The sequence below is a fragment of the Microchirus variegatus genome (genome assembly GCF_963457635.1).
Source record: "Microchirus variegatus genome assembly, chromosome: 6".
Lineage (NCBI taxonomy): Eukaryota > Metazoa > Chordata > Actinopteri > Pleuronectiformes > Soleidae > Microchirus > Microchirus variegatus.
The window spans coordinates 26,787,778-26,859,866 of NC_139807.1; the positions used below are offsets into that span (position 1 = coordinate 26,787,778).

The 72,089-nt window shown below is 40.4% G+C and overlaps 3 protein-coding genes across 3 annotated transcripts; 2 read left to right on the plus strand and 1 right to left on the minus strand.

Moving 5' to 3' along the window:
- Positions 1 to 10,966: 10,966 nt before the first annotated feature.
- On the plus strand, positions 10,967 to 30,509 carry slc39a13 (solute carrier family 39 member 13). The gene is made up of 10 exons (XM_083891755.1): positions 10,967 to 11,091; positions 13,284 to 13,652; positions 16,866 to 16,973; positions 20,689 to 20,831; positions 23,138 to 23,257; positions 23,692 to 23,781; positions 27,150 to 27,200; positions 27,366 to 27,498; positions 27,615 to 27,714; positions 29,626 to 30,509. The coding sequence occupies exons 2-10, from the start codon at positions 13,322 to 13,324 to the stop codon at positions 29,705 to 29,707; spliced, it is 1,158 nt and encodes a 385-aa protein (XP_083747881.1). The 5' UTR covers positions 10,967 to 11,091; positions 13,284 to 13,321; the 3' UTR covers positions 29,708 to 30,509.
- Positions 30,510 to 37,201: 6,692 nt separating this feature from the next.
- Positions 37,202 to 49,946, plus strand: tmem276b (transmembrane protein 276b; the record flags this gene model as incomplete). The annotated part of the gene is made up of 4 exons (XM_083891069.1): positions 37,202 to 37,601; positions 43,442 to 43,555; positions 45,470 to 45,607; positions 49,699 to 49,946. The coding sequence occupies 4 exons, from the start codon at positions 37,202 to 37,204 to the stop codon at positions 49,944 to 49,946; spliced, it is 900 nt and encodes a 299-aa protein (XP_083747195.1).
- An 8,609-nt stretch (positions 49,947 to 58,555) lies between these two features.
- gas2b (growth arrest-specific 2b) lies at positions 58,556 to 70,905 on the minus strand (the record flags this gene model as incomplete). Its single annotated transcript, XM_083890857.1, has 7 exons — positions 58,556 to 58,792; positions 64,923 to 65,030; positions 65,128 to 65,686; positions 66,599 to 66,662; positions 68,277 to 68,418; positions 69,430 to 69,542; positions 70,683 to 70,905. The coding sequence occupies 7 exons, from the start codon at positions 70,903 to 70,905 to the stop codon at positions 58,556 to 58,558; spliced, it is 1,446 nt and encodes a 481-aa protein (XP_083746983.1).
- Positions 70,906 to 72,089: the final 1,184 nt, after the last annotated feature.

The window sequence follows — 72,089 nt, forward strand, 5'->3', positions numbered from 1 at the left end:
GGAGTTGCTGAACTGCTGGAAGCAACATTGCCAAAGGTGGTTGAAAAATGCAGGCTTTCTATATATCTGTGAATTAGCAGGGGAACTAAAAACTTCCTTAATTCTACCAATTTAGGTTGGTACCATAAGGCTTCTTCTTCTTCTTCTTCTTCTTGTTCTTCTTCCTTATTAAAACAAGAAGGTGACAAACTTCCTACTAAACAACAGTATTACTGTTGTAAATCCCTCGTGAACTGCTGATGAGTTCAGATCATTAGGTCATAGCTGCCTCGATATCTTTTTTCCCTTTTCTGTCATTTGCAAAGTTTCAGCATATAATAATAATAATAATTATTATTATTTACTATTAAATAGCATGTCTCATGTCATTATTTGCAAAAAAAAGAGAAAAGTTATTGCCTCTTCATCTCAAGTTATTTTACACCTCCGTACACTCACTGACCAGCCACTTTTATTAGGTATTAGGTGTGTTCAGTGGTTATTTGCTTATTTAAGTTACTGTTTTGAACCTGTGTGAACATTCTCCTGTGACCTCAGGTAATTAAACTGCTCCTCACGTTATATATTATATTTTCTCTCTTATTCAGACCTTTCTCTGTAAACTCCATAGATGGCTGTGTGTATGAAAATCCTGCTAGATCAATACTCATGGAACCATGCCAGGTTGAAATGGCGCTTTTCCATTATACCATGCTAGCACTACTTGGACTCGGATAGAGCGCCGCCCCTTTGCTTCCGTTCATTCCTATGAAGCTGCTCACCCGGAAGTCAAAAAAGTTTTTAACTTCCGCGTTTATTTCCGGGTTATGGGGCCCATAGAGCATGCACAGTAGTGTCACTACCATATAAAGATGTATAAAAGCCTGTGTACATGTCTCGAGGTGTCCTGTGGACACTTTTACGGGCGTCTCTTTTACTATTGCGGTCAATGGGAAAGTTGCTTTTGGGCTCCATGAGGTTTTCTTTTGCAGTACCCACAGTGGCCACCATGTAAAAATTGTCTTCAAGGCAGAGGGGGCGGTGCTTTATGGTGAAGTGACCGCAGCTCTCAGTGCATCACACAGTCACAGCTCCACAGTCCAACACCGTCATCAGTGTCACGATGTCCAGGGGCTGAACACAGTGAATGAATCCACACAGCATCGATAATACGTTTAAAAATAAATGTTAATGAGCGACGAATAAACAACTAAAACCTGCTTTGTCATAATATTTTAAAAAATGTAAAAGAAACCTTCATTCAATCTTCATTTATTCACATTTCTCCTAAAGTTGCTGTGATGTCACTCTGGGAAATAAGATTTGTCTGGGCTTTTTATGGCCTTTAGGGATGAAACTCGAATTAAAAATATAGAGTATAAAGATCTATAAAAGCCTGTGTCCATGTCTCGAGGTGTCCTGTGGACTTGCTTTTTGGGCCCCATGGGATTTTTTGTTGCAGTACCCACAGTGGCCACCATGTAAACATTGTCTTCAAGGCAAAGGGGGCGGTGCTCTATCCAGTTCATATTATACGTCCATGGACTCGACTCTACTCGGTTTGGCATCAGTCGCTTTGTCTTCCATTACTTCAGTTAAGTACGTCCTCAACATGGATCGATTTGTCATAGCACAATTTTGTGAGACTGTTATGGTGTTGGTTTATAAGCGACGAGCAAAGCGGTAGTTTTCAGTGATACTGAATCAATAGAATTAGTCGTTTGAAAAGACTGTCTGACACAGTGACCGAACTAAAATAAAGATGAACGGTTTGTGAATCAGATCACGATCGCCGACTTTCGGCAAAAAAGTCAAGCCGACCAAAGTTCACTCAAATCAGGTCCTTGAGACCCTTGAAAGTTTGTGAATTTGGAAAAAAACAACAGCAATAGACATGGGTCAGGTGCTTGAAGTTTGTGCAAGAATTTATGACGATCTATGGGTGTTGATCCATGACGTGAGTGAAAGTGAATAGAATACAATAGAATAGATCTTTATTTTGCCCGAGTAGAGAATGACTTTTTGCAAACAGCTGTATCTTGATTGCTTTGTGTTCAAAGTAACTGAATTAGATGCTGAAATTGAATAACGACCCATTAACTTATCACATGATCACATCAGGGCTCTGCTTTAATGCATTAATCACGTGTGCTTTCAGTTCCTGCTTTATTTCAATACTTTTTTTAGGCAACGGTGGATCAAGTGGAAGGTTGAGGGTTTGATTCCCGGGCTCATCTAGTGTCTCAGACTCACGGGTCAGTATTTATTGTCACTTCAACACAACACACACACAAACTGCGTTTTTTCATTGAAAAAATCCAGAGGCACACCACCAAACAAAAATGTATTAAAAAAATTATACTCTGTAGCCTATATTAACAATTTAAGTCATTCTTATCAAAATGTCTTGAATATTTATATCCATATTATTTGCAGATAATTAATTATTTGTTTTCAAAAAATGTTTTTAGACCAATTAGGTGAAATTGGATCATTTTCCACGGCACACCTGACGATCTCTCACGGCACACTGGTTGAAAAACACTGATCTAATCCAAGACATTGACTGACAAAACTATGGCTGATCCTGTAACTTAAGCCAGAAAGGCTAAAACAGTGGGGCTGTGTTCGATCCAAAGTGTTTTTTTGTGTGTTTCATGACTCATATGAAATCTGCAAAAGTCGAAGATAACACTTTGTAGAATATTTCAGTTCTGTTGGTGGACAGTCCATGTTTCCTGACTGACAGTCACCAGGGGTTTCAGTGGCCGTCATGTGTTTCACAATGACATGGAACGGTCGCTTGACAAGCGTGTGAGGGGGACATCCAGCCCTCTCACTTCTTATTCCTGATTCCTCATTTTCCTGGACAAGATTCAACAACACTGACTGGGCTGCGTGGGTATTATTAGACCAAGGTGAATCACAAGACTCCAAACACAGTGGCCAGTGGGTGTTTTAGTCAAAGGTAAAGCTGTTTTGGTGTTTGATGCCATTTGAATGTAACTTTCTTTTTTTACAGCCTCTACACAATTACACATAGACGTCCTTATAAGGCCGTGAGCCTCGATCCCACCAAACAACCAAGTTCCTCTTTTTTATATGTTGCTCAAGCCAGACGAGGATGACTCAGTGCGGATATTAATCATGAATTTTTTTTTTTTTTTTTTTTTTTTTTTAATCTTCACATCTCACTCTGTCCGAGTTAGCCCGTCTATTTTTAAGAATGTGAGAACTTAACAGCGGGTCTGACTTCGATGTTAAATTTAAAAAAACGATCTCTATTCGACATAAACTGGTCACTTCAAAGATGTGACGTGTGTCTTTTAAAACCCTTTCAAACAGTTTTAATCTTCACTGTCAGAGTCAAAGTGGATGAGTTGCACAGGTGAAGGAGGAGGTCAACCTCACCTGCTGAATATTATCACTTATCAAAGTCAGTGTCATTTTATTTCGTCTCCCCAGGGTGAAATTTGTTTTTCGGTAACAGGAAGTTACTGCATCAAGAAACATTATAAAATTTGTCCGAGCACAAAAAAGTACAAAAAACATACACCAAACATTTACCACATACATTCAACCTTAAAAAGTACATAACTTCCCAGCCTATATTCATGTGTAAAATATATAAAAAATATAAATATATTCCATACATTTCAATCCTACAAAAATGTACATTTATTCTCATTGATGAGCTTGATTGAAAGGGGGATGAATGAATGTTTAGCCTATACCTCCTGCCTGAACTCAGTAATGTATATTCAGGGTACAACAGATTATGTACAACTTATGTGCTTAGCTGCACTCTTACAGTGAATAAAATACTGTTACTTTGAAAACAATGTGGGCTTTTTCTCTAGCCTGCTTTCAAACATATCATGGTATAATGGTTGAAGTAGTGCTGTCACATACACCACCTTGTGGTCAGTGTATTTGGGACACTTGCTTCACAGTTGGGTGGAGATTTTAGACAACTGTAGAAGTGACATTTGCTTCTCCAAAACCACAAAGTAAAACTATATATAACATAACCTACTCATAATTACATTAGAAAGCTGTTTTTTTAAGGCTAAAAATACATTAATCAAAAAAAATATAGAGACAGAGAGGGAAAGAGCTTATTTCCTACAAAATGTGCTTTTCTTGCAAATAATCAGTAACGCACAGCAAGATCTTACAATTACTGTTGATTTACATGAACATGTAAGTGGCGTTTTACGTTTTAGCTAAAAATATAGAGTTGAGTAGATGATTGGAAATGATGATGAATAAGTGGAGCCCCCTTCACTTTGATGGGACTTGTAATTATTAGTGCATGGGGCAGACAACATGTCACGTTACTGCAGAAAAAATGCGTTTGTGAATCAAGTCACAAATGCAGGGACGTTTACAAATTAAAAGCACTTTGTAAATCACAAATCTGTTTATAAATCTGACTTTTATATTTGTATTTTTTTTTTTGTATTTTTTATGGAATGAAACATATTTTTATGTTCATTGAAAAAAAATGTGTGTTTTGAATCACACACACATTGTAGAACTTTCCAGCAGGTATGGAGCATAGCACAGTCATCAAAGCTTTGTCACCAAAGCACTTTTTTATAGCTAATCTTTATTTTCCTGTCATTCATTTATAAGTGAACATCAGAACCTGTACATTTTGTCGGTTTACAACCTATTAAGTAGTGTGTAGAATAAAACCTCTTAAAGCGGACCTAGACCAGAAGTTCAAATGAATGCTGTTTTTTAGTGTGTATCTGCGTCATTTCTTGTTTAAGAAGCCCTGAAGGTTCTAAACAAACAGTTCAGCCACTGCTGAGAACGCTGTGTTTTATTGTATTTAGTGTATTGTATAAATCTCTAAAAAAAAACCTGGTCCCGTTACGTAAACACCGGTTCTCCTGAACAGCAGATCGTCCTGCTTCTGGGCACTAGTCCGGGCACATCCGGTTGCGTACAATGAACCGCAGAAGAAGAATAACGTCCGTTGTGGAGGTGTTTCACAAGCGACAGTGTCTTCTGACTCTGGGTCTGACTCCGGGTCAAAGTCATATAAGGGACTGCGGCGGGGAGTCATGAAGAAGCTATTTTTTAAACATTGTTAAAAATTCTGGGTGAGAGAGTTGAGTCTGAAATATCGCGGCTGGGCAACAGCGTCAGAAAAGAGGATTTCTATCGGCTCGTTTACAGCAACTAGGAGGTTTTTGACCATAAAAACAAGTTAATGTATGTAAGTAGACCTCCATAACTAACATATGTGTGCAACAGGACCACTCTATGTGAGCTTTAATGTTTGTGTCTTCAATACAGCTGCATGTGTATAAGCGGTCACTACTTTAGTAATCATTTCTGTTTTGATGAAGTGAAATATAGAGGAAATCACAAAATTCCTCTTGTTTTCTCTGTCTCTTTCATGCTTTTACAGATTGTTTAAGAGAATAAGAAATGAAACAAACAAACAAATTGGCCCAATCATAACCACTGCCACTTCACTACCAAGTGTCACTCCAAATCAAGAGACACTTGCAACCTTGAGGAGCATTTACACTAAGGGCACGTTAAGAGATTTCAAGGTGGTGGAAATCAAGAACAAAGCTTCACCTGCTGCCTTAAAAATACATGCACTCAACTTGACAATACATACTGTTTATCAACACAGAGGTTAACTTTGCTTTATCTTCTGATCACTTCTGTTGACTACATATATTTCTTTTAGATGTTTCGCTATCTGTACTATTAAAAGTTCACCTTATCTTTGCACAAAGCACTTCACTATTGATGGGAAATAAAATGACCAGAATATTCCTCAACTAAAAAATAGTGCAGTTTGCCCACCTTGTTGTTTTTCTCTCTGTTGACTTCATTCTTCTAACTGCTTGTTGTTTTGTTTATAGTCTCTCAGGTGTCTTTGTTGCTGGTTGAACAGGACGCTCCAGGTCTGCTCTCTGGGGTTGAGAAAGGAGAGGTGCGATGACTCTGGGCCAATTCCAATTCCTATCTTAACCCTCAAGCTCAACCCTTAATCTTAACTGGCCCTCAAAACCAAGTGTTGAGGGTTATTTTGTCACTTAGATATGGGACACCCCTTAAATGCAGATACGTCTTCAGACTGTTGGGGGCAGAATAACGCGAAAGCTGCGTCCAGTCTGTCAACTCCAAAAAAGGAGAAGAAGAAGAACAAGAACACATTTACGTCACGATTATTTATTACGATCCGTTTGTCAGTCAAGTTATTAGGTTGTCAGTTAGTTATAAGATGATACTCATACAAATACCACAACCACGGACATATTCAGCTGACAGTTACCACACACCACGGCTTATTGAAAAGTAAACCATAGCAAACGATGGCTTGTCCGCACCGGCCGGCTATTGACAAAAGATGGTAAAATAAATATAATGTTACGCAACAATGACATCAGTAATCCATAATATGGGCCTAAACTAAGATAATACAATGGTTTTCATCATTTTTATATCTCTATTAACAAAGAAAATACTTAATTTGTATCGCACTCGCTTCGCTGCTTTCGACGCCATCTTTCTTATGTGAAAACACGCAATGCATTCTGGGTAGCCCTTGCTCCCAAGGGTGGTCTCGGAAAAAATCTCAACATTGAGGGCGATACAGCCTTTAAACTTGCCCCTCAACTTAATTTTTCTGAGAATCGGGACAGCACTTGCACTAGAGGGAGCGCACATTTTTGAGATTGAGGGTTAAGATTGAGGGTTAAGCAAGGAATTGGAATTCACCCTTAAACTCTGTTACTCAGAGGGGAACAAGGTACAACACATAGTAGTCTATGGGTGTGACTGAAGATAACTCTACGCACGCCCTTACAGGCACATGACCTGTGCTGACGCACGTATATGCACCTGTCATCAGTCATTCCTTAGTTTGGTAGCTTGCTCTTTGTCATCATAGACTTAGTTGAAGGGATTGCTATGTGCCCATTGAAGACAGGCCAGCTGGCTGCAGCACACATTTCACTCACGGATAGCCTTTTCAGCAAAGCCCATGATGTTGTCATGTCCCTGGTTAAAATGTGCCCTCACACCACGAGGCAGCTGAAGACCTCTGCTGCTGTAGACCAAGGAGAGAGCCGCTATAATCTGGGCAGAAAGCCATTGTTTAAACAAGACAGACAAACAACTGGTCAAAAAAATGCATGCTCTTGCTTGTCTATGAAGCTACGTGCTGCAGTGATGACCTGAGCCACATACGCTGCATTTGGGCCAAGTAACCTTGGATAAATCTGAAGTGAACTGGATACACAGACAAAGCATGAAGGTCAGCAACTCATTTTACAAAAGTCAAAGGAGCTTTGAGCAACAAGAGCCAAGTCCCATGAGGGGGGACGCTTGATTTAACCAGGCCTCAGTCAGTGGACCCCCCCCTTTTAAGAAGATCATGTCATCAAAACCAATATGACAGGCAGATATGGCTCTCAAATGGACCTTAATTGAAAGAGAAAGAAATGTAGAGAATGTCATAACATCATGTTCCTGTCCTACTTAAATTCCTGCCATTTATGGGAATAAGGCCCTTGTACTATGAAGTTGGACTTCTACCTCCACAGGTAAACATGCAGCAGCCACAGCTCTGGGTGCTGATGAAGCATCTGCCCCCAACTTAAGGAAGGAATTCCATGCAAAGATGAAGCTACTGATGAGCCACCAGGTGCTCAGAGGCAAAGAGGTCCATTTCTCTCCTCCCAAAATGATTCTATATTTGGGCTTCCAAAGTACAAACGTCTAGATTCCTTGTTTTAGCAATGCTAAAATGGCCGTAAACTATAATTATTTCACTTTTTTGGAACACATCCAGAAAATTTGGGAAATATATATGCAGTTTTAAAATTATAACATACAAAGAAAACAGCTTCTACATGTTTTTAGTGCGACATTTCAGGCACATTAGTGCACTGGTGTGCGGATAAATACTAACAAAAAATCAATACGTTCATATCTCAGTGGTAGGATTGATTCTCATATAAAAATATTGATATTTTAGTCATTTGGGGTAAATGTGTAGTTTATCAATAACAGGGACACAGTGGAAAGTAATCCAGTCTAAATGAAACCCATTTGGGCGGAACTACTTCTTCTTCCACCTGTCATTGCTGTATGGGAAGTACAACTGTTTAAATGCATAAGCGGCACGGCCGACGGGTGCTGCATCACTCAGCTCAGCTCAGCTCAGTTGATCACATTAATGCTGGCTGACTCAGGTAAACTCAGTCATGAGGTGTGTGTGTGATGTGTGTGCGACAGTGAAACACTGTGGCACCAATGCCACAAACCTCATTAAACACCTCATATCATTGAAAATGATGAGGTTATGATGATGTGAAGGGAGAGGAGAGGGACAGTCAGGAGCAAAACGTGGAGCAGACTTAAGGGGGAAAACTGTCAATATGCTGTTCTTCTTAAAGGTGCATTATGTAATGATTCTATGACCATAAAATCCTCCTAATATGTCACAGAGACTCAGGAATAATGTTCATATAACAAACTGAACTAACCAACAACAACAGTACAGACAAAATATTTGCATTAAAAAAATATTTTGCAGACTGCAAATCATGTTTATGTTTTGAAATCATGTTTTGGCGTCATGTGGCGCCACCTACCGCCGTCTACCAATCATTGCAGTCAGTGGAGTCTCAGCTGCTGAGCAACCACGGGGTTGCCAGTTACGTCAGAAAACAAAACCTAGAAGACCTCTGTATTTTGAATTTGAATGTAGTAACCGTTTTTGGCCACATTCTTACATATGGCACCTTTAAACAAAAAACACGGAATGAGGGACATTTTGAGGAAAAGTTGAAAGATTAACAAGTGAATGTGGAATGTTTGTGCTGAAATGTTCAGGTAAGCATTTTAAGATATACCCATTCAAATGCTGTCAACATGCAACATGCAAACGTTTTTTGTTTTTATTGTATGAGAATTATATTTTTAATTAAAGAACACAAAAGAGCAGTCTGATGTATTGTATTCATTATGAAGTTTGAAATACCCTACTTTCCTACAAGTATTGGATTGGTACTGCCGATACCAGCCTGAGTTTTACTCGGTATCAGATTGCACATCACTGCTTTAAGACTTTTGCAAAGTGATTTATATTCATTTCAAACTCCATGATAGAAAATGACAATTATTCTATTGTAAATAATAGCATTCCATTGCAAAAAAAAGAAGAAGTTGTCGGCAAATCCCATAATGTCTTTTGTGGCTTACAGTAAGAGTAATAATAAATAATGTTGCCATGTTTGTGTGTGTGTACAGGGAATATCTGATTATGTGAACCCTTCTTTTACCATCCTGTTGTCGCTGACAGGACTTGGCGTGTGTACTTCTCATTACCGTAACTCCTAGACCAGGGGTCTCAAACCGGAGGCCCGGGGGCCACATGCCGCCCCCCAATCGCTGAGGCTCAGCTGCTTTAGTTTGCTAGCATTGTTTTTTATAACAGTAATGTCACGACCGGCTCAAAAAGCCATGACAAAAGATAGTGAGACGCGGGTAAAGTAACAATTAACAATATTTATTTAAATAAAGTGCACCAATCATAATAATGCCATGAAGTGTGAATGTTTGGTTATCAGTGTGTCTGCCGATGGATGCGTGTGAGTGATGAATGCAGGGTGTTGTAAGGTGTAAAAACCAGGCCGCAGCCAACAAAACAATACAATGACCCCGGAGGATAACCAGGTCCTTCTGGTGTGAGAGAACGAGAACGACTGAGATGGTCTGCTTTTAAAACTTCCAGGAGACTGGCCAGGTGCTCCTGGTTTCAAGCCCCGCACACTGAGATACCTGCAGACAGAAAGGGAGGGACACGCAAACACACAACGCAGGCCACAGCAGAGGGCCGTCACAGTAATAATAAGACATTTTGGCCGGTGTCTTATTCGTCTGGTTCTGGTGTATTTTCCCCATGTAGGTCTTCATTGTGCTGAATGTTTATTTTGACTCAGTAATGGATAGGATTTATAAAGTAACCAAGTACAATACTTGAGTCAATACGTACTCAAGTAAAATACAAAATCCTGATTTTAAATTGTACTTAAAAAAATACAAAATACACAAGAAAAGTATTCAATACAGTAACTTGAGTAAAAGTATTTAGTTACTTTCCACCTCTGCAACCCCAGAGTATGTTTTAAACCAGGGGTTCTCAAAGATTTGATACCTGAGGGCCAATTTAGGAACCCAACATTGGACTGAGGGCCGCCAAAGGAAAAAACCCCAGAAAGAAATCCCATTTGTAATCATTTTAATGACCAGATTTCAGTTCTACAGTTTAGCGTTAATTATTTTGGCCATTGTTCTTACCTTCTAATTACAGGTTAATACCAAATAACACATTTCTGTTACCATACATTTCCTGGGTAAATAGCTAGTAATTGGGGGCTGTAGCTACCTGCTTATTAGCAGCTTATAACCCAATAATACACTAAAATTCACCATACAGAAACCAGGTAAATACCCAGTATTTTTGTTTACACTTATTGGTCTGTATCCAGTAATGTCCAATAAACATTTAACAAGCTTAGTCGCTCCTGGATTAAAACTATCAACTGTAATTCACTGCGGGCCGCCAGAAATGTTTCTGGGGGCCACCATTGGCCCACGGGCCGCACTTTGAGAACCAATGTTTTAAACTCTTCATGTAAAAACTGCTTTGTAAGTTCGATTAGTAATAAACATTCACCTCAAACTGGAAATATATTGCTTATTAAAACCATTTTGATGACACTCTTAAGGCACAGGTGGGGTGGGGGTGTAATCTTTCCAGTCTCTGGCCGGCCCTGGTAATGCCTATATATATATATATATATTATATTTTAGGAGAGTTTGAGTCCGCGGGCTAGGAACTTCCTCCAGTGTTCGCAGGGGCGGGATCCTGATTCCTGACACTCCTCTGCTGTTTACATCTTTCCCTCCAGGAACCGTGATACGTGGCTGTTTGGGAGAAGCGGCAGCTAGCGGAGGCTCCTGCTGCTGCTGCTGCTGCGGGAGGAGAGAAAAGCTCAGCCTGCCTTCACCATTCAGCTGGCCTGGATGGCAGGGACACACCGGTGCAAAGACTACCGAAAACTCAAGGTATTTGAACACGGGGAAAAGTCGCGGTTTATGTCGCACTCTGACGGGGTTTTTCTCGACTCGCAGCGTTGATTACAAACTTAAATGAAAGTGATGCTAGTTTAGCAGCGCAAAGCTCTTTTAATGTGCAGTGATTGCGTATGTATGTGTGTGTGTGTGGGGGGAGCTATCGTGCCAGGCTAACGTTAGCCTGCTAACTTTAAATCACAGACATCGCACTTCGCCAGTTCAGCGTGTGTTATTTACGAAGAAGCACAGTTTTCAGAATAACGATAAGATAACACGAACTTCCCCAGTTTTTTTTATGAGTTTGCTTCTCGCTTGGGTTTTTGTATTTTATGCGTGTTTTCGTTTCGTGTACAAAACTGTAAGTGAAGTGTTGATAACCGCAGCTAATAAACTCCCACACAGGAGAACGAACAGCATTGTTTTAGATGCTTTCAGGCTACTGTCGAGAGTTGTTTCTGCTCAAGTTATGACATAATTAATAGGTTTACGGTAATTAATGGCACTTTTATCTTTTATACTTTAACCCTGAAACACAAATATACACTGAAATATGTACCTTTGTACACACTTGGAATTTGTTTCTACTACATCTTAAAATAACTCAAAATGTGTATTTCATGTTTTTGATATTAAGTTGGTACTCTTCCAAGAACACTTGGTGTTGTTTAAAATATAGCTAAATATAATCCCAATAGTCTCAGATATCCATAAGATGTTACCAGGTATGATGCTGTAATGGCTGAGACCAACCAAATAAACAGTTTCTTCATGAATTTGGTTAATAAATGCTAGAAAATATTTCAAAAATGTTGATCAGGAGCTTCTTTTGTTCATTAATGACTCAATTTTTGTTTGTGTAGGACAAAGCCAGAACAAATTCACATCAATAAATGTGCTTTTCTGGTTAAAAAAACCAGATTCATTTATCAAAATGTGCATATCGGCTTTATATTTATATTGCATCTTGTGTAATGTGACAACTGTGTTAATTTGGTTCCACAAAGTAAGGAACACTCTCCGGTTTATGGCACTGTTTATTCAGAAACGTTGGGAGGCGGCAGTTACACCATCTCCGTATACTATTTTAACATCTGTCTATCTATACATTATATTATGCAATATTTTACATGGTAATAGTCATTCAATTAATATTATAATAATTTAAATGCAACAGTTTCCTGTATGGTTGGAGGACTGAAAGTGCCAAAATGAAATAACTACACCATTAAATAATTACTTAAATGTGTCATTAATTTAAATTGTAATTAAATACATACATGTGTTCTTAAATATCAAATTAATTCATTAAATTACCAATTCATTTTACGTAAAAAACAACAACAATATTTTTTTCACTATTCATAAATAGTTATTTAATTAATTATTTCATGGTCCTTTGTTGCAGTGCATCATTAATTTTGTTTATCTTTTCAAACTCGCCCATCAAAGTCAGTGGGCAGGGCTAACGCTGATCTAGTCTGATCCATTGCTTTGGTCTGAAGTAGCGTGTATGGAGAGAGACAATGGAGGACCTTCTTGAACTTTCTCATGAAGTTGGTGAGAGACATTTTAGACCTAGCAGAGGATGTGGAAGCAGGACCTGCCGACCCCAGAGCATGTCGCAAATAAAGCATAGATGTGTTCACCAGCTCTGCATCAATCCATTATCTGGAATCAATTTGCCTTGACTTGATTTACAGGGTAACCAATCAGGTGTAAATCCGACTTTGATGGGCGAGTTTTGACAGATAAAATAAATTCATAATGTACAATATTAAAATAATTATGTTTTTTTGTTGCTTTCTCTTTACATACAATTAATCAATGGCACGTTTTAGTAATAATTTAATGGTGTATTTATTCATTTAATTTTGGCACTTTCAGTCCTCCATAAATTTAACATGCATCTAGTGTCGAGACTGCAGATTATAACTCCTAACCTTCCCAGGTGTGTCAGGAAACTACTGTGGCCGTCACTGTATTAATATGCTGGCACCCTCCTTGAAATAAGGTCCTTGTCTAAAGTGTATATATAAAAGTCTTATTATAAAGCAGCCAAAATCTGATTATTTTTGTTTTAAAAGGATTTATACACTTATAGAAACATACTTATAGGCAGTATATTCAACTGTTCAAGTGTTTCTAAGAGGTCCGTCTGACTGAAAGCTCCACTTCTTTTACAGCATTACTGGTTACAAGTGCTCTTTGGACCGTGGGACGGATGAAAGGTGGAAACTGTAGGCTGGGCCCCAGATGGGCTCTCTGTGCTCTATTTATCCCTGTTACTCTGCTGATGCTGACATCCAGAGGGGCATCAAGTCGACAGAAGATGGCACAAATGGTTATGGGTCAGGCGACAGCCACGGCTACAGGACAAGGCCCCGGCCTGTCAGATAACCTCCCAGGCCTCCAGGCCGTCATGGACTTCATAGCCAGTGAACACGCTCATGTTTGGCTCCTGTCTGTGGCGGGTTCAGTCGCCGTCGGCCTCAGCGGGATTTTCCCCCTTCTTGTCATTCCCATCGAGGCTGGAGTCGCCCTCAAAACAGAAGGTGAGAGATGTTGACCTGAGCTCAGTGTGTTCAGTAGTAGTGACATCAGCAATGCACTTCTCTGTGGCGTGGTAGTAAAATTGCTTCAAAGCTCTTGTTTTAGTAGGGCAATCCACACAAGCTGTGCTTGCTATTGCTATTTCTGTGGAGTGGAGTCTGAATGCAGCACTCTGCACAGACACAAGGAGGAAACTGACCTGATTAGCACTTGTCACGAAAATGAAGAAGAGGAGGGAACACCCACCTGACCTGTTCTGTGACTCAACCTACGCCGTCTGACCTACCAACATTAGAGTTAATTAGACACCAGAACTGATCAGACCTGCTGATTGCGAACTCTTGCCTTCCCCCCTCCTTCTCTCAGACACAGTGATGCAGGCCGTGACACAGAAACATCCTTCACATCTAAACTTAAACGATATTCACAGGTTTATACTCCGTTTTTAGCTCTTTCTAATGCATATTAAACGATAGTCTTATTTTCATGATGTCGATTATTGACACCTGCAGGTTGGACTATGACCACAATGTTTCCTCAAGTTATTACAGTGACCTATGAAAATATAAAATGTTAATGTTTATAAAGAATAGTTGGCCTTGACTAACTTGACAACATAAGAACGAGCAGGAATTGGACTTCACTGCAGCAGCGTTGCCCAGCTTACTCTCAGTTTTTCACCAGATTGGTCAATAAAGTTCAGTTTTAGTAAAGCTGAATTTCAGTTAAATCTGTTTTATTGTATATTTTTTCTGTTCCTGCTTTCGCAGACAATTTTATAATCACAACATCTAACATTAAGTTCGAGAGACGTTCGGACAGAAAGACAAAAGCTCATTCACGCAGAGCGTTTGGGCGTCCTGGGGACGCCGTGTATTGAAAATAATAAGAAATTAAACGCCCTACTTTTAGGCAGGACGCCTTAAAGAAGCCCTATTTTTCCCCCGGTAACCACCGAATTGATGTTGTGATGACGAGCTGGTATAGACAGGCGCGTGCTGGCTGTAGTTTTTGCCAGCACGCGCCTGTCTATACCCGCTTAGAGTCTGTCCAAGATCAGTTTGGAACACCACAAGATTCCAACAAGATGTCAGTACACTGTGGAACAGCACCTATCAAATGCTGGAAAGTCTCTTTGCGCAAAAGCGAAACTTGGCTGCTACTCGGATCTACTCGGATCCCCTGTATTTCATCGCAACTGTACTCAATCCTCGTCATGAAGATCATTATGTATGTGTGGATACAACTGCGCATAGAGAAATTACCCATTCTGCGTTGAATACGAAGGGTCCGCTTACAGTGGCGCACAATGCAGGAGAGCGAGAAGAGCACAGTCAGCAGGGGCGGTGCGCAGAAGAAAAAAGGCCCGCACCAGATGAGGGGCACCCTCTATCATTGCAATGCCTTGACTTTAGTGATGTCAGTACACACAGTCCCAGCCATCACAACAAAATTAGATTAAAAAAACAAACAAAAATTAATAAATGTTACAAATTTGGCACAATCGGTTTTTCAGTTTTTTTCCATTTTGAGTTACTAGCCCTTACTTCATGAGTCACCATAATGGTCCTTTCAAAAAGCATCAGAATGGCCCATTTTTACCTCAAATTTTCGAAAGCTCCGCATGCCCCGCATTTTATATAAAATTATTTATTTTTTCACCCTCTGGTAAAAACTAGCTAAAAGCCTGTTCAAGCCTGATTTGTGCAGTGCAGTTTAAACAAGAGGAATATTGAGGAATGTCTACAGAGGGAAAGCCTGACCCTCATAGTTAAGGGCCAGGACTGTGAGTCATTCTGTTTGGATAATGAGACAGACATAGTTCCTCCTTTTTACTGCAGCAATTTGAACTACTGCATCCAACTGTATATTAAAGGACAGCTTTTTAGTGTCAGTAGTAAATCTCAACTCTCCTTCACGTTACTCGAGCAAGAGAAAACAACCCTGAAGGCTCAACAAGTAGTTTTGCAGTATCAGTTTTTCAGTTGTTTAGACTTGGAGCTAGCTGCATCATCTTCACCATAAACAATATATAATTTTAGCTCACGACTTAGAATTTGAAACAGCTTGAACTTTCCTGGAATAACACTTGGTCTTGTTGACCACTTTGCACTACAATTTTGCCATTCACACCCATTCACACAGCACATTTGCAGTGCTATTTCTACCACACACCACCACAACTGCCAGCAGCAGTCATTTTGGGTTCTAGTGTCTTTGCCCAAGGACGACACTGGACACCACCATAAATCTTATTCAATTGGACACTCTTTTTTTTTTCTTCCCCCAGAAGACAAAGGTCATTTGTACGGAAGAGGATTAGGGCCACACAGGAAAAAAATATTTGAATTCTGACTTCATTCTCAGAATTATGACTTAAAACTCAGAATGTTGACTTTATTCTCAGAATTTTGACTTTATTCTCAGAATTATGACTTTAAAACTCAGAAGTCTGACTTAAAACACAGAATTATGACTGAAAACACAGAATTATGACTCAGGACTCTGAATGCTGAATTTAAACTCTGACTTTATGACTTATGACTTTATTCTCAGAATTTTGAGAATTTACACTGTTTACTCCTGGCAAAATACAAGTACGGTTTATTTGTTTTAAGTGCTTGATTCATGATGCAATTTGTAGGATGTTTTTTCTCTACATGTTTGCTTCACACATGGAGAAAGGGAAACATACAGTAACGCAGTGTTTCCTGTAACACACACTGTAACCTGTGTTGATATTCTCACTCACCTCCTGAGCCTCATCAGCCAGCAGTGAGTTAGTTAGTAGGTCACAGCCTGAGGCTGTGGCGTCTCAATGAGCCCCACCCACATCAACGTGGCATGTCAGGATTATTTTAGGCCACTGGTTTTTTTTAAATACAATCCAAAGTGGTGGAGGTTTGTCATTACCAAAGGGAACCAATAATAGTAAAAAAAAACATCCTGTGGGAGACATGAGTAATCCAAGTGTATATTAGTTTGCCAAGTCAGAGACACTGTTGTACATTTTAGTTTTTCCTATTTTATTTGAAGAACTATTAAGAGGTTTTTAAACTAAAAATGTCAGAAACTGTAGAGCTGTATGGTCGTATTTGTGACTTTAATATGCAGCCAAAATGAAAGCTCACATTTTGTTAATAAACAAGTCTTTATTAATTACAGTAACACTTACTGTTGCCTTATTTCTTTTTCTCTACTTTGTGTTCTCTCAGCTGGAAGCCAGAAGCTGAAGCAGCTCTTAAGCTTTGCTATTGGTGGTCTCCTGGGCGATGTGTTTCTTCACCTTCTTCCTGAGGCGTGGGCACACTCTGGCTCCTCAGGTGAGTGGGTTCCTTTCTGTCAGTGCCGTTGTCACCTTTTGTATCTGAACTACTTGTAACAAGTAAGTGTTGACTGTGGGATAGCCATCATTACAACTGTGTGAATTCTTATCACCAGCAGTTTGTGACAGCCTGTTAGAGAATCAGTTCACTGTGGATTCTCTGTCTTCACATTAGGTTTTGGCAAAGAGCCGCAAGTCTGTGTGACCCTAAAGGCCACATTATACTTCTCCGACTGCGTATGCGTTATCCGTCTGCGTCACCACGGAGACGCCTCGAGCATTTATACTTCTGCGTCGTGGTGACGGACACTCGCTGCAATTTCCCGCCCGATCAGTAGGGGTCGCTGCGCAAGGTTGTTGTGCTTCTGGCTACAGTGAGCAATGGCGTCCGAGAAAGAAAGAGAGAGAAAGACTGCTGTTGTTGAAAAAGTGGCCGTTTCTCACTTTTCTGTGTCACGGAACGCAGTTTTAAGATAATTTGAGGCGAGAAATTGGCCATTTAGAGTCTAAACATGTGCTGTGTGTGTTAAGATATGACGTATTTATAGTTCGGCAGCGGCGTTATCGGCGGGGATCAGCTCCGCCTCTGTCAGGACGCCCGGAGCGCACTGAGAGCCGGCACAGAGCAGCTTAGCTCGGCCTGTCCTGAGGACCAATCGCAGCTCTTGCCGTCTCCGTAGTCCCTTGACGGAGTGACGGACACTTAAAAAATATTCCGTGCACCCGGAGACGACGCAGAGGCTCTTCGACAGGTTCTGCGTCGACGCAGAGGACTCTGCGTAGCTACGCAGAGCACTTTACGCAGGAGTATAAATTGGGCTTAAGTCTGCAGATTCACTGTTCTACTGCATTTTTAAGCTGAATTAATGTCAAAAACTCTCTAAACTTTGCACCGTTGTCTGTTATTACCGCAACATTTATCCCAAATAATCATCAGATGGTGTGCTGTTGATGGCTACGTGTTTGGCTGCTGCTGCATGATTATTACAACTACTCTACTGTTCAAAAGTTTGGGGTCACTTAGAAATATCAGACAATTAAAAGCACATGTGCACCAGCAGTGGTGGAGTGACATTTAACCAATGTGTTTTACATTTTATTTCCAATGTACACTACCGTTCAAAAGTTCTGGGTCACTTAGAAATGTCCTTATTTTTTTAAGGAAAAGCTCTTTCAATAAATATAACATTAAATGAATCAGAAATACACTCTATACATTGTTATTGTAGTAAACGACTATTCTAGCTGCAAATCTCAGTTTTTTTAATGGCAGGGTTTCCACCAGTGCATTATTAGCGTTGCTTGTTTATTTATTTTTAATAGATTCTTTTTTACCACAGATTTTCTAAACTGGGTAACAAGGGCTCTGCAGCTGGCAAAACCGGTTACAGGTCTACCGAGGGACATTTTAAGTTATTTACATATTCTAAAAGTGTGATTTCTAAGCTTTCCAACAATGTCCAACACATTGCAAATCTGATAACATTTGAAGAAGATATGACCGTTTGAATGTAGGCACTCCTCAAACTGCTTTAGGGAGAATTTTAGCCTCAAAGATTTACACCTTCTGAGAGCCAAGAGACCGAATCACCACATCACCCTCCTGGTCTAAACTGTCAGTGAAACCACACCCTGCTCTGTATGAGCACAGATACTATTGTTGTGAGCTACACTGCTACACAGATCAATACATATACAATACATGAAAAAACTGGGCATAATATCATCTTAAAATTTGAAATGAAATAACTTAAAAATATAGGAAAAGGGGAGGGGTGGCTTATTCTGTTATCATTTCTTGTCCTTACACTTGTGTAGATATACAGTGGTATGCAAAATTTTGGGCACCCCTGTACATTTTCATGATTTTCCTTTATACATCATTGGTTGTTTTGACATTCAGTTAAATATATCATATAGGAGACAAACACAGTGATAATTGAGACGTGAAATAAAGTTTATATGTTTTACAGAAAGTGTGCAAGAATTATTTACACAAAATGAGGCATGTGCATAAGTTTAAGAAAAATGTTGTGCATCTGCCTTTTGCAGAAATAACAGCCTCTAAACGCTTCCTATAGCTTCCAATTAGAGTCTGGATTCTGGTGGACCATTCTTCTTTACAAAACATCTCTAGTTCAGTCAGGTTTGTTGGTTTCTGAGCATGAACAGCCCGCTTTAAATCACACCACAAATGTTCAATAATATTTAGGTCTGGGGACTGAGATGGCCATTCCAGAACGTTGATTAAAGATTATAATGCTAACAAGTCCACTCACTGAGCAGAAGTGAGATCTGTCTCCGTCTTTGTTAAGAAGTTCAGCCACAGTTTAGTTATTGTCCGGTTTTCTTTGCCTTCCTTTGGTCAACAAAGCTTTGATGCAGACTGCTTTGATGACAATCGCGATTTGATTTCGCACTGCACACGCTCAATAACTGCTGGAAAGTTCCACTCTCTCTAACACACAGAGAGAGCTAGCGTGGATCTGTGCACATTAAGTAGCCGTGTGTATTCTCCGTGACCATCAGCTGATTGGCCGAAAAAACAACAAAAGCTCTGGAATGTGAGATCGCCACGCCCAAACTAGGAATGATTCACAGCGATCAAACAACCTTAATTCAAATACAAAGTTTATAAGACCCACAATAATGTGATTTGAAGCTTGTAGTGGCTTCTTACAAACTTCAACTTGAACAATTTGAAAAAATTGAAAATCCCTAATTTTGAAAAAAAAAAAAAATTATTCTTGCGCTCTCTTTGGCCATGGCGGGCCACACACATATATATATATGTATGTATATATATATATATATATGTATGTATATATATATATACATACACATATATATATATATATATACATACACATATATATATATATATATATATATATATATATATATATATATATATATATATATATATATATATATATATATATAGTATATATATTGCACGTATATTTATTGTTTCTGGGGGAACCCTATATTTTCTATTCATTTTGCAACTCTTTTGATGAATAAAAGTTTGACTTTTTGTGGAAAACACAAAAAAATGTATAGGTAACTTTTGAACGGTAGTGTATTCAGTCTGAAAATGTGACACGTTATTCAGAAAGTTGTATTTTTTGTATGTTCTTGCAGGATTTTTTACTCTGACCTGACAACATTTACACCGATCCCTACACCTCTGTAGAAATCCTGCCAGTGAATTACCTTGACAGAGATTTTTATTATATAGACTCCATTTCTTTTAGGAGTGTGAAACACTATCATTGCAAGACTTACGATCAAAGCCACCGCAGAGAGTCTCTCCAATAAGAATTTGAAGGATTAGGGATAAAGTAACAGCACAGCGGCTTCATTAAAGTGATTTGTAACATAAATCAGGTCATCGACTGACTCATGGCACATTATTGATTTGTATAGTTGTTTTTGGTACATTCATGATAGATTGCCTTTGGCATATGAACAGAGTTATCCCTCTGTGCTCTAGTGAGAGTGTGTGGTGACCCTGTAATGTGAGGATTAAAACAATGTGAGAAGTGTTCTTTTTTTCCTTTTATTCCACCTACCACAGCTTTAGTATTTCACTTAATTCTAGTTATCAAACACCAGTCGTTTTCCACCACCTTACTACTGCATCGACTTAGTACTTACTTTGTATTGTTTATTTAATCTCCAGTTTAATCTCTCTTCTACCCCCACCTCAGCTGATAAACAAAAGCACTACATGACCCAGGGCTTGTGGGTAATTGTTGGCCTGCTGGCCTTCCTGCTCCTGGAGAAGATGTTTCCAGACCATGACGTGCAGGAGGATCCAGCTTCAAACTCGGACCTGAACTGTAACACTCCTGTAAGTAATCCAGCTGGAGCAGAGTGAAAAGTATGCTCACTGCTGGCCAACACATTATCTCTGCTCACAGACATGACGCTGCAAGCAGTCACATGTTTTTTTTCCTTTTCTTTTTTTTCTTCTTCATAGCTGCACGTACGCCTTCTGTCTGCATATTTGTCTCAATAATGTCAGTGTTTTTGTGGATGGAGCATTAGATGATTAACTGTGCTACGCCCCCCCATCCATTATCACTTACGGAGTCAAAGATTGACACTGCTCTAATGTATTGTAATTGAGAAACAGTCCTGTACAATAAACCACAATATGTTGGTTTTTATAGACATGGTGGGTTGATTTCATTACTTTCTAGCTGTTTTTTATCTGTTTCCGGTCTTTGTAGCAGTGCTGTTCAACTCAATACGGTATGGTTTAGAATGGTAAACCCTGATTTTTTTTGATAGTGATAGGTATGTCAACTACTTGGTATGACAACACACTAGTGATACACAATATAGCCCACAAATGAATTAAACAAAAAAGACAGCAGCACAGTAAAAAAAAAAAAGATCCTCTGTTGTATTAGACATTATATTTTAGACTTGCGTGAATTTCTAACACCAAAACCCAGAAACTATCGTACGCACAAATAAATTCAGATGTATCTAAGTGTGCTTACGCATGGATCCAAGCACGTTTCTTTTGTACAGCACTAATAATATACTTTTTAATGGAATTATGACAGCCCTGGACCGGCACAAAAATATGCGTCTGCCCACTGCGCATTGCCCGGTACGCCCAGTCCATGCCTACTTCTAATGTGATTGGCAAACACAATGACCATTAGAACACTGGATGGGCCTCTATAGACCTATGTACATATTCCATTAAAAACCAGACGTTTGCAGCTAGAATAGTCGTTTACCACATTAACAATGAATAGGGTGTATTTCTGATTCATTTAATGTTATATTCGTTGAAAAAAATGTGTTTTTCCTTCAAAAATAAGGACATTTCTAAGTGACCCAAAACTTTTGAACGGTAGTGTATATCAAACTTATGTCTTCTTGAAATGGATTATCAATTTATAATAGAGTGAGGTGTTAAAGATGTGGCAGATTGACGTAGAATAGTATGCCAACAGAAGGTTGCCAAATAGTGGGACAGTACAGATGAGTTATTTTGGTTCCCCTCTCTCTACCGTACAGACGTGTGAGCAGCGTCTGACTCAGCACACAGGAGGAAAAACAACAACAAATAGTTAGATTTCCTTCAAAACAAGTGTCTATTATTGTCTATTAACTAATTCATACCCTGACCATAAATAAACGTAAAGTTAATGTTTTTTCAGTTAGCAGACTTCTGCGTCTGTGTTTCCACTGTGTGCCGAGTTGAAGAAACGGCGTTTGAATGAGATGCTTAACACGACACATTCCTCTGTAGACTGTGGACGTTCTGGTTGTTGCCCTGTGTTTGTAGAGGTGCCCAATACCCCCCCCCCCCCCCATGTTAGTGAGGAAGGAGCCCGGATTCCAAAGCTCAGCTCCTTTTTAGTGTCTATTTTTAGTGCCAGGTGAAGCAGCTGCTTTAGCCATTTTAGTGTCCACAGGAGAGCACTCAGCGTATAGACTGAGGCAACAATGGACCAGGACAGTGAGGTTATTTATGTATTTTTCTCTGTAAAATACAGTTAAGGCTACTTTTACCAAAAAGATAAGGACTGTAAATAAAACTTCATTTTATACAAATTTAGTTTCTGCTGCTGCCGGATGGAGCGTTGATGTGGAAAGTCGCTGTGCTTAATGTAAAATATGCATTTTCAATTTCCCATTAGATAAAAATAGAAACTGTGCGCCGCTGTAACAATTTAGCCCCAATCTGTTTAACTGCAGGAGGAGATTGATAGCCCTGGAAATTCATCACACTTTATTATCTGCCTCGTGCCTCCGTTATAGACACGAGGCAAACATTTCCTTACCGTGGCTGAGAGACAGCCAGGCTATTTTCCTCTTACTTAATTTGATCATTTTAAATGGCGACATAAGTGGTTTCTGAATGTGGGAAAAGAGAAGTTGGCTGTTCTCGGAAAACTGAGGCAACAGTCTAAGACAAATGTGTCCCCTCTTTGATATTTAAGTATAAACACTCTGTTTAAAATGCCAGAAAAAATAAAGCAGAAGATCAAATAATAGCATACATGTCATAGGTCTTTTTCTCAACAGCTGATTTGTTTTACTGAAGCTGGTATTAATGTTTAACTCCATCCGTCTAAATGACATGTTATATGTATTATAAGAGGCATCATTTTCTTGTTTTCTTCTCCACAGACTCCGTCTACTTCAGTTTTCAATGAAAAAGCAGCGGTGTTGCGCAGGAATGGCCACTGTGCCGAGTCATGGAAATCTTCCAAGCAACAGAGTCTGCAGGAAAGATCGGAGAAAATTAAGGTAACATTGACAATTGCAACACATAATTTAAAATAAAATTAAAAAAAATATATATGGAGAGATGCCACTGGTGTTGAAATTGGTCGTTTTTGTAAAATATGCATTTTTTTTTGTTTTGCTTCTCCTGTTGAGCAGCTTAATGAAACATAGACAATAACCTTTAAACACCTTACTGGACTGAAATAGTTTACCAAGCTCCTGACACAGCAGTGCTTTCTCTTTTAAATGACACTCGCACTATTCAGCAAGATTACATATCAGAAAACAAGGCCCTGGTTGAGCAGAAAATCATGGGATGTCTTTGTCTTTCTCAGATGAACAGATCATGTGTCATCAATGTAATTAACATTCCACTGAAGCAGAGACACTGTTTTTGTCGTCAGTAGTTGAAGGGTAATGTGAATTGTTATGTGTTGTTGTGTTGTGTGTCTCAGACGAGTGGATACCTGAACCTTCTGGCCAACTGCATCGATAACTTCACTCATGGACTGGCAGTTGCTGGAAGTTTCCTGGTTAGCAAAAAGGTAAGAAGCCACATTCTCTTGCCTGGTGGCTTTTTTTGGTATTATAAGTGAGTAGCAGGTAGACTTCATTCTTCTTTCTAATCCATCATTTAGCAAATCAATCATGTGATAATGTTTCTACTTAGTCCTCACCATGCATATTACAAAAACTCCTGGTTTTTCACCATTTCGTATATAATTGGAAAAGGAACCCTGTGGTCACAGACGATTGAGAAGTATAAAGTGCACAAAATGACACATTTTAGTATAAGAATTTCAAATCCTGTCTCAAAGAAAATGGCTGATAAGAAGACGGTGCTACATAATATCCCAAATATGCTCTTATTTACACTAAGATTATTACTGATATATTGGTTTACTGAAATGAGACTTATACAGACGTATCTCGAGTAGTCCGTTTGCAGATGCGCTTGGAAATGAAGACTTTTGGTCCAGTGTGTAACATGTAGGAGATTATGTTGGCAGAAAGTTTATATACTACACATACATTTGTTTGGTTAAGTGTATATTCACTTAAAGGTAAAAATGTATTGTTTTAGAATAAGTCTTTTTCTACAGCAGCCCAAATAGACAAACTATAGCATGTATTTATGTTTTGAAGCAGAGCTTACAATACGATGATAAATAGCCTCTATTTACATAGCACTTTTCTAGTATTGTTGAGGCACTGGTATACTTGCCTATGAAGGTCCTGTAGTATCTGACAAGTCTGTGCGTAGGGAACAAGACGCATTCCTACCAAAGAAGAAGCGAACAATGCTATGAGGGTCGCCAGGTCGAGGCTTGGATGCTTATCCTTGGCGAATACTTCTTCTGTTGTTTAAATGTTTTTTTCTGCTTTGTGAGCGGGGCTCAATACTCCACCTACTGGTGAGACAGAAATTCAGTTGGTGCATGAGCTTTCCACACACACCCAACATGCTCTTTGCTTCAACGTCGTCTCCATCATGTCCGGAAAGTCCTCCGGAAAATCGTCTAGAGCTGCGAATAACGATTATTTTCATAATCCTTTAATCTGTTGATTATTTTCACGATTAATCGAGTAATCGCTTGGTCCATAAAATGTCAGAAAATTAAAAAAAACTCTGATCGGTGTTTGTCAAACCTGGAAATGAAGATGTTCTTGAAGGTCTTGTTTTGTCCACAAACCAAAATGATTCAGTTTTGATGATTTCTTTGTTATGTGGAGCAAAGAAACAAAGAAAACATTCACATTTAAGACGCTTAAACAATCAGAAATCTAGTTTTAATCATGAAAAAAACTTCAAACCGATTAATTGATCATCAAAATAGTTGTTAATAATCGAGTAATTGTTTTAGCCTTTAACAGAACAACAAATTACATTTTGGCTGTCATTTATTTATGCAGTGATTACAAAGATCTTTATAATGCACAAAAGATGTAGACTTATGTAAAACATTTGTTTTTTTACGGATGAACTGTAAAATATGCAGATATATTACTGTGTATATTAGAACCCCCCCCCCATCAGTCAGGCTCCAGTGTTCACTGTAAAGGCTGAATATAAATTACACTGAGTGAGCTTCACAATGGCCAGAGAGTAGTGTAGTGCTGTAATAATTGATGAAAGCCAAGGACAAAAATATATCTGGGGAATTTGGACATACAACACCTCCCGTATGAGTACAGTGTTTGGCAGCGTTTACAGGCTCACTGGCAGAGAAGCCCGTGCACCACTTCTATCATTAGCATTCACACACATTTAAAACAAGCCCATTCAAAGAGCTTTGATTACACACTACACTACAGCACAACACGCTTTCTCACTCTGTCAAACCTGGTTTTTGTCGCTGGTTTTTAACGTCGACTTGTTCGTAAAACGTGCGCTTTTAAAGTGCAGTGACGCAAGTTTTTCGTTGCTCCGGCACTTCACTGTATGTATTTGTGTTAGCTGTGGGAGTAAAGGGAGTCCAGCTGGAGAGACATAAGGCTGGCAGCATGAACTCTGGATCAGCGTGCCAGAGAGGAAGTTAACTACGTTTCTCAAACATAAACACATTTCACCAGTCTTTCTTTTTTTCTATCTCTGTGCTCACGCTCGATTATTACAGAGTGGTTTTTGTCTCGGTAAAAATGGATCTGTAACATCAGAACTTATGTATTTAAAGGTTTTTACTGATTTGGAAAGAAGTCTTAAAGCTACAAATGATACAATTACTGTAAATTTTATTCCCAATATTTAGTTTGTGTGAAAAATGTGCTTTTTTAATGTCTTTTTCTGTTGTATTTACTGATAACCATTTAAAATATGTAATTAAAACACAATCAACATCAACATTAACGCATAACACGTTTCCATGACGACTGACCAGACGAAGACGTGTGACGTCATGTTTATGTGGCGCTGCAGCAGAGTCCAGGCACTGTTTACCAGTTAGCTCCGTTAGCTCATTTAGCGCTGCATGGTCTGTTTAGGAAAAGAGCAGCGCTACAAATAACCAGTGTACCCGTGTACTGTGTATGTGTGCCTCTGTTTTTAAAGCTCACATAGAGGGGTCCTGTTGCACATATATGTTAGTTATGGAGGTCTACTTACATATATTAACGTGTTTTTATGGTCAAAAACCTCCTAGTTGCTGTAAACGAGCCGATTGAAATCCTCTTTTCTGACGCTGTTCGTCAGCCGCTTTCAGAGTGAACTCTGACCCCCAGAAGACAGAGTCTTGTGATTGGCCAATACTATTCAGCACACCCGCTCTCAGAAGCACAGCTCCCCCCTCTGGAACGGTGGATGCACTGCTACTCATTATCAAAACATTGTTTTAACAATGTTTAAAAATAGCTTCTTCACGACTCCCCGCCGCAGTCCCTTTTATGACTTTGACCCGGAGTCAGACCCAGAGTCAGAAGACACTGTCGCTCGTGAAACACCTCCACAACGGACATTATTCTTCTTCTGCGGTTAAATGTACGCAACCGGATGTGCCCGGACTAGTGCCCGGAGCAGGAGGATCTGCTGTTCAGGAGAACCGGTGTTTACGTATTACTATTACGGGTTTTTTCAGAGATCTCGTTGAGTCCCGAGATTACAATAAAACACAGCGTTCTCAGCAGTGGCTGAAATGTTTGTTTCGAACCTTCAGGGCTTCTTAAACAAGGTTATGACGCAGATACACACTAAAAAAAACAGCGTTAATTTGAACTTCCGGTCTAGGTCCGCTTTAAAGTTTAACGTTACTTTAGAGACTCACGTAAGTATGACGTCAGGTGCGTCTTTTTCCCGTCAGTCGTCATGGAAACGCCTCATGCATTAATGTACGTTAACGCTGACGCTGTTAACCACCGTTGTCACCGAGAAATTACACGTTTACCAAAAGCGTTAGTGTTAATGAGTCTTTTGTTGCAGGTTGGCTTTCTCACCACCTTTGCCATCTTGCTCCATGAAATCCCTCACGAGGTGAGTTTACACCCAAGTCTGAACTCAAATGTCCAAGGTTAATTTACTGTTTCACGCTCACACGGTTAAAAAATAATAATAATAATAATAATAAAGTAGGTCAGGATGAGTCAGTCAGTCCGTCACTGTGCCACGTGTGTTCTGAGAGATGTCTTGGATCCGCAGGTGGGAGACTTCGCCATTCTGCTGAGGGCAGGCTTTGACCGGTGGAGCGCCGCTCGCATGCAGCTGCTCACAGCGCTGGTCGGGGTCTTGGGAACCTGCTTTGTTCTGTGTACTCAGTCGCCTAAAGGCACAGGTGACTGTGATGTCCATACGATCAACATGTTAACTAGAAACTATTTTAGTATCGATACAAAGCAGAGCCATTAGAATTGTTTACAGCTGTCCTTTGTGTTTTCTACTCTTATCTAGAAAATGGAACTGCCTGGATTTTGCCTTTCACTTCTGGAGGATTTCTCTACATAGCCCTGGTCAATGTGGTACCTGACCTGCTGCATGAGTCCAGTTTAAGGTAAGCTGGATGTTTTCAAACACGCATGCGCTAACTCCGTGTTTATTTTTTACCCACAGTGGCCTCTTAAAAAGTCTTAAAAGGCATCAAATTCATAAATCCTCATTTTGTACCACGGAAGAAAGTGGTCAGTCAGAAACTCCACATACTTTGCAGAGGTCATTTTCACACCGACAGGAAACCTGAAGGGGCCATCCAGCTCTTTCTCCATGATTCCAGCCCAAAAGTGACGTCTCAGCCTTGTTCGGACATGGTGGCCATTCGTCAACCATCCAGTACTCCATCAATCTTGACCATCTCGGGGTGCACGGCACTCATCCATAAACAAAACTGTTTGAAAATGAGTCTTCATGTATTCCTGAGCCCACTATCAACAGTTTCTGCTTGTGAGCATTGTTTAGGGGTGGCCGAATACTTCTTGAGGATCCTACACCTAGAGGTTTCGCGGGACTCCAGAGGCACCAGCCGCTTCAAATACGTGTTTGCTGCTTTGCAGCGGCATTTTAGCTGCTGCTCTCTTAATCCTATGAATTTGTCTGGCAGAAACCGTCCTTATTATGCCTTTGTCTGCATGAACCCGCCTGTACTCTGAATCAGCGACACATTTATTCACAGTATGATGGTCACGCATACGTTTTTGGGAAATATCCAATGTTTTCGTACCTTGTCCGAGTCAGTGCACAATCTCACGCTTTTCAGCAGCTGAGAGATCCTTTTTCTTTACCATATTACTTGAAACCTGTGGCATGCTTAATAATGTGGAACATCCTTCTTAAGTAGTTTTCCTTTGATTGGGCTCACCTGGCAAACTAATTATCACAGGTGTCTGATATTGATTTCAATGATCCAAAGAGCCCTGAGACACATTACTATACATGAGTTTAATTGGAAAACAAAAAAACAAATGTTTATGACACTTAAATCCAATTTGCATAATAATTTGGAACACGGTGTATATATATATATTTATATACACATTATATACAGTTTACGGAATGCCTCTTGCAGTAATCTCACGTAGAAAAATGTCTACATAATTGGTAACAGTTATTTTAATATAAATGTGTATGTATATAAATATATGTGTGTGTATGTATATATATATGTGTGTATGTGTGTATATATATATGTGTATGTGTATATATATATATGTGTGTATATATATATATATGTGTGTGTATATATATATATGTGTGTATATATATATATGTGTGTATATATATATATGTGTGTATATATATATATATGTGTGTGTATATATATATATGTGTGTGTATATATATATATGTGTGTATATATATATATGTATGTATATATATATATATACATATGTATGTGTGTGTATGTATATATATATATATATGTGTGTATATGTATGTGTGTGTATATATATGTATGTGTGTATATATATATATATATGCATATATATAAATATATATATATATTTATGCATATATATATATATATATTTATGCATATATGCAATTTACCGAATGCCTCTTGTAGTAATGTCACGCAGATTAATAGAGAGGAAAAGTCATGTTTTATTTGCAAAGTTGTCTCTTATTAATGTGTTTTTGGCAGCTTTGTTGTTTTTGTTTGTTGTAAAATTAAGTCTTAAATTTCACTCCAAGCGGCTCTTAAAAAGTCTTGAATTTAATGGAACAGTGCTATAAAATTCAATCAAAATGTAAAAATATTTCCGTGTCACAGATGAGAGCAGACAATTCAACCATTTGCATATTTTAGAGCAAAAATATTTATGCATCCTCAATATTTACATGTCCTCTTTTGAATGTTTATTGCTGATCAAAATGTACGCTATCACATGAAATCCACAGGCTCTGTTCTGTGAAAATAATATGTATTATTATTATTTTAATATATTATTCTTTTGTTTCCCCTCCTCAGGCAGACTCTGATTCAGATCCTGCTTATTCTGTGTGGCGTGGCCGTCATGGCTCTGCTCTCTGCGATCGTTGACTGCTCATAGAGGCTTCACCCAAACACTAAAACTCACCTCATATCCACTCCATAACCAGCTTTTGACCGAGAGATTACAACTCTTTGACATCATCATCATCATGTCTCACTCTACACTACAAACATGTCTGACGAGAGAACGGCACTTTATGGAAGGACGAGTGAAAGTACAAGACGTGATCTGCCCTCGACACGTTTGTATGGACACTGAAAACGTGCCACGCTCGAGGGACAGGCGAGGATTTCTTTGAGTTTCTGCTACCAAATAGTTTTTGTTGTCGACAATCGACGTTTGTTTTTGCACATTTACACAGATAAAACCAAAAGAAAACAGGCGTTATTACATATATTTTTTACAAGGATTTGCTCCGTTTAAAATCAATTGAACTCTAAACAGTGTTTTAACAAAAAAAAACGTTACTGTCGTGCGTCTTCAGTTTCCGATGTAGCTGCTGCGTATTTATTTAAAGAAAGAAACGAGAGCGACAAGAAACCTATTTTTTTGAAATGTATGCAACACTATTCAGTCTTGTTAAGAAAATCAGTGCCATGGAGTCAGGATGTTAGCAGTGGCTTTAGCTCTATTTACCAAAGTGTACCAAACACAGGTTGGTGCTTTTGAAACCTTTAAACTGAATATGAGTTTGGGATTTAAGTGACAGATTGACACCGTTTCTGGTACAGAGTATTTTACACTAACAGTTTACTAAGATACGAGTCGTAGATATTGATGTCATCGCGTTGTCGATCCGCACCTCTTTGTGAAAGTTTCCCGCTCTTGAAAAGAATAAACTGTAAATTTCTCTAAAGTACTTGAAGAAGTTTGAGTGTTTTTTTTTATTCTACCCGCATTCTTTTTTTTTTTTTTTCTTTTTTTTTTTTTAAACCTGTCCTGTCCAGTACCTTGGGCATGCACTATGGTTGACTGCATGTCTGTTGGTGTTGAACAGATTTTGCTGTTTGCAGGGCGAGTGATTACAGCGCTGTAATGCCCGTCCTGCTATTTATGTATTTATTTTTATTTTTTATTTATTAGGTTGTGTGGGAGGACCGGGCCAGACAGGGGGGGTGGGGGTGAGGGTGGGTAGACAGACAAGGGAGGTGTGAGAGAGATGGGGAGAAAGAGGGAGAGATAAGAGAGGGGGAGGGAGGGAGGGAGGGAGGGAGGGAGAGAGGGAGGGAAAGAGAGACACTAGATAGAAATTAGTAGCATAACACACTAAGGCAGTAATGACAACATTACAACATTAATAACACTGATATGCATTTGTATTACAGTACCATTAGAATTTGTTAACAACCACATATAGATAAGGTGATCTTGTTTATAACGGTTGTATCAGTTTATATTGGTTCTATCATGAACCAGAGTTTGTCTGTGTGTGTATCTGTATGTGTGTATTCGCGCATCCATATATATGTATGTGCTGAGGTTGTCACTTGGTGTGGTCGGGAATCGGTGGTGAAACCGTGTCGCCGCCCCCCAGCCCCCCGGAAGGAGACCGGCGGTAACCCAGTCCACCAGCCCCCCGGGCCCGGAGATACCCGCCACCGCCCGACCCAGGGCCAGCTGCGCCCCCCACGCGCAGAGCACGCCCCGAGGGGGCAGGAGACGACGGCACCACGAGCACAGACCAGCCCACCACACGCCGAGGCAGGTCCTGAGGCCCCAGGTCCCCACACCCGGGACCCACCCAGGCCCCCAGGGCAGCCCAGCCCATCACCAGGGACAGTAGAGCCTCCCCCAGAACGCCCCCCCAGGAGGCAGGCCGGAGCCCGCCACAGCTATCCCCGACGCCTACCCCGGAGCCAACCACACGACTTCCCCCCCAGAGGGGAGCCGGCAGAGGCTCATGTAGGGATCCCAGCCGGGGGCCCCCAAGGAACAGGAGGCAGCAGGGTCCCGGATCCGCCCCGGGCAATCCCCCTCACGCAGGTATGGGTCAGAGGCCGTAAGACCTGTCACAGCGGACCCCACGCCCACCCGGCACAGGGACCCACTGTCCACCCAGGGCAGGGCGCCCAAAGTCAGCCCCCGCCGAGCGACCAGCCCGCCGCCCACCATCACCCTTCCCAGGAGTCATGGAGAGCCACGGCCAGGTCCCCCGGGGCTCCCCCCGACAAACCGACAGCCGACCCAACTACCCGCCGCAGCCGCCAGCGCCCCGGAGCTCCACAACCGCCCCCCAGCCCAAACCACCGACCCCAGCCCAGCCGGGAGGCGGGCGGGACACAGGTACCCGGGAGGTCCCCCCCACCCATACCCCACCCCCCCCCCCCCCACCAGGATGTGGTGTGGTGTGTATGTATGTGTGCTGTGGCATGTGTGTATGGGGGATGTTGGTATCTAGTATGCATTAAAAATGTGGGGGGGAGGATGAGGTGACAACACCCCGCTGCTTGCTGACAGCGGGGTAGTCGATATGCCCCACCCCACCCCCAGGCCCTAGTGTCTAATATGCCATAAAATATTGGGGGAGAGCGGAGACCCCTGGAGGGGAAGACCCCCCCAATGGTCTTCCTGTATCTCCCCCAATACCCTAGTTGTGTGTGTGAGAGTTATATACCAGATCTGGTGGGGGAACACGGAGGGCAGGCAAGGTTGGCCACCCGGGCCTGCTGCTAGCTTCCTGACTAGCAGACCGTGTATCCCCGCCCACCCAGCCCCCCAGCCCAGCAGAGGCCAGTCCGCTCAGACCGGGGCAACGCCGCAGCTCTCCACAGGCACCACCGGTGAGGCAGGGCCAGGTCCGCCCCCGCTCCCCCGGGGGGGGAAGCCAACAGTGAGCGCCGCACCCCGGACGCCAGCAGGACCCGTAGCCAGGTCAGCACGGCATCCGCCATGACAGTCCAGGCCCCCGCCCCACCCACCGCTCGGAGACAGCCCAGGCCGAGCGCCCCCCCCACCTCACTGGGGAGCGACTCTAGCGGGGCCCCCCCGCCACCTGCAGGGGCCAAGCCCACCCAAAGGGGCCCAGCGAGCCCCAGCATACGGAGGCCTAGGGCCCCCCCCACCCCCCCTACCCGCGTTCTTGAGGGCAGTTGGTCTGGAAAATGATGACGCAGGCATCGCATTGATCCCACTGGGATAATTAGGTAATACTGATATTGATTGATATTGACCAGTCTTACGGTGCTCGTTGAAGTCAACTTGTTGCACACAAAAAAAAGACCACATTAGCATATTTCTACTGCAAAGATCCTTTAGTCGAACAGATTATTGCATTTTTTCAGGGACATCTTTCACAAGTGGAAAATGTAAATTCCGAATGTAAATTTCCAATCGTCTTTTACATCAGAATTCCATTTCCTCTGCTGATTTCAGTGATTTTGCTGTCAAATGATAGGTAAAATTTATATATCATCCTTTTTTTTATCTCTTTTTGCCATTTACCAAATGTTTCAATATTTTCTAAAATAATGAACAAAATATGCACACACACATCATTATTGCAGCAAAATGCTGATTACAAATATACAAAAATGGTCAAAGTATTTGCTCATGAGGAGCTGAATCCTTTGCTTACTACTGTACATATCATTTGCACAGCATGGCATACAACAAACACAATGTTAGAAACAATTATTTTCACATTCACATCTGTAAACTTTTGTTCATTATTTTAGAAAACATATAGTAAATAGTAAATGGCAGAAAGAGATATAAGAAGGATTTCTGATTTATTAATTTGAATTTTTACCTATCATTTGACAAATCACTGAATTCGGCCCAGGAAATTTTTTTTTTTTTTCAAAATAATGACCCAAGAGGTACATTCAGTCAAATGTTGGTGCTTCTTTCCAGTTGTGAAGGACTTTTTTTTTTTTGCTAATCTGCTAATCTACTATATGCCTGAAATGTCATATAGGGCATAGAGGGAGGGGGGCATCATTGATCGTGTCATGAAAATTGGAGGAGTTGGTGGCACAGTGTGTTTGGCACAGTGGGTTTGGCAAACCTATCTGCTGCCATAACGACTCTGCCGTGGGTCGCCTTCCTTAGTCATCAGGCCGTGAGCAGCCTTATTGTCTGCGGGAGCAGCACAGAAGGGACCACAAACCAGCACCGCTCTCGTTAGTAGAGAGGAAAACATTCAAGTGTGAGTGTGGAAAAAAAAAAAAAAAAATCAGCTGAGCTTCCATGACTTCATAGCTGAAGACTTGGCAGGGGAGGAGAGAGTCGCTCCTCAGTCGCTCTGTGGTGAACAGTGACTTCATATCAACCTTTTAAACTGAGAGCGGTTGCATTTTAACAGTTAAAGCTGAACTAGACCGGAAGTTCCTATTATCGCTGTTTTTTTTGGTGTGTATCTGCGTCATTACCTTGTTTATGAAGGCTGACGGTTCGAAAAAGAACGTTGTGTTTTATTGTAATCTCGGGGCTCAACGAGATCACTGAAAATCCCGTACTAGTTACATAAGCAGCGGTTCTCCTGAACAACCGATCGTCCTGCTCCGGGCGGTAGTCCGGGCACATCCGGTTGCGTACATTGAACCGCAGAAGAAGAATAACGTCCGTTGTGGAGGTGTTTCACAAGCAACAGTGTCTTCTGACTCTGGGTCTGACTCCGGTTTAAAGTCATAAAGGGACTGCGGCGGGGAGTTGTGACGAAGCTATTTTTAAACACTGTCAAAACAATGAATGAATGAATCGTTTATTTCGGGCATGACAAGTAAGTAATCAACATCTGCATACATCATCATTTATATTCATACACATGACCGAAAGGGACAGCGGGAGAAGCAAAGCTTATCTAGTCCCGCCCCCATTACCCATACAATTTTATTACTTTTTACAGGTATGTTTTGATAATGAGTAGCAGTGCATCCACCGCTCCAGAGAGGGAGCTGCGCTTCTGAGAGCTGACGTGATACTTTACGTCACTTCCAGATACCTGGCCAATCACAACACAGGTGGGAAGGCTCTACGCTGGCTGGCCAATCACAACACACTCTGTCTTCTCGGGCGAGATTTATGGCTGAAATAGCGCGACTGACAAGCGCTTCGAAAAGGACAGATTTCAATCGGCTCGTTTACATCAACTAGGAGGATTTTGACCATAAAAACAACTTAATATATGTAAGTAGACCTCCATAACTCACATATATGTGCAACAGGACAACTCTATGTGACCTTTAACCGAAGACAACTGCTTATAAAAGTACTTTGTGTTCCGATTAGATTTAATATTGAATGAATTGAATATTGAATAAATCAAATCGAAAACAGAGCTCTATATATTTACTACTTAATATAGTAAAAACCATTGCTTCTCAAAGTGCGGCCCGGGGGCCAATGGCGGCCCGCAGAAACATTTCTGACGGCCCGCGGTGAATTACAGTTGATAGTTTTAATCCAGGAGGTACTAAGCTTGTTAAATGTTTATTGGACATTACTGGACACAGACCAATAAGTGTAAACAAAAATACTGGGTATTTACCTGGTTGCTATATGGTGAATTTTAGTGTATTATTGGGTTATAAGCTGGTAACAAGCAGGTAGCTACAGCCCCCAATTACTAGCTATTTATCCAGTAAATATATGGTACCAGAAATGTGTTACTTGGTATTAACCTGTAATTAGAAGGTAAGAACAATGGCCAAAATACTGGGTAATTACCCAGTAAATTATAAAGTGTTATTATATTAATGCTTAAATTACATTATATTAACGCTTATATTACTTAACGCTAAACTGTAGAACTGCAATCTGGACATTAAAATGATTACAAATGGGATTTATTTCTGTTTTTTTTTCCTTTGGCGGCCCTCAGTCCAATGTTGGGTTCCTAAATTGGCTCTCAGGTATCAACACTTTGAGAACCCCTGGTAAAAATAAAAGACTTTAAATATTTGGAAAAGGATTTACAATTCAATAATACAATAAAGTAAATGAAGACATTTTTTTCTCTCTCTTTACCATGCCTCTGTTTTCTGTTTTTTTAGGTGTAATGTTAGAGCACGGGAACTTGAAAAGAAAAACACAGTTTCTGTGTCTGTGGAGACGCAGACTGAGGCATTTTTACATCACAGCTGCAGCACAACAGAAATGCTAATAAAGTGAAACGGCTGCACAATTTAGGTTAAGGAACTATCACCAGTTCTCTGCAAAATGAGTGAGGTGAGTGAACAGAACTGACGTCCTTTTCAGAAAGCTCTGCAGGTTCACCTGAGGAGTAGAGTTATAGTCTGCGGTTGTAGAGAAGAGACAGAAGTTACATACTGGAGCTTTAAGCTGTTGTATGATATATGGAAATGTTGCCGCCTCACCATTGAATTTCACTGGCGGTCTTTGCAGGAGGTCCTACAATCCGATATTGAAATATATCTGATAAATGATGCCGTATCATTATGATATCATTCACGTTTACATAATTATTAAATCTGTAAACACAATGTAGAGACTTTAAATGATGGTCAATATTGAGAGCAATAATGATTATGCATTAAGGGTTTCAAATGTTTTATTTGTCATGAGATCTGGGCGAGATTATTGTTTTGATGAACTTCTGAAGTTATGGATTTAAAATGATAAAATCTAATCCAGGTAAATAACAAACACCAAAGTTGCGTGAAAAGAATCACTTTACCTGACACAGGACTATGTAAATGTGTATAATAGATAGACTTTGTTTACTCTACCTCTTGTTTATATTTTATATTGTAATTTGTTTAATGGTATATATATATTTATTTCATGCTTATATTTAATGTTAAATGTTACTTTAGTTCTTAAATGTTAAAAAAAAGTCCTTTAGGTTATATGTATACACCGTAGGAGCAGAGGGAAACAATAAAGTTGACTGAATAATCATTAAAGATCATAGTTATTGAATTTAAAGGAAGATTAAAAGACACAGTTGTATAATATAATATGAAACGTGGCATAAATTAAGAACAATTGATTAACTGAAGTCATCAAATCACATTTTGAATCTCTGATTAGAAAGATGTTGATATTTTAATCGTCATCTGTCTCTACTTTACTGCACTTGTCTCCCACTTCTAAAAGGTGACGGTCCGAGCATCACTAACGACCACTTCAGAGCACTTATTTCCTGTCTGCTCCTTCATCCCGCAGCAGCCTGGAGGAGAGAGAGTGCAACTACACCTCTCTCTCTCTCTCTCTCTCTCTCTCTCTCTCTCTCTCTCTCTCTCTCTCTCCATCCTCCCCCACCTCACAGCGTTGGTCGCCTTCCATCCATCCTCCTCTCCTCTCCTCCTCTTCCTCTCCTTTCCTCTTCCTCTTCCTCTTCCTCTCCTCCGGTACCATAACAGATGGTGGGATCAACGTTGCATCCAGCAGCGGGTACCACAACAATAGCGCGCAGCCTCCGGTCCAGACAGCACTGGCCTTCCCGCACCGCGATGCTCCCAGTGCGCGACTGTGTGCGGCAGTGAGTGCCGTCGTGATTTATTTCACGCGGTGCCGCCATCGCCACCATCACGGCCACGGAGGAACCTTCTTGCGACTGCTCGGGCTCTCCCCGTCGTGTGGGGGAAGATGGCCGCTATGAAAATATTAACCAGCGCAGGGCTCTTCTTGGCGCTGTGCGCGCTCGGTTTGCTCACCATGGCGATTTGCACCGACTACTGGTACGAGACTGACGCCAGGCGACACCGCGAGCGGTGTAAAAACTATGCCAACAAGCGGAACGACCCGGGCTACATCTACATCTCCAACCACAACCTCCCCCTCCAGATGCCTCCTCTGAAGAGCGTGGAGAGCACAGGTAACGGCCCCGTGGCTGCTCCTCTCATCCGGGGGAAGCGGCACTTTGTGGCCGCGGCTTCTGCCATGGAGTCTCACTGCAGTCGCCAGTTTAACTCCACCATCTCCGGCCTGTGGAGGAAATGTCACCGGGAGGGATTCGACCTGGAGACCGAGGACCTTATTTACAAAGGTAAACAACAAAAGCAGTCTCTCTCTGTGTGTATGTGTGTGTGTGTGTGTGTGTGTGTGTGTGTGAGAGAGAGCGCCACCAGGCCGTGATGCTGCTGCTCTCACACCGACAGTCTGACATGTGCAGGCCCTGCCTTCACGTGAACATCTGAGTGTCAATAACAACCGTGGAGAAAACATCTCAGTGCCGCGTTCTGTGTGTGTTGTGAATGTTCGCTGTCCATGGTGCTGAGCTGAGCTGAGCTGAGCTGAGCCTCCCCTGTTTCTCCTCTGTGTACTTAAAGGGGTGGCCAGTGTGTGTGTTTTTTTCCAAGTGTGTTTCTATAAGGTAGTGACATTGACTGTTTAAAAAAACAAAAACGCACAAACAATTGTAAATTCCTAAATTAACCTTGGCTTCTCACGTTCACCGATAGCATAAACTCTCAAACCAATGTCTGCTTAAAGACAAAGGTTGTGGGTTAGTCTCCATGCCGATGTGTCCTTGGGCAAGACACTTAAAGGGACACTGTGTAGTATTTATGGGTTTTTATAACCCAAAATCCACTTTTTTATACACATTATGTGCTCCTGCATTGTCTAGTCGCTGTATAATAGTTTTTGTTTCATTTCCGTAGTGTTTCAAAAAGTCATGTAAAATAACATGGTCGCGGGCCGCGGTTGCATTGCCACTGTTAGCAGCGAGACGCCATGTTTCTACCGGAGCCTGTAAGGACAAACGCGAGAGAACAAATCAAGCGTCGCTTTACTTGTAGCGGAAGTCCCGCCTCCACTCTCTCCTCTTCGCCTCACGAACCTCATCTGCTGACACGGAGAAAGACGACGAGGACGACATTTGACCGGCTGCGGACACCGTAGCGCTCAGGGAAGGGAGGGGGTGAGCAGAGGAGCAGTTCTTTGTTGTAAATTTCAGCCTCTCCTCTAGATGGCACTATAAACTACTTACTTCACCTTTAACCCCAACCTTTGCTTTTTAATGGGTGATAAATACAGACCATTTACCACATCAGTTATTGTATCGGTTATCGGCCCAAGCTATCCCGATATATCGGATATTGGCAAAAAGTGGAATCGTTGATGAATCAATCAGTGAACTGAGAGGGAATCAAACGCTCTTATCTTTTGATAACTGATAAACTATTTAATGGAGCTTAAAAGCTAAATGTGTTCTCTGATGCCTTCTCAAATGAAACATTGATTTGGAATCAATTATATTTGTCTCATGGAAATAACCAGCCCTCTGTACCTTATGGTCCGTATTTATCACCTATTCACACACAAGGTGGGGTTAAGTGTCTTGCTCAAGGACACGTCGGCATGTAGACTAGCGGAGCCAGGAATTGAACCCACAACCTTTGAGTTGAAAGACAACTCTACCGACCATAGCTATGCCCATATATTTTCATGTTTTTCCCTGAGCCAAACCGCAGAGGTGATTTAGTTTCTTCTGTAGTGAAATGAACATGAAACAGCAGATGTAGATTTACATTTTGTTGATTGTGCAAAAATAAATAAACATCAAACAACAATAGATGCAGTTTTAAGGGGTGCAAGCATAGAAGTTAACTAGGTCATTGGTTTTATCGAGCCAATATCACCGATACCGATATCGTGCGTCCCTAATTTCTACATTGAAATATCTCAAAAAGATGTTTCCATCACTCTTCAAACACACAGAAATATGCATCCCTTTTCCTCAGTTAGGGACCGTTTCATTTTGGCCACCTTTTAATTCCTGCTTTAAATCTGCTTTACCCATCTGTGCTTTAACGTTGGGGAGAGAAAACCCACTTGAGTCGTGTTGATAGATTGAGGTGAAGACAATTCCCATCATCCTCTGCTGCTTCCTGACGTCATTGAGCAAGGACTTTTGTTAATGTTTTGACTGAAAGACGTCCAGACAGTGTGCGTTTAAGCTTACGGTATCTTAAAGGGATAGTTCAGAATTTTTGGACACAAGACCTATTTTCCAACTCAGCCGGTGTGATGGAGACGTCTGGAGACGTTTTCAAGAAATTTCATTCAGTTCTTCTAGTTGCCGAGTTCACTGGTGCTATGGCTAGCGCAAGTCAATGATACAAGTTAGCATGGCATTAGAAACACTCATACCGACTCCACAGTGCACCCGAGGCAAATCAATTGTAAACGCCAGACTATCGATGTACATATCTGTGTTGATAGAATAATATTTGAAACAAAACTAACCTCGCATCGCATGAATTTTTGAGGGACTACTTTCTCAGCAGCTGCTGAATCAGTCCGCCGTCACAGCACACAGGAGTTGTTAATCGACTGCTATCTCCATCAGTTTCTTCAAATGTGTTATCCTGTGACTTCTGTGTTTGAGATCGTTTTGTTCAGATTTACCTTAATGATGCAAACTGACCAAAGGAGACATCAGCAGCGTCTTTGTCACACTTCATTTTCTCCATGTACTTTGGTGCAGGTGCGTGGAGCTTATTAAAACAGCAAGATAAGACAGTAATGACATTCTTATGATATCATAAACTTCAGCAGGTGTATATTTTCTGTGAGATAAGCTCTTTGTTAAGTGGCTAATATCATCAGTTTTTTCTCTCTGGCCATATTTTCAGTGATAGTGAGTGTCCTCGTGCCAGGCTCGTACACAGAAATAACAGCACGCTCCACAAAGTCATCGCTGGCTATGTTTCAATACCTCATACAACCAAAATTCTAATTTTGAATAATTGATATCTGTAGAGGTAAAAAAAAAAGCCTCGCTCATGATGGAAAATGTAAAAATCTGAGCTAAAAAGAACCCATTTCAACTGATGTCTTTGTATGTTATGTTGCAGTTTAAAGGTGCAGTAAGTAGTTTATAGTGACATCTAGAGGAGAGGCTGAAATTAACAACAACAACAAACTGCTCCTCTGCTCACCCCCTCTCTTCCCTGAGCGCTACGGTATCCTTAGCCGGTCAAATGTCGTCCACGTTGTCTTTGTGCGGTTCGTGAGGCGAGGGAGAGGGCGAGCTACAAGTAAAGCGACGATTGATTTGTTCTCTCGTGTTTGTCCTTACAGGCTCCAGTAGAAACATGGCGTCTCGCTGCTAACAGTGGCCCGCGACCATGTTATTTTACTTTTTTAAAACACTACGGAACTGAAATTAAAACTATTATACAGCGACTAGACAATGCAGGAGCAAGTGGATTTTGGGACATATAAACCCATAAATACTACACAGTGTCCCTTTAACTGAAGTGTAACTTTTGAGATGTTCTGCTCAGGTCTCCTTCATGAAAGAGACTTTCCTGCTTTAAATAAAGATGAAATAAATAACAGCAGACACACGAGGAGAGTCACAAATAGTGGTTGTGATTGCAGCTGTGGGGAGAACACAAACAGTGGAGGAACCTTCAGGATATTACTGCACATTATCATCAACACGATTGCTTTCTAAGCATTAACTGGCAGTTAAGGTGGAAACTTGACTCGTCTACAGCGCTTACTGTCGTGTGAAGGTTTGAGAACAATCTTTGTCACCGTCTGAAGTCCACTCAGAACACAATCTGTCCCTGCTTTTTCACACTGAGACCAAATTTGACCAGGTTCCAGGTTTTAAAGTGGACCTAGACGGGAAGTTCAAATTAACGCTGTTTTTTAGTGTGTATCTGCGTCCTTGCCTTGTTTAAGAAGCCCTGAAGGTTCTAAACAAACAGTTCAGCCACTGCTGAGAACGCTATGTTTTATTGTAATCTCAGGCTCAGCGAGATCTCTGAAAAAACCCGGTCCGGTTACGTAAACACCGATTCTCCTGAACAGCAGATCCTCCTGCTCCGGGCACTAGTCCGGGCACATCCGGTTGCGTACATTGAACCGCAGAAGAAGAATAACGTCCGTTGTGGAGGTGTTTCACGAGCGACAGTGTCTTCTGACTCTGGGTCTGACTCCGGGTCAAAGTCATAAAAGGGACTGCGGTTAAAACAATGTTTTGATAATGAGTAGCAGTGCATCCACCATTCCAGAGGGGGGAGCTGTGCTTCTGAGAGCGGGTGTGCTGAATATGTCACTTCCGGGTATTGGCCAATCACAAGACAGTTGGGAAGGCTCTACGCAGGCTGGCCAATCACAACACAGTCTGTCTTCTGGGTGTGAGATTTATGTCTGAAATCTCGCGGCTGGGAAACAGCGTCAGAAAAGACAGATTTCTATCGGCTCGTTTACAGCAACTAGGAGGTTTTTGACCATAAAAACAAGTTAATGTATGTAAGTAGACCTCCATAACTAACATATATGTGCAACAGGACCACTCTATGTGAGCTTTAAGAAGAAATGATACTCCTGGACTTTTGGATCTTCCTGGAGAGGATAAAGATTTTCATTTCAGATTACAGCAGCGTGTATCCTGCTTTTGCAAATGTTAAAAACAGACAAAAGAAACAAACAAAACAAAACACTGAGCACAGATTTGTTAAATTATAGCGTTAGATTATCCCAGAGGATTTATTTGGGCTAATAGTAAAACAGACCAATTACAGTTTGAATAAAAGCTTCATCACTTTAAAGTCAGTCAGTGCAAGGATTTTTCAGCTTCTTATATGTGAATATTCTCAGCTTTTTTTGCTCCATACAACAAAGACAACATTAAAACTGAATCATTTTAGTTTCAACATATTCGAAAACATTGGGATGTCGTGGACCAAACAACTGAATAACAGATAGATGAATTGGTTATGAACAATAAAAAGTCACAAGTTGCAGCTCTTTATTGCACTAAAGTTTAAGAGTTTGAGCCCTGGGATTGTTAAAGTGCATAATCTCCTCACACTTGAAGGTAAATGAGCGCTAAGTGCTGCAGTTATAAAGAATAAAAGACATTTTTAAGGCAAAAGGTGCTAAATGTGTTAGAGAGTTAACGTGTCTCATTAGGGAAACGTCGTTTTGTGGGCGGCGTACGTTCTCGAGTTCTTTGAAAAATTGTGAACTTAATCTGCACGCGGGCATAAAAGTGTGTGTAGTTTGTGTTGTCACGACTACAGAGTTGGCGATCAAAGTGTTGTGACAGCAGGAAAACAGCAGCGTCTGCTGTCGTGGTCAGATATAGCACTGGCTGTCGCCTTCGGTTTGTTTTGATATGTTTTACAGCAGCGAGGCTGCGACGGCTCGCTGATCAATCAGTCAGCGGAGTGAGAGGGAATCAAATGTCAGCTCTTTTTCGATAAGTGATTTAAAAGCCAAATGTACGCTCTGACGCCTGCTCTAATCAAATGTCCATTATCCTGTATTTGTCTCATAAAAATTACCCGAAGAACCATTTGTCTTGAATGTTTCTGTCCTAGGCTTAAAATTAAAGTGTTATTAAGTGATATCAATGTGTTTTAAATCAATATATATGAATCAATATATGAAATATATGATAATCTGTGCAGCAGCCTTCTTATTTCTTGATAATATTGATATATAATGCAGCTCTGGACACTGTTATACAAACTATATCAATTAATGCTTATTTTTCTTTCCATATGGAATAAAAATCTTTTTAAATTCTGAATTCTTTACTGATTTCTGTTAGTAATTATGTAGCGATTCACTTTAGATGAATATACTATTTATGGCCTTGTTGTGGATTAATCCATATTGTTCTATAATCCTTCTTAATAACAATGCACCATTGTTTGGGAACATGAGTTCATGAGGTCAAAGTCTGTCTATTAAAATAAGAATAAATGAGGCTTTGCTACTTACTCTATATTATTTCATAATCCCAGTTGGCTTGACTTGATTTTTATAATTACTTTACTTTATAAATGATGTTTTTGCTGCGGTTTTAATCACCTTTATTTGTGTGTGTGTGTGTTTTTTGTTGTTGTTCCTCTCCAGGAATAATTCAAAGGTGCACCCCGGTCAAATATCACTACTCTTCATCCATCCTACCACGAAATTTACCCGTCAACATCACCAAGACCATACGACAGGATGAGTGGCATGCACTGCGTAAGTCTCACCTCGTGTCTTTGTCTTTGTAGAGGACTGGGTTTGTTGGTTTTCGACAATCTGTCTTTTGAAATGGTTGTTTATTCATGTTATATTCGTCATTTTAATTCTACAGGAGCTCCCTTTGGATTTTATTGACTCATTTATATGATGGCAACATGGCGGACAAGTGGCTGTCATTGTTGCCTCACCGCAATAAGGTTGCTGGTTCAGATCCATGGTGTGTGTGGGTTCTCTCACGGTAATTCAGTTTTCCTCCCACTGTGCAAAACCATGCAGGTAGGTTAATTGGAGTGAATCTGAGTGGGATTGAATAGGGTGGACCTTGCAGGGTGGAGCCCACCTTTCACCTTATGTCAAATGGGATTGGCTCCAGCCTGCTGCCACCCTCATGTGGAGGATTAGAAAGTGAATGAATTAATGACTCCTTTATTCTATATATGTGTATATATATTATGTTATCGAGTTATCACCGGGGAGCTTATTTGAGGACTTTAGGAAGGACATCTTTGAAATCTCTCCTTAAAGCAACTCGGCGATGCCTATGTGACCTCTTTGATATCCGTGTTCAAAGAGAATGATTTGACCTTGGATTGCGTCAGTTTAATTATGCGTATCGCTTTTAGACGTTCGTGATGATGTTCTTTCAGCTTTAAATTCAGTAACATGCGATGATAATGAAGTATTTGCACTCAATTCTTGTAACATAATAGTATTTATGCATAATATAGCACTACACTATTGTTCAGTGTGTGGACAGTGGCCCACTGGTGGGCCTTGGTGGTATTGCAGCTTGGCCACAGACTGAGAGTATAAAGATTCTTTCTCTTAGCAATTTCTTTGAAGGATAATATATTATTATATTAAAAAGCTAGCTTTTATTACCCATTTTAATAATATATTTATATGTATGTGTAAACATAACAGAGCTTATGGCCTATCACAGTTGGGTTTTTTTTATATACATTTTTTTTTAAATCAATATTGAGATTATTCATGATTATGAATATTAGAATTCTGATGTTATCTATTTCTCTAGGTCAATTTTATAATTATTAATGATTAATTCATTATATTATTGTTACATATTTGAATATATACTTATATATAATATATATAAGTATATATTCAAATATATATATTATACACAGAATAAATACTTATACTTTTTTTTAAAAATGAGTCAAAACCATTTGGCAGATTTTGTAATGCACAACTTTTGGCCTGCAAGCCCCTGCTATAAAGATTCTTTATGTCGTAAAATGTACATGTTTTATGTATTTGTACTGAATGCCATTGTTTTGGTGAGGGTGAAGGTGTTAGGATAACATATTGTCGTAATTGAGCTGTTTTCTCTCTTTTCTTCTGTTGTGTTGTCTTTGCACAATGAGGGTTTTTTTCTACCTTTTCTTTGGCTTTTTTTCCCCTGCTGTCTGGTCTTTGAGGTGAGCTGAGGACACAGGAGGGGGAGGGAGAACAGGAATCAGAACGCAGACTTTCTTGCTGTGTTTTTTTTTTTTTTTTAATCTTCTCTCATATTCGTCCATTTTTAACGCTTTATCCTCACCACGAGGGTCACGAGGAGATGGAGCCAATCCCAAATCGACAGGTCGAACAACCGTTCAGCCTGAAGTCTCCAATCAACCTCATCCCAACCTAATTTTTGCATTTTTCTTGACTGTGGAAACTAGAAACTCCACACCTAAAAGCCTTCAGGACTTTACAAAAAAACATTTACATCTCGTTTCCTTACTCTAACATGTCTCAATGTCTCTTCCCCCTTCCCTCGTTAGCTACTTTACTCAAACCGTGACCACTTTGCTTTTCCACACGAATGCTTCGCGTTCATGATTCTGAGTAATGAGCAGCTCCGTTGTTCACTTTAACGCTAACGTTTTCCATCTCCGCTCGCAGATCTAAGACGGATGACGGCCGGCTTCGTGGGCATGGCCGTCTCCATCATCCTCTTTGGGTGGATCATCGGAGTGCTGGGATGCTGCCAGCAGCATGACCTCATGCAATATGTAGCTGGGCTACTCTTTCTCATGGGAGGTACTGTGAGAGCACATATGTACACACACACACACACACACACACACACAGACACACATTCTTGCACTTGCTGCATATTGAGGACTGGGTTGCTGACAAAGTGAGGACCAGCATTTCCACTTTATAAATCAACACAATTACAAATATATACTTCATGAATAACATCTACAAAGAACTACTGGTTGCAGTACCATAAAATGTCTGAAGGTGGAGCCCCAGAGCAAAAAGGGCTGGAAAACTTTTTCGATTTTTTTTTATTTTTGGTCCAAAATTTTACGAAAACATCATACTTATAGTATGTCGACCAAAATTTTTAAAAAAAAATTGACCAAAAAATGTTGGTCCAAAATGTGACAAAAACGTCATACTATACTATGTCGTCCAAAATGTGACTCTTTTTTTTTGACAAATATAGTATGTTATAGCAACCTAAGGAAGTGATTTCAATGTAAACAAAGTTAGGACCGGCTAAAATGTCCTCACTCCGTAAAAATTACCTCACTTTGTTGGTTAAAAACCCTCACTGGTCCTCAGTATGCCGCAAGTACAAGAACACACGCAAACACACACACACAGACGCATGTAGACACAAAATCCAATTATGTTCAATATCTGTGTTTATTTGGTGACAGCAGAGAGCAGCCTCTGGTTAGCGTGAGACAAGATCAATGAGGTCCAGTAACATGACTCCTGCACTGAGATGCTCACTACATGCAGGAATTTGCTTATCCAGGGCTCTTAAAAGTGTCTTTAAAGGCAGAGTGTAAGAGTGTAAGAGTGTAGCATCTCACAGATCAGGAACGGACAAAACAATTATATACTGTGCTGTTTCCATGCCATCTATCTTTTTCCCGACAACATTGGAAAGTGTAAAATTAAAATGTGTACGAGGCACGAGAGGTGTCTCAAAACTTGGCGCGACTGACATTGAGGCAGTGAAGTCCCACGGCGCCCAAAACGCAGACCTGCGAAATCAACCTGCCAAATAAACAGCAGGTATTTCCCAGCTCTGTTCTGCTGTTGTCTCAGCTCATACAGACACCAGGGACAGCAGCAGCAGCAGATATTCACACTTTTTCACGTTTCAATCAGTCAAGTTTTATGATTTTTCGGTAACACTTTAGATCAGGGAACACATATTCACCATTAACTAGGTGCTCACTAACATATATAAGTCGCATACTAGCCCTTTATTTGTAATCATTAAGCACGTATTAACACCTTATTCTACATAACCTTATTCTACCTCTATTACGACATGAATTAAGATTTTTCCTACATAAGATCTTAATTCATGCTTAATATTTACTAATAAAGGGCTAGTATGCTACTTATATGCATGTTAGCAAGCACCTAGTTAATGGTGAAAAAAAGACCCTAAACACTGTATACATATACATTATATACAATATACAATATATATAATCAAAGCCAGAGACAGAAAGAGGAAAGAAAATAAAGCGAACTGACCAAACAATCTCCAAAATCAAGAATTAGCGCAGGAAAGAGGTGGGATTATGACATCATTGTTTACCAAATGTAGTGTATTTGGCTCTCTACGTGAAAGCTTGGAGTGGTTTTTTAAAAAATAGTTTCCATGTGGGCAGGTTTTGTGTGGACAGCCACTAAAACGGTTACTGCCATCCCAATTCAAAAAGGAGAGAGAGTCAAACTTTGTTAAACACACACAGTAAACATGTTATAACCTGTGTTACACTGTGTTCATACTGTCCCTGCGTCTGTGTTATTTTTGTAAACACTGAACCTATTTTCATATTCAAATGTCAGCAGCAGGCGGAGACTGAACGTGAAAGTGTGTCAGCACTGGAGCGGTTTTTGCAGCAGTGTTTAAGCTTTATATAGAGTGTGTTAAATATCCACCAACAGTGTGGATGAGAGACTTTGGCCTTTTTAATTCCTTCTCCTGGAGAAAAGGATTCACAGATATCAGGGCCGGCCCAAGCATTTACAAGGCCCTAAGACGAATATGATTTGGGGGCCCTCTCTCACAAACTAGAGTCACATGTGCTTGATTATTATTGATACAAATTTAACACTATAAATATTACAGCTGTGGTATTTACTTCAAACCAATGTCACTCTTTATTTTTAATGTAAAATGGCCTCTTTTACTTTGCACTTTCATATTGAAAGTGACGCACTGAGGGCCTTTACTAAAGCTTTGCGCATGCAAAAATGTGCGCAAACTGGATGTCAAACGCAAATTTGCGTTGATGTTGATCTACTAACATATGCGATGTGGGGCGTTTACACGCAATTTTGTGTGTGTGCTGGGAGGAGAAAATGTAAATATGTTATTTTAACACGCGCAAAGTGATTTATCAAACGTGAATCTGATTGCGGTGTTTATTTTTGCGTCTATAATTAGCACGTTTGAAAGGCAGGTCTTAACTGGCACAGCCATGCGCACAAATGTATGAGAGGCCATTTGAGAAGTAATTCAGACTCACATGTTACATCATAGTCTCTCACAAACAGTACTGTAGTCATGTAAATTTACTATCATACTCTCTCACAAACAGTACTATAGTCAGGTACATGTACTATCATACTCTCTCACAAACACTACTATAGTCATGTACATTTACTATCATACTCTCTCACAAACACTACTATAGTCATGTACATTTACTTTCATACTCTCTCACAAACACTACTATAGTCATGTACATTTACTATCATACTCTCTCACAAACACTACTATAGTCATGTACATTTACTATCATACTCTCTCACAAACACTACTATAGTCATGTACATTTACTATCATACTCTCTCACAAACACTACTATAGTCACGTACATTTACTATCATACTCTCTCACAAACACTACTATAGTCATGTACATTTACTATCATACTCTCTTTCACGCTATTATGGATGCAACAACATGATAGTGAATGTATGAGACAATGATATGCAAGTAAACTATTTATTATTTATTTTTGGTACATTGCTTAACAAGCATAATTAAATTTTGCTTAGTTATGGCCTGTTGAGGTGCAATAAATACGTTCAAAAGTTCCAAAACATACAGTATATTTGTTATTTTTATCAATCCACTCTATAAGCATAGTAACTATATTATCTACAATAATCCAGCACATTTTATTGGATGCTGGTCTCACTTTCCCACATCAACGTTGAAATAGCTTAGATTTGTGCACTGTGGATTTCTGCTTGTATTGAATTGAGTGTCCATTTCATGATAGTACTCATGATTTATTTATCATAAATATTTGAACACGCACACAAGTTCGGTCAAAGAGGGGTGGAGATGGGGTCCAAATTATTTGACACATGAGTATTTAAAAATTACTTGTAAGTAACACAATAGTTACTTTTCAAAGTAACTAGTTACTTTTAGAATTTGTAACTCAGTAACTACTTCAATTACTTTCTGGGAGAAGTAACTAGTACTGTGATTAGTTACTTTTAGAATTTGTAACTCAGTAATGACTTCAGTTACTTTCTGGGCGAAGTAACTAGTACTGTAACTAGTTACTTTTAGAATTTGTAACTCAGTAACTACCAGTTACTTTCTGGGAGAAGTAACTAATACTGTAACTAGTTACTTTTTTAGAGCTGCCTAACACTGATCATCAAGCAAGTCCAGTCGCCTTCAGCTAACTACAGACGATGGCTATGACCTTCACAAACATCATATATATAACTTATATACCACATTTGTAACTTTATATACAGTATATAACTTTTATCACATAATCATTCGATTACTTATTTAATCGTCAACTATTTTGATAATCAGTTTGAAGCTTTTTTCATGATTAAAATAAGATTTCTGATTATTTTAGCTTCTTCAATGTGAATGTTTTCATTGTTTCTTTGCTCCACATAACAAAGAAATCATTAAAACTGAATCATTTTGGTTTGTGGACAAAACAAGACATTCAAGAACATCGTAATTTCCAGATCAGACCAAACGATTGATCGAGAAAATAATCAACAGATTAATGGATGTCGACGATAATCGTTAGTTGCAGCTCTAGTAACTTTAAAGGAAAGTGTAAACATTATATATGACATATTTGTTGCTTGTGTCCACACAGGAACATGCTGCATCATCTCCCTGTGCACGTGTGTAGCAGGAATCAACTTCGAGCTCTCCCGCTACCCCCGCTATATGTACGGCCTCCCTGAGGACATTAGTCATGGCTATGGCTGGTCCATGTTTTGTGCCTGGGGGGGCCTCGGGCTCACACTGCTGGCTGGCTTCCTGTGCACCCTGGCCCCGTCCCTGAGCACACCCGCCCGCACCACCACCCACAAACCCAGGCAGGAGAACGGCACCGTGTGACAGGACTGAGGCGATGTGAAGCAGCCGAGCCAGGGAACACACACACACACACACACACACACACACACACACACACACACACACACACACACACACACACACACACACACACACACACACACACACACGCAACCTTCCAACGTCAATGTGCAACTCTGAGACAGATCACCATCTCACAGCACCCTTAACATGGCCGTCCCTCTTCAGTGTTTTCAGTGTGCCTGCGTCGTGACAGGAGGAGCAAAGTAATGATGAACTTTGTGCACCCAGTCTCGAAAAAAGAAAAGATTGAAAAAAAAAAAAAAAAAAAAAATCCCTAGAGGAAATTCCAAGAACTACATGACATGTGACTGAGGCATGGCTCTCACAGCACAAATAAGACTTTTGGGTTCTTATTTTTATCATGTTGACTTTTTGGTGATTGATAGGTGACTGTTTACGCTAAAGAAAAAAAAATGTCTTAAAATGGTGCTCACTTAACTGCACACACACACACACACACACACACACACACACATTCTTGTACTTGCGGCATACTGAGGACCAGCATCTCCACTTTATAAATTAACACAATATCTACTTCATGAATGACATCTATAAAGAACGAATGGGTGCAGTACCATAACATGTCTGCAGGTGGAACCGGGTTTTTGTACCAAATTGAGGATCTCTGTTAAAAACAGAGTATAGCATGTTTACAATCTAAGGAAACGATTTCAATGAAAACAAAGTGAGGACCAGCCAAAATGTCCTCACTCTGTAAAAATGTCCTCACTTTGTTGGTTAAAAACCCTCACTGGTCCTCAGTTTGCCGTAAGTACAAGAACACACACACACACACATACACACACATTCTTGTACTTGCTGCAAACTGAGGACCGGGTTGCTGACAAAGTGAGGATCAGTATTTCCACTTCATAAATCAACACAATTACAATTGTGTTGATTACTTCATGAATGTATGAGATCTTTAAAGAACTACTGGGCGCGGTACCATGACATGTCTGCAGGTGGAGCCCCAGAGCAAAACGTGTGTGAAACACCTGGGCTGGAAAACGGGTTTTTGTATCAAAATGAGGACCTCGGTTAAAAAAACAGAGTATAGCATGTTTACAACTTAAGGAAGTGAATTGAATGAAAACAAAGTGAGGACCGGCCAAAATGACCTCACTTTGTTGGTTAAAAACCCTCACTGGTCCTCACTATGCTGCAAGTACACACACACACACACACACACACACACACACACACACACACACACACACACACACACACACACACACACACGTGAATCATGTGTGTGAAAATCCTCCAAAACTGAACCGCCAGACTTCCTGTTAGCATTCCTCTTTCAGTTGAGTGATGTGTGCAGTGTTATTGTTCGTTATTATATATATATATATATATATACACATATATATAATATATTTTAAAAAAAGAGGAAAAAAAAGAAGCAGGCATTTTAGTGCTCATCTCGTGTCGTAAAAACATACAAATATCATGAGCATGAACGTTAGCCCCCGAGGGAAAGAGCACAAAAACAAAGTCAAATTCTTTCAAGAACAAATGCGTCTGTGTGTAGACGCAGATCACCGATGTGTAAAATAGATTTTTTTTCGGAGTAAGAATGTTTTTGTATTCTGTTTGTGTGTCGAGGTGAAGGTGAAGGTGACTGCGAGCGCGGCGAGGACAAAACGTGACACACACACACACACAGAGTAACTGCTGAGCTGTGACAGCTGAGTCATAAACTGACACCAGAGCAAAGACACGGGGGGGAAACAAAGCGAGGAGGAAGCGTTGGATATCGCGTGTGATCGTTGTGTTTACCTACGAACGTCGGTCGGTCAGGCTTGTTTTTGTGCAAAACTCAAACACGAACGAACACATCGGCAACTTTTTAGAAGGAAGGAAAAGTGAACCCACATCAGAAAAGAAAGCACAAGCTGTGTCCCTGCTTCTCATCTATTTATTTGAAGGGAAACAATGCACAAAAAACATCATTATTATTATTATTTTTATTTAAAATCAGTGAAAAAAAATCAGTTTTATTATTCATTTTGAGTTTTAGCAAATATTGCTATTGTCCACCCGTAGCGCTAACATCACACCGTGGTAGAAGAATATTTGTAGTGATGACTTAAAACAAGGCAACAAGCTGGGTCAAAATTCATGTAAAATCAGTGTATTTGTATTTTCTGTACCCGAGTGCCTGAGAAAATATTGATAAAATACAGCGGTGTAAACAGGCCGAGCAAAGACAATAAGATCATTTGCTCTCTCATCGTCCTCTTCCTCACATGTACTTCACACACATTAGATTAAGATGGAGCGAGAGATAAGGTTTCACTTTCTGCGCACTCTAATTCCTCAGCTCCACTATGATCACATACGCTGGTAAATACACCACCGTTCAAAAGTCACCTATACAAAATGTTGGTGTTTTCCATGAAAAGTCACACTTTTATTCATCAAAAGAGTTGCAGAATGAATAGAAAATATAGTCAAGACATTGACAAGATTAGAAATAATCATTTTGCCTTTTCGTCAAAGAATCAGCAACCGCTGGTGGTACATGCACCACAGTTTGACTACCATGGGGTTTTTTAGAAAGCACAATCAGCAAAGCCTTTAAAGGCTTTTACTGTTTCATTAAGACATTTAAATAATGTGAAATCATCTGAAAAATCATCAGACGAATCAAAGAAGAGTATTTTTGTTCTTTCAAGATCCAGTGGTGACACTGAAAATGCATTAGAAAAGCACAAAAAGGTCAAAATAAAAAAAAGCCACTGTGTAATAATGGACAAACATGTAGATACTTTGAAAGCAAAACCACAAAACGAAGACAAAAACAAAATGTAAGTCGAAGTATATTATCTCATATATGTGATCGTAACATGGAGGTTATTGTGTGCGATTAAAAGTCACAATCCAGTGTTGAAAATACAAAAATGCCTTATTTTAAAAGTGTTAAACAACAACAAAATGAGTACAAATTTTCAGATTTACAACTATTCACTTTCCCCACGCTCCTTTAGGTGAGTCGTGAGTTCAAACAGCACACGACATCATACATTATGAGATGTAAATACATAGAAGACGTGACACATTTTCCTGGTGACGCTTTTAAATACGCCTTCAGTTCATACTTTTCTTTTTTTTTCTTCTTCTTCTTCTTCTGGGGATGAGTCATGAGGTATTAATAAGTCAATTAACATTCTGAGGGGACAAAAGTAAGGTGGTAAGTTCTGTGTGTGACAATTACACTGTTGTGGGCTATACCTGAACATGTATATGTATATATATATATATATATATAAATATATATATATATATAATATGTTTTATATATATGTTTGCAAGGGGCAAAAATAATGATCAGAGCATGTGATATGAACTGTGTTTGGGTTTATACCATGTTTGTGTGATTAGTCCAGGCTCTTGTCGTGAAAAAAACTTTCAGGCTCTTATTGTGAAAAATATTTGAAAACAAGGACGATGCCATAATATGTACAACGGTATTTATATCTTTGGCCGTGACGACACGGACGACAGACAGAAATGCAATGCTGCCGTCTGCTGTTGTTTTTTTTTATAAACATTTTAAATTAAATTTGACCACATCCAGCACTGATTCGCAGTAATCTCAAGCCGTTGCTGTGAAGCAGTGAATTGTAATGTGTAAATGTGTACGGTGCGAGTATTAAATGTCATTAGGACCGAAGCACAACAGCACGAATGTGTGAGCGCGTGTTTGCGTGTGCGACTTTTGGATTTTTCTCAAAATCTTATTCACAAAAAACCCTAATTTAAAGCACATAATCACAGACGACACATTTCCAGTACACAAATGCCCTGTGTTTAAAGTGAACTGTGGTCATGAATTGGATTCAGCAGATTCAGAAGAAACAAAAGAGAGAGAGAGAGAGAGAGAGAGAGAGAGAGAGAAAAAAACAAAAACAAAGATGTACTTAAGGAGAACATGTGTAAGAGTGTGTGTCTGAAACTTGTCGTAAAATCCCGCTCAACTTCCTGTGTTTTCATAAGGGGTTTAGAAATGTACTGGCTGTACAACGGACGCTCAGTTTGCATCTCGTGACATAAAAAAAAAAAACGCCGGCGTTTAGTGCGGCGCTCGTTTCCAGTAGCACATCGATATCATTTTCTACAAAGTCATTTCTACTGTGGTTCAGTCCACTGCGGGTGGAGACGTTTAACGGTCTTTGCATGATCTCATTAGAGCTTTGGTTTTTTCTTTCAAACATATTTAACGACTTGTGTCCATTTTTAATCCATTTATTTTAATGAAATAAAACATGTAATTACTATAATGTGCTGTTTTTGTGTGTGTGTGTGTGTGCTGGGATTCAGCTGCTGCTTCCCTCACATATAATATTCTAGTCCATTGGTTCTCAAAGTGCGGCCCGGGGGCCAATGGCGGCCCGCAGAAACATCCCGCAATGAATTACAGTTGATAGTTTTAATCCAGGAGCGACTAAGCTTGTTAAATGTTTATTGGACATTATTGGATAAAGACCAATAAGTGTAAACAAAAATACTGTGTATTTACCTTGTTTCTATATGGTGAATTTTAGTGTATTATTGTGTTATAAGCTGTAATAAGCAGGTAGCTACAGCCCCCAATTACTAGCTATTTACCCAGTAAATATATGGTAACAGAAATGTGTTAACCTGTAATTAGAAGGTAAGAACAATGGCCAAAATACTGGGTAATTACCCAGTAAATTATAAAGAGTTATTATATTAATGCTTAAATTACATTATATTAACGCTTATATTACTTAAAGCTAAACTGTAGAACTGCAATCTGGTCATTAAAACTTTTTACAAATGGGATTTATTTCTGTTTTTTTTTCCTTTTTTTTCTTTGGCGGCCCTCAGTCCAATGTTGGGTTCCTAAATTGACCCTCAGGTATCAACACTTTGAGAACCCCTGCTCTAGTCCATACTCTGTCACTGATGGAGATGAAGCACGTTTGGCCTTTTGTCACTGAGGCCATGGTGCCATCTAGAGGGAGGACTTCACGCTTTGTGTCTTTGTCTTTTTTTACGAACAAGGTAATAATAATGCAGTCACACAGGCCTGTAAGAAGAGCACAGTACACGACTGCTGTAGTATTTAGTATTTAAGACTGTTTTCTGAAGGTTTTTAGGCTCTCAAATTTTAATACAAGACCAATCAGAGTCATTTATTGTGATTGCTGAGAAGTCATGACTTTATTTATGTTGATTTTTTCAGTCCAAATACAAAGTCACAAATCAAATATATTTACTTTTCAGATGTCCCTTTGTGTCCTTTAAAGAAAGATTACACATTCAACAATAATGTTGTATAAACTCTTTTTAATAAAACCGTATTGTTCACAGGTCTTAGCCCAGTCTTAATCTAATCTATATCCCTGATATATCAGTATGTGTTGTTTTACAGTACAACATGCAAATTGATGATTAGTCATTCTTTCTTTAGGTGCATTGCTATTGCTTTTATTAAACAAAAACATAATTTTGATGTGTAAACAGAGCCGGATTCATAGATGTATAATTATAATATTATATATACAGTGATACTAAAAATCTTGGTATTGTCTTGGTCCAGTTCATGTGGGTCAAACTGCAGCAGATACAGTGAAGCCTTTATATCCAAATACTATAAATTACCCTAGATGGATGAAAGAGAATTTTTTGATTTCATATTAAAGTAGTTTTATGAACTATATTTATTTAAAAAAACACATTGGGGATTTTATGTGTTCAGTTTTTTTCCTGTAGTTACTAAACAAACTAAAATAGTGATGTACACATGCCTATGTTTATATTATATTACATTATATCATGCTAATAATGGTGCCTCCAATTCAGCAATCAAGCTGTGGAAAAGCTGGGCTGGTGCTTTCTCTCCTTCTCTTTGGACCCATGTGGATAACGACTGAGCCTGCGTGTTGACTTCATTCAACCGTTTTTCTTGTTATCAAAGGTACATGTGATACTTGGGGGGCAATTTTACTGTGGTGCGTCTAGAAATTCTGTCCATAAAGGTTAGGAACAGAATCAGTGACAAGGGAAGGGAAAACTTTGGCGGAATCCAACTCCCACAGGAAACGGATCCGACTTACTGCCGACAATGCGGACCAAGCTCTGGCACTGGTCATACAGGGACCGAATGGTAAGGGTTCACCATACTCCCGGAGCACTCCCCACAGGAGTCCCCCGAGGAACACGATCAAACGCCTTTCTCCAAATCCACAAAGCACATGTAGACTGGTTGGGGCGAACTCCCATGCGCCCTCCAGGACTCTGCCGAGAGCGTAGAGCTGATCCAAAAACCACACTGTCCTCCTGAATCCGAGGTTCGACTATCTGACGGACTTTCCTCTCCAGAATCCCTGAAAAGATCTTACCCAGGGAGGCTGAGGAGTGTGATACCGCTGTAGTTGGCACACACCCTTCAGACCCCCCCCTCTTAAAGAGAGAGGCCACCACCCCGGTCTGCCAATCCAAAGGCACTGTCCCCGACGTCCACGCGTCAACCAAGACAGTCCTTCAACATCCAGATCCTTGAGGAACTCTGGGCGGATCTCATCCACCCCCAGGGCCCTGCCACTGAGGAGCTTTTTCACCACCTCAGCCTCCTCAGCCCCAGAGATAGGAGAGCCCAGACCTGAGTCTCCAGGCTCTGCTTCCTCATTGGAAGGCGAGGTCAGAAGCACCCCATCCCCACTGTACACTGTGTTCATTGTGCACTGGATCCCCCTCCTGAGTTCCCGGGAGTCCCTAGCAGGGGCACTTTCCAGCGCATCTGCCAGGGACTCCAGAAAGGCAGGGTACTCTGAACAGTTGTTCGGTCTTGAAAGTCAGCACCCGTCCCCCCACTGGAAGGCGGATGGTACCCGCCAATGTACAGGCCCCAAGCTGGGGGACAATGAGAATGCCCACACCTGCTTGGCACCTCTCACGAGGGGCAACTCCAGAGTGGAAGAGAGTCCGACCCCTCTTAAGGAAACTGGTTCCAGAGCCCAAGCTGTGTGTCGATGTGAGCCTGACTATATCTAGTCGGAACCTCTCAACCTCACACACCAGCTCAGGCTCTTTACCTGTCAGAGAGGTGACGTTCAACGTCCCGAGAGCCAGCTTCTGCAGCCGAGGGTCGGACCCCCAAGGTCCTCGCCTTCGACCACCACCCGACTCAGACTGCACCCGACCTCCGTGGCCCCTCCCACAGGTGGTGAGCCCACCATGGGAAGGGGGATCCATGTTGCGTCTTCGGGGCTGTGCCTGACCACCGGACACTCACCATCGTGCTCTCCCCCAGGCCTGGCTCCAGAGGGGGGCCCCAGTGACCTTTTTTGGTTTTTAAACCGCTCTTTGTCTAGTTAGTCTCCTAGGATCTGCTTGCCTTGGGTGACCCTACCAGAGGCATAAAGCCCCCGACAACTGAGCTCCTAGCATCATTGGGACACGCAAACCCCTCCACCACGTTAAGGTGGCAGCTCCCAGAGAGGTCTTTTTTAAAATATTCTGAGGTTTTTTTTTACATTGGTACTCCCTGCATTCCCTGGACTTTATGAACAGAACAGCAGTGGTCACTCATTTCATGAAGGTGACAGAATCAGGTGGAGAAGAACCTTTGAAATAAAACAAACTAGAACTAAGTAAATTGTATGAAAGACACATAAAAGATCTACATAAAAACATGTTATCAGCGTTAATTAATTTTTCCTTTTAAAACAGCACTCAAACACACAATTTATTAAAAAGTTTCATTTATTTTAAAGGGAAGCTAAAAAAGAAACAAAAAAAACTTTAGCCACTAAAAAGAAATATTTTCTGCTGGAGCTTAGATTTCTAAGACTTCTAAAATAAAAGCTCAAAATCAAACTACAGTACAATAATAGAAAGACTAAATGACAATAACACAACAAGAAATATATAGAAAACTTAGTCATTGACATTCTCAGTTAATCAAAAAGACTAATCATTGTTTACGAGCAGTCATAGACCTTTTATAGTCACAGGTGGATAAAGAAATAAGAAAAATACTTTGATACCAGTTTTATGAAATCCATTTGAACAAAAAACTATATCTTGTGGTAAAAATGTGTTCATCTTCTTCTCACATTCATTCTGTGCAGGTGTTTAAAGGTACACTGTGTAAAATTCAGCAACATTTATTGGTGAATCTGTGCCTAAATATCCTTCAAACCTCAAAAGATGTTAAGTTTGTCCGTCGTGGACCACTGTAATGAAACATTGTGGTCCAACATGACGGCCTCCACAGTGTAGGTGTTTGTGTATTAGCCCCAAATCGTACTTCAACAAAAAAATAAGTATCATAGTTTTATCTTATCTACCTCAATTTTACAGATCCTCGTATCTTGTGAGCTCTGTCTTTGGTTTGAATTATCTTACAGACAGCCAATCACAAGCCCTGTTTTCTGCATGCTTATTGGCTCAGATGCTGATGAAAGGAACTCAGATGAAACCCTTTCTTTTCGTTAACCTTTTCTCTGATGTGTATTGAATCACTGTTGTTGCAGAGTTTCTGTCTGACTGAATGTTGTCCACTGCCAGCAGCAAGTTTTCAGAGTTTACTTCTTACTTCGGTAGTGATGGGCGCCGCCGACCACCATGTAGCTGTCGGGCGACGTGTTCAAAGTGGGCGTCTTTGCCTTTAACCTGAACACCCTGACCTCAGATCTGCCGACCACGCCTCCTCCTCCTCCTCCTCCTCCCCCTCCTCTGCAGGGGTCGTGTTTCTGCAGGTAGCTGATGAAGGTCTCCCAGCCGCCGCCCACGCGCACCATCACGTGACGCTCGTTCAGCATCTGCAGAGGCGACACGAGACGAGGGGAATGCTGGGAAATAAGGCGTGCGTGCGTTTCTGCACACAATCATACGTCAGTCTGATATTTACAAGCCTTTTTCCTGCTTGTGCTCTGCGAGGAAAACGATTGCTTTGTCAAAATCTCATTAAATCGAATGGGGGGGGCAACACCAGCTGAGCACACACACACACACATGCAGTGACGCACAATAACACAACCCCCCCCTCCCACTGAGCCCTGTTTTAAATCAAAACGTCTCCTGTACAGTCTTTTAATTCAGATATAACACATCCTTCACAGACAGCCGTCCTTCTCAGCTGAATTTCAACGGCTGCCATGGCAACCACTGCCACAATAAAAAACCTGGAAGAATGAGAGGAGACATTGAGATGAGTTCTGCACACACACACGCACACGCACACGCACACGCACACACACACACACACACACACACACACACACACACACACACACACACACACACACACACACACACACACACACACACACACACACTCTCTGTATACATTAACACTCCCAGGAGAAGGTCTTTCACCAGCATCCATCGTCTTGTCATCACCCCCTCACCCCGCCCCGCCCCCTCCTCCTGCCTTATCACCAATAAACCCTTCATTATGGAGCCATTAAGAAAGTGATAATACAAGTATGTGTGTGTGTGTGTGTGTGTGTGTGTGTGTGTGTGAAGGGGGGGGGGGATCAATGGCACAGACACACGTGGGCAACGCATGCAGGAGGACAGTGCAGATGTGTCTCAGCTGTCGTCCTGCAGATTAAAATGTTCAGGTTGACAGAGGTCAAGTCAGAGGTCATCGTGAATATAAACCACTTCCCTGTCTGTGTTTGTGTGTGTGTATGTGTGTGTGTGTGTGTGTCTGTGTGGGGATTATCACTGTGGCTGCTACTCATCCTGAAAACTACACCATGTTAAGATTATCTCCTCCAAAAAAATGTAATCTATATCATCACCATGTTAATTATCAGCTCCAATATGTGGATATACATTATGTGTGTATATAATGAAGATGTAAATATACATTTTACTTTTAAGATGTATGCAGACCTTTTGTTATCTTCAATAGTCATCATCTCAAGATTATTCCCCCCCAAAAAAACAGTTAATCTACCACAAAATATCAACACATGAATGATTATTTGTTCAAAAAAGCTGTTTTCCCTCGTTTCACTCTTTTATCAGTTGATAAAATCCTTTGTTTTCCCTCTGAGGTTTTTCATAACTCATAATATTTGCTACTTGTTGGTTATTTAGAATTTCCATGGTGATAATGTGCTGCTTCTTGCACATTGTCTTTGTCAGACAGACTCCTCCCTCTGCTATGTCTGGATTCCCTACTACGTCTCTCCTTTGCTACTGAAAGATGCATGAGTGTACTTTGGAAGCAGTGTTGTTTAAATGCTTGCCAGTAGGAGGCAGACTTTAGCCACTGCTATCCACTGCCTTTTGAGAGCTTCAATAATAAAGACATGTATGTTTTATAATCCCAGTGGGGGGCATCACATTAAACAGACTCATGGTTAAACAGTTTTTTTCCACAAAAAAGTTCCCTTAAAACCAAAAAAACTAATCATTAGCCTTAGCTAGTCTCTAAAGGTCCAGTGTGTAACATTTAAGAGGCTTTATTTGCTGAAAATTCATACACGACCCATCGGCAGTGCTGGCTGATGTTGTGACGGCACCTGAATGTCTTCCACTAACGTTGCCGCAAACCTTGTCCTCGCCACAAAGCTAACAGCAGAGAGCCTAATTGGGTGCAGAGAAGAAAGAAAAGCCTTGGTCTTTTTCAACACCAAAGAATGGCGGTGCACTCCAGAGCTGGCGTGATTGAATGGTCTCCATAGGGAGTAGAGAGAGACGGAGGGGAGGTGGGGGGGGGGTAGGACATTCACACGTGAGGAGGGGCCGGTCATGCTCTGTCGCTCATTAACAAGCTGTCTGATTAAAACCTCTTGCTAATGACTTTGTCTCGGTAATCAATAGTATCTGCTCTCTAAAAAGCTCTGTACACATCGAGTCTCTCCTGCACAGGAGGAGCACAGGTTATCACGATAGACGGTAATTCACACGTGGCGTGATGAATGGAGTCAGGGTGACTGTGCTCCTCTGCTCGTAAACAAGCTGCAGGTGCATTGTTGCTTGTCAGTGTTCGGCCAGGAAATGTGAAAAAGGGGAAGGTGTAGAGTCTGCAAACGAGTAATTATGGTGGTGAAAAGTGACGCGCGGACACGGTTTTGTTAAGACAACATGTTTGCGCGGCTGTGCAGAGAAGGTCGGCACAAAAGGTCGACAGTTGGAGCACGATGTAGAAAACACAGGGATATAAAATCAGTGAGGAGGTGGATACCCCCCCCCCCCCGCCCCCCTCCTGGTTTTAATTTTATGAAATATTTTAAGCATACTAAAAAGGTTAGTGTACAACAGTGACCTTTAGACTTTAAAATGGTTACTGTAATCCCAATTCAAAACACTGTAGAGCAGAGGTTTTAAAACTTATGGCCCTCTAATTGATTTCAAGCAGCCTGACAATGTGTGTGTTTTTTTAACACTTTTATTTTGAAATTATGTGAAATATCATCATACATGAGCTCAGTTGTTTTTTTTCCACACTGTTGGACTTGTTTTTCACTTGAAAACCAGAGCTTCCAGGTCATTTTAGTCATTTAAAGCTCACATAGAGTGGTCCTGTTGCACATAATGTTAGTTATGGAGGTCTACTTACATACATTAACTTGTTTTTATGGTCAAAAACCTCCTAGTTGCTGTAAACGAGTCGATAGAAATCCTCTTTTCTGACGCTTTTTCCCAGCCGCGAGATTTGAGACTCAACTCTCTCACCCAGAAGACAGAGTCTTGTGATTGGCCAGTATATTCAGCACACTCAGCACCCTCAGAAGCACAGCTCCCCCCTCTGGAACGGTGGATGCACTGCTCGTTATTATCAAAACATTGTTTAAAAATAGTCCCTTTTATGACTTTGACTCAGACCCAGAGTCAGAAGACTCTGTCGCTCGTGAAACACCTCCACAACGGACGTTATTCTTCTTCTGCGGTTCAATGTACGCAACCGGATGTGCCCGGACTAGTGCCCGGAGCAGGAGGATCTGCTGTTCAGGAGAACCGGTGTTTACGTAACCAGACCGCATATATATATATATATATATATATGACGCAGATACACACTAAAAAACAGCGTTAATTGGAACTTCCGGTCTAGGTCCGCTTTAAGACCCCTGCATTAGAGAGTTGGTTGCCATAATTTACAGGAACATAGAGACACAGACGGAGGTCACATATTAAAAAAAATTATATTTGTTGCGATAAAGTAGCAATAATTGTGCAGAAGTCACAAAAATTGACAGTTTTTTTTCCCCCCGATTTGAGTAATTTTTGCTTGGGTGTGGTTACTCTACATAGTTGGTGAAATTTTTGATTTTTTTTTCTCATCAGATTGTCCAGGTTGTGCTGAAAAAAAACTATACGAGACATTTTTATTGCACATTCTTATAGCCTCTGTATATATGGTATGTTTTAACATAGTAATGGGAAAAACAGCCAAAATACTCTAAGTGTTCTAAGGGTTAAATATCCATCAACAACATGTCTGATACGGGCTGAAAAACTATTTTGCTTTGGGTTTTTATCAAAGTTCTATGAGCTGTGTTACTGGGTGCATTTCCTTTATTTCTACTGACATATCATGCTAATTCTATGACTTGCATATAGCACCTTTAACCATAAACCATTCTATCGCTTGCTTTTTTTCCGCGATGAGGCGTTGAAACGTGTGATTGACAGCTCTGCTGCAGAGAAACAGATGTTCCTGAAGACTAACATTCTTCTCAGTCAAAGCAAGAGGTGACCCAGGTCGCCCGTAAACCAACACTGACAGCATTGATTACTCGTTAACAGAGTGTGAAGTCAATGCGATTAACAAAGCATTAAAGTGGTTTCAATCAGTTAGTCTGGGACACACATGTCCTGGTGGTTATTAATATAGAAGAACAGATTTTAAACATGCACCCTCTTATGTACAACACTCTGCAGCTTTTACGTGTTTTCTTTGTATGGATCATTGTATCAAGACACTCCACACACTGCGATGGTATCGTCACAGAGCGGTGTTTGTGTTTGTTTGTTTTGTTTTTTTCCCATCAGGTTTTTGAACTCTTTTACTGAAGGTCCATTTACTGGGAGCCCAGTCGTATCCTGACCGACCGGTTGCCAAGCAACGCTGCCTCCCAGAAGGCCATTCCTCCAGCCTTTGTGCACAGGTGGAGTCGAGAGGCTGTGACATCTCCATCCACCGGGCTCAGCCGCATAGTCTTGTTATGTAGGGTAGCACCTATGATGTGTTTTTTTATTTGATAGTCTATTAATGTCTCTAATTTTGCACATCTGTACATAGATGTGAGTTAACATATTTTTCACATTCTATATCATTTTGTATAATATATCATTTGATTAAAGCAACATGTGATGAATATCAATTTTGTTGCACGAACCTGATGCCAAACGAGTTGTTTACTTATGAATAAAACCAACTCATTTTAATGATGAGTGGTTTTTCTCTTTCGATCCTTACATTTTCATTCCTGTGACCGGCTAAAGCACAGAGGGAGTTTATATTTATGTTTCATTTATGCAACTATTCATATTTTTATGTGAAACCAAGCAAACAAATGCTGTAAAGGTATCTAAACATGACCACTGCAACGGTTGTAACATATATAGTCATCAGAGTCCCTGAGGTTATGCAAACCATTTTTACGGTTTAATCATGATTTAATTTCTACAAATGAATCAAATAATATCAGCGTATCAAAGTTTACTTAAATTAAACATTTACTGGAGTAACATAAAACTCATATGACACTTACATGGCTGAGAATCTGTGTCAGTTTTTACTTACTTATTCACAAAATGAATGATTTTGTTTCTTGAGCATCACGACCAAGGAAGCTGTTGGTGTTTAGTTGTCGTCTTGTGATTGTTTTATTTTGAAATGTCTCTGTCCTCTTGTTTCAGGTAACTTTCCAGTCTTGATTGTCTGCCCCGCCCTGATTGTTTCCACCTGTTCCCCATCACCGTGTGTATATTATGGTCTGCGTCTCCTTTTGTCTGTTGCCAGTTCACCTTGTCTTGTGAACCAGAGAATCACAATAACTCCCGTGTCTGTGTCTTGTCAGGAATTATCAGCGTTCCCTTCATGCCATCGTCAGGTTTTTGTTCTTGTGTTTACTACTTTGTCAAGCCCTTGTATTTCCTAATAGTTTTTTTGCTGAAAGAGTGATTTTGTATGTTGGCTTTAGCCCTGGTGTTGTTTGTGAGTAGTTTTCCCTCTTTTCCCTCCCGAAAATAAAAGTTTGTTTATTTTTTCACTTTGTCCCGAGTCGTGCAGTTGGGTCCAAGTCCTTGCCCCGGTGTGACACATGAGCATATTATTCTATTTATTATATTCTATTTATAATAATATTCTATTTTTCTATTTCATATTAACAGGAATTGTATATGTACATAAATTGTGTACATATGTACATAAAATTGACGATTTACATGCAAACACTTAGTATATTTTCTGTTTGTTAAAGTCTGATCATAATTATAATCAGCTCATTCTGAATTTGCTCAAAGTTGAGTTGGAAACAGCTTGAGAGAGAACCTTTTAAGTCATATCATGAATTGGTTTTTGGGCATTTAATTGAGTCATTGCAACTGTATACCTGGTTGTTTTTGAACAAAAAAATGACATGTAGTCATTCAAATTTTTACTTTAACAAATATGTGTTTGTTTGTGTTCCTGCACTTGCCAATATGACCAACAGAGGCCGCCAGAGGCTTGTTGCGTGAATGGGGTGAAGTCTGCCGTCTCTGATTGCCTTTTTTTTTTTTTTATTTTGTGGTGAAATCAGCACAGTTATTTTAAAATGTTGTACTGAAATTTCTGTTCGCTCGCTCAACTCTCAGTTAGAAACGTTTGAGTCCGCTTGACACAAACTAAAACGTTTCACATGATCCTTGATTAATCGGCTTTGCATGATATTTTCATAATGAACATTATGGGTTAGTGGTGAAGGTGAGTGTGAGCACACTTACCCGTATGTAAAGAACTTTATCCCCGACTCTGTAGCAGCCTTTCGGTTGCTTCTCAACAGGGAACTTGGTGGTGCAGCTGCAGGGGGGATTTTCAATGATGTTTCTCACCTGGAACAGATTTTTAGAAAAGTGTACACATAACTGTACTATAACTATAACTGAATCTTTTTTTTTTTTTTTAAATCACAATTAATAAAATGCATACAATGTCATCTAAAATGTTGTTGGTGCTCGTGCTCCTCCTGCTTGTGGATCTCCTTGAGGATTGTGGAGTTTGTGCTGCAGGTGGGGATTTGATGGGAGGTGTGACCGACGGTGCGGTGTGGTTGTTTACTGAGGCAGAGGAGACTTCCAGGGTTCGGCCAGGTGATGGCGCCGTTCGTGGCAGTGAAGCAGGTGCATTCGCAGAGCAGGGAGAGGAGAACAAAGGTGTTTGTGTCGACACTGTGGCTGTGCAAGGGTTAGAGGAGCGAGGAGGAGGAGGAGGAGGAGGGGGTGAACATGGAGGCACTGGGTTTGTTGTGGCTGATGGAAGATCAGAGGCAGCAAGGGCTTCAGACACACAGGTTGGGATTGGAGTGAGGGGCACAGGTGGAGGAGGAGGAGAGGGGTCTGTGGGTCGGGATGTCTGTGTTGGTGAGGACAATGGGGACGATGGAAAAAAGGAAAGGGGCAGAGGGGATGATGGAGATAAGCAACCCGCCGCCTCCTCCCTCTCTATTTCTCTCTCCAACTTCACCAGCGCTGGAGGTTCCACTCCATACCTGAGAGGAAGAGAATGTGAGGATAAAAGAAACAGCAAATCAAACCTAGAGAAGCACTCGGAGAGCACAGACCTTCGCCCAAGGCAGCTCAGTGCCGACAAAAAGCGCCCTGCCAGTGCGCAGCGTCTACGGATAAAATTTAATCACTTGTTCCTGGTCCCATTAAGGACATTTCCTGAAAATTTCATCCAAGGGCCAGTTCCAATTCCTATCTTAACCCTCAATCTTAACCCTCAAGCTCAACCCTTAATCTCAACTGGCCCTCAAAACCAATTGTAGAGGGTTATTTTGTCACTTAGAAATGGGACACCCCTTAAATGCAGATACGTCTTCAGACTGTAGGGGGCAGAATAACGCGAAAGCTGCGTCCAGTCTGTCAACTCCAAAAAAGAAGAAGAACACATTTACGTCAGGATTATTTATTACGATCCGTTTGTCAGTCAAGTTATTAGGTTGTCAGTTAGTTATAAGATGATACTTATACAAATACCACAACCACGGACATATTCAGCTGACAGTTACCACACACCATGGCTTATTGAAAAGTAAACAATAGCAAACGATCGCTCGTCCGCACCGGCCGGCTATTGACAAAAGATCGTAAAATAAAAAATAAATGTTACGCAACAATGACGTCAGTAATCCATAATATGGGCCTAAACTAAGATAATACAATGGTTTTCATCATTTTTATATCTCTATTAACAAAGAAAATACTTAATTTGTAGCTCACTCGCTTCACTGCTTTCGACACCATCTTTCTTATGTGAAAACATGCAATGCATTCTGGGTAGTCCTTGCTCCCAAGGGTGGTCTCGGAAAATCTCAATATTGAGGGCGATACAGCCACATAAGTTGAAACCAAAGTTGTTTGCACCGTGAACGGGCCAGAGTTTGCACGTTCAAACGTACCTGGCTGCGATTCTTCCCAGCTCCATCAGACACAAACAGACCTCCCGAGGCTGCTTGTGAAGGACTTCACACGGCACATAAACAAAGGGAAGAGAGAGAGAGAGAGGTCAGAGGCAAAAAGTTACTCATCTGAGAGGAAGAGATGCTTCCAGAGATAAAACTTCCACACTTTGTGTCAAAACAAAAACAAGAGCTGCGGCGTTTCAGGAGGGTCGCCGTCTTTGTTGTGAATCTCTATCTTTGAAGGCTGATCGGGAATTCTGAAGCTGTGGGCATGAGGGCAGGAGAGCTCTGTCTGTCCAGAATGTATACATTAAATAAAGGGATGTCTGTTTCAAACCAAGCCTTGGTTTAGTTTATTTAATGTGGAAAATTGCTAAATGAATAGAGGTGTATTTGTATGTTTATCTGCTGCATCAGTGCTGTCATCCCTGAAGTCGTTCATTCAGTCAGATGAAGTCAGTAGGCTCGTCTGCCTGCGGGCAGACTGCACTTATTCTTAGTGTGGGGATTAACCTGCACATTATCATTCTCACGCAGCTACAGCCGTGCAAAGACATGCCCAGGTAGGAAGTGTGCATGACTTGCACAGAGCGTCACATGTGAGTATTTATGTTAGTGCTAATGGATTTCGGAGAATTTGAACACATTTAAACACCATACCATAATTATCACATTTCAGCAGGAGGAGCATCATTATTCAATGTCAAACGTGTTCAGTTTTTTAGAATTGCGGCTCTTTCTGCTTTCAGCATGAGCATTTTTCTTTCTTTTCCTTTTGAGAAACAATATCCCAAATAAGATTCTACTTTTCTGATTTTAAACATTAGACAAGTTTCAATGACAGAAACATTACCCTACAGGTCCAAGAATCCTGTTCATTTAACTCAAGAAATTGTAAATTACCAATATTACAATGACAGTTACAGAGAGTTCTCACTACTTCCTGTCACATCAAATAAATAAACAAGTTATATATATATATTTTATCTGGAAATTATTTTATTTTATTTATTTTATTTTATTTTATTTTATTTTATTTTATGTTTTGTTTTGTTTTGTTTTGTTTTGTTTTGTTTTGTTTTGTTTTGTTTTGTTTTGTTTTGTTTTATTTTATTTTAGTAGTATATGTGCTTCACTGTTGCACAGAGGGGCTTGTTTTGCAATGTCATTTCACTGGGGTGTACTTGTACATCCACATGTGACAAATAAAAATCTTGAATCTTGAATATATATATATATATATATTAAAAAATAATAATAATAATAATTTCCTGTTAACACAGTTTTTCAATATCAATATCATCTCTGTACATAATACAACTTTCTAAAGTATTCAAACTAAACTATAGAAATGGCATTATGCAGTATTTCAATTTTGAATTTTAAAAACAATGTCCCAGAAAACGTTTTATTTATTCTGTTTTATTTACAGTTATTATTATTTTTTTATTTGTTCAGACAATAGTCAAAGGGTCAGAGATGGAACAACATCAAACAGTGTGAGAAAAATAAGTGAAGAAACATTAGAGAAATTCTCACACAACAGAAAACCAGACAAAAAAAAACCTCTTCTTGAATTCTTAAATACAGATTTTATTTACTTAACATGTCATGGACACATTAACTTGTAAGTTAATAATGTTCATATGATATAACATCTGGTTCTAAAACTCACCCAAATCTTCTGACTCAAACAAGTAAGCCTCATCCACACCGATCTTCCGACACCAGTAAAGGAAGTTGGCCGTGTTGTCTCGGGCGAAAAACGATCCAGAAGTTGCATCAGCTCGCCAGTGGATCACTCGTCTGATAAAAGGCTGTCGGTGATCACAGACGAGGTTTTATTTACACTTCATTATTCAGGTTGAATTGCACAGGATATCATTGTCATGATAGTAGACTTTAAATATAGAAACAGAAACATCCTCAGGGACAGACAGATCTAGCAAGAATGCCATTTGAATTAAAGTTTACAGTACTCAAATACTGTAAACTCCAGCGCATGAGAGCTAGTGAAATCAATGCAGGGTTCACAGTGTGTTGAGATCGGTAAAGCTATCTGAATTTGAATGCCCTCTTTTTTTTACTATAGAAAGCCTGTGAACCAATGGATCAAGCTGATTTGTAAGGATATTGACGTACAGTTTTCAAAATAAAACAGAGCTAGAGCACTGTATCTCTGTCTCAGTCCATCTTTAAATGGGAAAAATAATGGAAACGCGCTCACAGCACTAAGTTTTAACTGGACTTTAACTGGACTACTACTGTACTGGATAAACTGTCCCATATCTGCACATTTTCATCAAAAAGAGTGTGTCGTCACGAGATGCGTTTCCGTTTTGACATGCATTTCCGTTGTGTTGTCTGCTTTTTCGTTTGCGTTTTATGATTTGCGTTTCCGTTGTGAGATAATGTTGTTTAGTTAAATGCTTTTGTGTTTGTGTTTTCTGCTTTTGTGTTTGTGTTGTGAGTTAATATTTTTGTGTTTTCTGCATTTGTGTTTGCGTTGTGTGATTTGTGTTTGCGTTGTGAAGTAATGTTTTCGTGTTTTCTGCTTTTGTGTTTGCGTTGTGTGATTTGTGTTTCCATTTTGAGTTAATGTTTTTGTGTTTTTGTTTTGCATTTGTGTTTTTTGATTAGCGTTTTTGTTTTGTGATTTGCGTTTGTGTTTTGCACCTCAGGGCCACCGTACTAATGTGAGCCTTTTAATTTGAAATTTCTCTCAGCAATGTTTCTAACAGGATCTTCCAGATGTGTTAATTCATTGTTTTGTTTCCTTCACTTCTTTATTTTTGCAGGTTCGTGTGACATTGTCATGGTTGTCTCACCTTGCCGCCAATGTTGCTGTGGATCATCTTCTCCTGGAGCAGCTGTGCCATCTGACAGAGGACAACACCGTTATCCAACCTCTCCACGAGATCGTCCGCTGTGAGGTCCACACCTGAGCACACGACACACATTGTTGTGAGATATTAATTATATGCAGTAATATGTATTTTAAAATGTTCCTGTGGAGATGATTTTTTGTCAGGACTTCACGTAACTGGGCATCAGAAAGTTGATATATATTTTTTTTCTTGCTATTAAGATGAACCTGTTTATGATTATGTATGTATAAAAAACAAGTCAAATTTATTAAGTTAGTATTGTAATACTGGGCTAAATAAAAGGGTAAAATTAAACTTAAAGGGACACTGTGTAGTATTTATGGGTTTATATGACCCAAAATCCACTTTTTTATACATATTATGTGCTCCTGCATTGTCTAGTCGCTGTATAATAGTTTTTGTCTCATTTTCGTAGTGTTTCAAAAAGTCATGTAAAATAACATGGTCGCGGGCCGCTGTTGCATTGCCACTGTTAGCAGCGAAACGCCATGTTTCTACGGGAGCCTGAAAGGACAAACGCGAGAGAACAAATCAAGCGTCGCTTTACTTGTAGCGGAAGTCCCGCCTCCACTCTCTCCGCTTCGTCTGCTACGGCCGTGGTAGCTCGCCCTCTCCCTCGCCTCACGAACCTCATCAGCTGACACGGAGAAAGACGACGAGGACGACATTTGACCGGCTGCGGATACCGTAGCGCTCAGGGAAGGGAGGGGGTGAGCAGAGGAGCAGTTTTTTGTTGTAAATTTCAGCCTCTCCTCTAGATGGCACTATAAACTACTTACTTCACCATTAACCAACTGCAAACAGAAACTGTAACTGACAACATGACTTTGCTGTTTTTGCCTGCAGTTTGTGCATCAGTCAGAAACTGAAGTGGTTGTGTCTTCATTCTCCAGACACTCTCCTACAGGTTGTGTCTTGTACGCACGTCTCTCGTGTTTCCCCTCACAAAGCAGTAGAGTGGTAAAAAAAAAACTCCCTTTCCCTGGAGTCGTAGTCACTGTTTGTTCCTCTAATGGAAAGCTACTTGAAGGATTTGCTGTAATAAGTAGGTTAATGTGTCTGCAGCTTCCATTCAAAGCAGAAGCCTCAGTTCTGTCTTATTGTTCATCCATACACGTGAACGCCTGACACCATATTTTGGACATAATAAATATATATTTATTTATTTTTCAGCTTTGCAAAGTTTGTCTCACCCATCATGGAGTTGAGCCAGAAAGCCAGGTCTTCTTTCATGGGCAGCAAGCTGGCGTCATGGCGATACGGCAGCCACTGGTTGTATTCCTGAGGACTGGTGAGACCTGGACCGGAGTGTCTGTGTTTTTCACTGGGAAGACAATTCATCCCCAACCCAGTCAGCTGCCTCGGACTCAAAGGAGCAGCCAGGCTGGTGCTCATCACTCCTTCATCTCTGTCCATGCTGAAGGTCCAATCTGTCTCTGGCCTGAGTTTGACATGTGATAGATGTGACTGTTGTTTGTTTTTTAATCAATTATAATCTGTCAGAATATCGTTAGTCTAAACTAAATTAAGACAATTAATGTGTTTGATTTGATTTAAAAATATGTTTATAATAATAATAATAACACATTTTATCTGGATAGAACCTTTCATTCAAAGATTGAAGCTCAAAGTGCTTCACAATAAAAGGAAAATAAAATGGTAAAATACAATACAGAGTGGAATACAATAGGAAAAGGCTAAAGTCAAGAGGTTAAAACCCTGTTTTAACTTTAAAATTAACAAAAATGCAAATAAAACTCAACACAGCGTGGAATATAAAGGAGCTAGTTGAAGGCAAGAGTAAAATGATAAGTTTTAAGTCTTTAAAAAAAAAAAAAAATAATAAATCTAGTGAGCTGGCTTCCTGATATCTATAGTGTGTTACAAAGTTCGTTCCTTTTTTCTTCACACGGATAAATGCACAATTCTTTAGGACATGCCTGTTTTGATAGACATTTTCAAGCATCCAATATGTGCTTCAATTTCAGTCAATTTCTGTGCCCCCTTAAAATTTGTCAGAAATGTTATTAACCACATCAAAAACAAAGCAAAACACCCACACGCCAGAATATTTGTCATTAACAATCATCTTGAAATCGAAGCTGTGATGGCTACGTTAGCTGACATCACTGGTTAGCATTAAAGCCCAATTTATACTCAGGTGTAAAGTGCTCTGCGTAACTCCGTCAAGGGACAACGGAGACGACAAGAGCTGCGATTGGTCCTCAGGACAGGCCGAGATAACGCTGCTCTGTGCCGGCTCACAGTGCGCACTGATCGTCCACAGAGGCGGAGCTGATCACTGCCGACAATGTCGCTGCCAAACTATAAATACGTCATATCTTAATACACAAACCACATGTTTAGACTCTAAATGGCCAATTTCTCGCCTCAAATTATCTTAAAACTGCGTTCAGTGACACAGAAAAGTGAGAAACGGCCACTGTTTCAACAACAACAGTCTTTCTCTCTCGGACGCTATTGCTCACTGTAGCCAGAAGCACAACAACCTTGCGTAGCGACCCCTACTGATCAGGCAGGAAATTGCAGCGCGTATCCGTCACCACGACGCAGAAGTATGAAGGCTCGAGTGCTCTCCG

Bases quoted from the DNA above. Each gene is read 5' to 3' on its own strand.
- slc39a13 (XM_083891755.1), top strand. From the start codon at position 13,322: ATGAAAGGTGGAAACTGTAGGCTGGGCCCCAGATGGGCTCTCTGTGCT. The intron at 23,782-27,149 runs GTAAGAAGCCAC...CTTTTGTTGCAG, and splicing joins GTTTCCTGGTTAGCAAAAAG to GTTGGCTTTCTCACCACCTT. The intron at 27,201-27,365 runs GTGAGTTTACAC...TTGGATCCGCAG, and splicing joins TCCATGAAATCCCTCACGAG to GTGGGAGACTTCGCCATTCT.